Source organism: Capsicum annuum, unplaced genomic scaffold (assembly GCF_002878395.1).
Source record: "Capsicum annuum cultivar UCD-10X-F1 unplaced genomic scaffold, UCD10Xv1.1 ctg4767, whole genome shotgun sequence".
Classification (NCBI taxonomy): domain Eukaryota; kingdom Viridiplantae; phylum Streptophyta; class Magnoliopsida; order Solanales; family Solanaceae; genus Capsicum; species Capsicum annuum.
In genome coordinates, this window is record NW_025855331.1 from 6,271 (window position 1) to 78,359 (window position 72,089).

General features: G+C 33.6%; 1 protein-coding gene across 1 annotated transcript; it reads left to right on the forward strand.

Moving 5' to 3' along the window:
- The first annotated feature begins 20,172 nt into the window (after positions 1-20,172).
- Positions 20,173-43,952, forward strand: LOC107858720. Its single transcript, XM_016703493.2, has 3 exons — positions 20,173-20,795; positions 43,140-43,203; positions 43,776-43,952. Exons 1-3 carry the CDS (start codon positions 20,173-20,175, stop codon positions 43,950-43,952), a joined length of 864 nt encoding a protein of 287 aa, XP_016558979.2.
- The last annotated feature ends 28,137 nt before the right edge of the window (positions 43,953-72,089 follow it).

Sequence of the window (72,089 nt, forward strand, 5' to 3'; positions counted from 1 at the left end):
CTACTAAGTAGGAAGTCTTTTTTAATCAAAAGATAAATATATACATTTGGACAATAATGCTGGTGTAATTTCAAAAATGGAAAAAGGAGCAATTAAGAAAACATTGTTGTTTGGGTTCAAACCTGAGCAATCAGGTAAAAAGAGCAACTTTCAAGTTGCAAGCCCAACCATCTCACTAGCCAAATCAGTCTTTTTGTGGGTGCACGACATATCTTTAACATAACATCCTGATATATAAGTATATATATATATATACGAACTATATATACAGAGTTTTTTTCGAGGCTAGCGGATGCACGTACACCCCCTACACTCAATGTAGGTCTACCTCTGATTACAAATTATTAATTTCTATAATTAAGTGATCATTCTGTTGGGGATGAGATCCCTTATGATTTGTTACTTTTATAGAATATTACTAGGGAATAGGCATGCGCTTTGCACGGTGATAAAAAATATATTGATGATTAATCCTATAATAATTGTCTTCTTTATGTCTGTGAGATTATAAAAATTTAAACTTTAATACATGATATATATTATGACCTAAACTTTCATTTAATTCATATTTGATTCACTTTTCAAGAATATTACATAAAAAAAGTTCACCTCATTTTTAGTAGTGAAGTTATTACCGCGTACAATATATATATATCTATATATATGTGTGTGTGAGTGTGTGTTTGTATGTCCTTTTATTCATTCAACACCTACATAGAGAACATTAAGTGATTTTAGGAATTGATAAATTACTTTTCTCCAAAACAAAATCCTCGACATATTATAAATTTATATTTTTTAAAAAATAATTTTGTTAAATAAATAACCGAACAACATGATTATCGTATGTTAAGTTATTCAATATCGACTTGCTTTTCTCAGCTATTATACTCAAAGTAAGATATTCATATTCAAGAATCAATGTATAAGTTTACAAAGCAAATTTTGGCATCTAAGCAACAATAAAAAAACATTAGATTCAAATTATGGAATGATAAGCAATATTAAATTCATACTATATATTGCATGAGAATTTTTAAAGTTACTCTTTGTTTGTTTATTTGATTGTTTCAAAGATAATAAGCACTAAATTTACATTTGTATCCTCTATTTTCTTAGAGTCTTTCCTCACCGACCATTTAAATTTCCACTAAATAAATATTAGAAACTACATATACATATTTGTTAGATATTTTATATCATATCTAGCACAAAAATTTATTAGAATAAGTATTTTTCGTTTTCATGTTTAATTCTCTCTCTTTATGTTCGTTTTATATATTTTTTTTCTTCTCCAATTATATGTATATTAAAAAAGGAGATAATTATAAAAGAATAGAGATATACAGCTAACACTTACATTGACTGGTTGGAAGCAATGGAGGTAATGTAGTTAAAGTTGTTTTTTTATTTTTATTTCCCATCCGTTGTCCGATACCTGCATTGGAACCCGACTAATCCGTATTCATGTAGGGTAGAGCCCCATTCGGGGGGTAGCGCTCCCTACCAAGAATTTTTCATATCCAGGGCTCGAACCCAAGACCTCTGGTTAAGGGAGAAGCAGCCCCATCCACTGCACCACATCCTTTGGTGGAATGTAGTTAAAGTTGGCTACATGAGGTTTTGATCTTTTGTCTTTTTATCTCTTATCTTTAATATATATTTATACACATTAATCAAAAATAATTAAGAGGAAGGGGAGAAGTATCGTAACATTTAGGAAATTTAATATTGTCTTTAATTTTAGGATTTTAATACTCACTATCATTAGAATAGAAATTATAAAAATGAAGTGGTGTGAGTTATGGAGACTTTTTAATACCTAAAGTCAATTATTGTGTTATAATCATATAATAAAATAGAGTCGAAATGTAAAAAAAAAAAAAAAAAAGCTAAATATGAATGATGATAATACAAAGGTGCCAACATTAAATAAAAAATTCTAACCTCACATCAAACTAAAGGAATAACAAAGTTATCATTCTAAACCTTGAAAAGAAAGTCAAAAAGAAATGTATATATATATATATATATATATATATATATATATATATATATATTACAAACAAATTGCTTTAGTATATGGATTACCTCTAAGAAAAAAATATACTAAAAGAATTCCAACATCATACAAAATGGGATAGAGATTAGAAGGACTATTATATATTTTCAAGAAAGAAAATGTATCGATAATCTCTGCACTTGCAATAACCAATTAGTTAAATATCAACTTTACTAATAGAAAATTAAATTTAAGAATCGGACATCTCATGATTATTCAATCTTTTTTATTAGTTTAATACCATATATAATTCTTTGACAGGTAAAAAATGGAGATTATTTTAAATTAAAAATGACAACCTAGGCAAATTAAATTAAATACTGAAAAATAAAATGATGGCATTATTAAATCTTGGTAATACAAATACGATACAATCACCCCCTTTTATTATTTTATTTCTTAATATGAACTATTGGCACTTATATATGATAATTATAAATATAAATATTCATATTCATATGCAATATTTTTTTAGTATCACCCTTTAAATATACTAAATATAATGTCTTGAGAAATGATGAATAATATTTAATAACAAAGATAAAATGAATAGAAAATAGTAAATTATCATTTTTCAAATTAAACAATTATTATTGTACTTTTATTTTTATGATATATATATATATATATATGTATGTATGTATGTATAATGGACAAGTAAAGATGTTGGGAGCGAGTAACATAATTGTACACTTCAATGCAATATTAAAATAATTAGATAATAATATAATAATTGAAGGAAATAAGTGAATTTGTTTTTTGATCTATTGTGAGGTATTTTAATTAATGACAAAAAGTTCAAACACCTAAAAATAGTCCAGTTATGTGTTGATGATGGTCTTGCAATAATAGCAATACTATCGTTGCAGGATACATTGCATATAACAAGAAGTTTCATGCTATATCCTACGTAAAGAAAAACTTATATTATCAACGAATGTTGTGCCAAAATTGTCAATGATGTTGATGCTACCAAAGAGGTGGCCATATGAAATCAATATAGTAGCATAAGACTCCTTAAAATTTTCAGTAACACCATAAGATTGTTCAACATGAAAATTGGCTCTTGACAACTTCTTAATTTGTTTGCTACCTTAAATAATGTACATAAATGATGCTTTGACTGCCAAGTTCATCGCTTACAAACATATTAGGGTACACAACGATGACTAAAACCACATGTAAGCATCACACTTTTAATATAACCAAAATTACAAGGCAATGCTTAATTAGAATTCTATTTCTATTCTTTCTAACAAAATAAATTATGTTAGGAAAAGAAAAAAAATAAGCAGGAGCCTCATCGCCCATGCATGTCCATCACCATCACCTTAGTTATATCTTGGCAATAATTGAATTGCAGATACTACTCAACTCCTTAATCTTGTCCTCAAATTCAACGGATTCAGCAAGCTGGTTAGCATCAAGCCATGACTGTGAATATGAGCATATCTCTTGTGTGCATTTTGTCTGACTTTAATTTCATCTAATAAAATGCAACCTTCACCTGCATAACAATATTTTGATGTAGATATTAAATGTCAAAAAGATGAAAAATGGAATTTTCTGGGGTTTGAGAAGTTGCCTTGATGTTATAAAAAGATAGAAAGTAAACCAAAAGGTCATACATAAATGCATATTAAGACATTCAATTATGAAGATAATTATAGTGGAAGTTAAAAAGTTGATTAATTGAATCTAAAGATTTTTTGGCCTAATTAAAATAACATAAATAAATAAATAAAGAGAAAAAAATTTTAAAAAGGAGAAAAAAGAAAAATATGAATGGAGGTCATAGAGAAATGCCACATCACCTCCTTTATGTTCCTCCTTATTATTATATATAGACTACTTAATTAGTACTTAGATATTATGTATAATTAGTTGGGTTCATAATCTGGAAATCATCAACAACTCATAAATAAAATAAAAAACAAAAAAGACATATCCTCAAGCAATTAGTATTAGCCTTTTTTTACAAATTGCAGAAGAAACTATATTACAATAATTAAATCATTATACAATATGATAGTGAGTATGTGAGTGAATAGTATTCAAAGAAAAATAATCGAAAAGCTCATAACTAATTCTCTGTCGGACCACATGTGTACACAACAATGGCCTTTTCTTTCTTATGTGGAAATAAACTAAGAGTTGAATAAAACTTCCTCCTTAGTCGAGCGAGTTCTTGTTTCTATGCTTTAAATCTCATAGATTGATTTTGTGATGTTAGAATTCACATATATAGTATTTTACATAGAGATTTTTATCAAGAAATAACTCTTAATCACAATATTATTTTACCATATATGTTGTTTGACTGCTAATCAATTAATAACTTTCATATAATTAATGTGATAATTAAAATATGAAATAACTTTTCCATATAGATATTCACTTAAAACTCTAAACAAAGTAAAAATAAATAAGTAGATCAAATAATTCGGTCATGCAAAAGGCTGTGATTTAAATGAATAAGTTTGTTTACTTGAGGGAAAAGTCCCTACATGGAGGATAATTAATTGAGATTATAATCTGTAAGCAATTTACCATTTTTGAGCAATAAATTAATAATAAATTGTTTAGGTAGGATTAGTAAAAATATTTCTAGCTAAAAAAGGAAATAATCGATATTGATTGAAATTTACTATAAATCGTTTGCTTCTATATTTTTAAAAAATTCATTAATATGGCAAAAAAGAGATTTTATGTCATATAAATTATTTTTTATAGTAATATTATACATAGTATAGTAAATATTTTATAGAATAACTTAACATGTTGAAAAAAGTCTATCTATAAAGGGGAATTAATACGAATTAATAATTTTATTAGAAATTTATAACTCTTAACCTAAAACTTAAGTATAAATCGTTTAAATGTAAATATTTTGTTTTAATTCTGATTAATATAGAATTGCTGAAAAGTAAATACTTAAAAGTTTTGTATTTTCGTGCACTACATCTCTAAATGCTACATGAAGAACATAAGCCAGATGACGGAAAGGGAAGACCCAAGATGTAGAAGATCATAACATGAGTGATTCGGCAGATTTGGATTCATATATATATCCACCCATGTGGTACTTCATTCTACGATATATATAAGATCCATATGTATAGATATCATCATCTACATCCAGAAAGCCGTATGCTTTGGAAGAAGCTTGTACAGTTTGGGAAGGGGTTTTGATTGATCAAAAGAAGAATCTACTTCAACCGATATGCCCTTAGGCACGGCCATACATAACATAGAAATCACACTTGGAAAGGGTGGATAATTAGCTAGAGCAGCGGGTGCTGTAGCTAAACTGATTGCAAAAGAGGGGAAATCGGCCACATTAAAATTACCTTCTGGGGAGGTCCGTTTGATATCCAAAAACTGCTCAGCAACAGTCGGACAAGTGGGGAATGTTGTGGTTTGCACGTTCTGTTCTAGATTAAGCAGGTCTAATTTAGGGAATTGTCAATAGGCTAACAAAAAAAGACAATTAGGGATTCATTGTAATTCTCACATTTATTTGGAAGATACTTATTTCGGATGAGTCATACCAATAGGATGAACCAAATGAGTTCTGCATCATGAACTTTGTACTGCGCACATTACTTAGACGGGTTCTAGAAGGGCATATAGGAAGGGATGGAGAAATCCGGAATGAAGAAATCAAATATGAAAGAAAAGACAAAGAAATGATAGAATATTGAATTCTATTTCTTTGGATCTGAGCTGAATCTTGTCTATTTCAACCCCCCTGGATTCGACTTTTGAGCCTTTAAATGAGGATTTGGTTCATCCGACACGTACACGTCATGGGCATCCCGCCTTTCTATGTTCTATAGACTTGTATGTAACTATTGAGAGTGAAGATATTCTACATAATGTGAATATTCCACCCAAAAGTTTGCTTTTAGTTCAAAACGATCAATATGTAGAATCAGAACAAGTAATTGCTGAGATCCGCGCAGGAATATCCACTTTGAGTTTTAAAGAGAAGGTTCGAAAACATATTTATTCTGATTCAGACGGAGAAATGCACTGGAGTACCGATGTCTATCATGCACCCGAATTTACATACGGTAATGTTCATCTATTACCAAAAACAAGTCATTTATGGATATTATTAGGAGGGCCGTGCTGGTCCAGTCTAGTCTACCTTTCGATCCACAAGGATCAGGATCAAATGAATGCGCATTCTCTTTCTGGCAAGCGAAGATATACTTCTAACCTCTCAGTAACCAATGATCAGGCGAGGCAGAAATTATTTAGTTCGGATTTTTATGTTAAAAAAGAAGATAGGATTCCTGATTATTCAGACCTTAATCGAATCATATGTACAATTTTTTATATTTAATAGATTACATAATTATCACTCTTTCCGTAATTGTAGTTTCATTCAATATTAGTCAAACTTAGTTGATTTATATATACCATAATATGAAAAATTGAATAAATCTATAATATTAATGTTCCTTAACTCTTAATGTTTTTAACCCAATATAAATAAAACTTAGTTATTCTTTTACCACAATATGAAATAAATAATAATTTATAAAATAATATTTTTATTGTCAAAATGTCATGTGGCTAGTTCTTAAGATGTCACTTGGCTTAATTATAGGCTAACTCTTCTTCTTCTTCTTCTTCTTCTTCTTCTTCTTCTTCTTCTTCTTCATCATCATCATCATCATTATTATTATTATGAGACAACCCAAGGACTTTGGTAGTCCTCACAAAAGTTTTCAACTTAATTTTAATCTTTTTAATTAATTACTTTTATGTCATGTTTCCAACTTAATTTTAATCTTTTCATTAATTACTTTTATGTCATGATTTATCTTTTAAAGTCAAATTTACCTTTTAAAAGTTCTTTTACATTGTCATTTTAAAAGGTTTATTTATTTTAATTCTTTATTTTCTTGATTTGATAAACAATCTTTGCTATGATTTAATTACAATAAATACATGAGTTACCAATTAGAATTTATGAAATTGTAGCTATGCATGCCCATTTTCGCCTATATGCATATTATTTTTGAATGCTTTCTCTTTTTTTTTTTTTAAATATAATATATAAGAGACAATTCAAGTCCCCATAAAAGTTTCCAACTTAATTTTAATCTTTTTAATTACTTACTTTTATGTCATGTTTCCAACTTAATTTTAATATTTTCATTAATTAATTTGATATCATGATTTTATCTTTTAAAGTCAAATTGACTTTTTAGTCAGATTCACTTTTTAGTCATTTTAAAAGGTTTATTTATTATAATTATTTATTTTCTTAATTTGATAAACAATCTTTGCTATGATTTATTTACAATAAATACACGAGTTACGAAGTATAATTTATGAATTGTAGCTATGCATGCCCATTTTCGCCTACAAGCATATTATTTTTGAGAGTTTTATCTTTTAAAAAATAAAAAATAGAATTTCTATATATGCTTTTGTGATTGATTTATGTGATAACTTTTTATGAATCTTTTTGTACGTTGTTTGATTATCATTTTTGCTACTTAATCCCAAAATATTTACTATTATGCTTACCTTTTGAAGATCAAATCACATAAATTCTAATTAATATTTTAAAATTATTTTCACTATATTAATGGGAGAATTGATATTTATATTATTTTTCATACAGTTTTTGAATATCTGAATTTTAATTTAAAATATTAAACCAATCTAATTCAATTTGGCTTCAAAGATTAGGCAAATATATTTTTCTAAAAATAAAAAGGTGATGGGATGACAAAAGTACATTATTTGATCTTCACCGAGTTGTAAATATTTTACATACTTCAAAATTCAAATCATATTATGTTATTTATTTTTACTACTATATATAAGGGAGAATCTCCAACTTTGGTAGTCCTCACATGATTTTTTTGTCCATTTTATCCCTAAATGAAGGTTTAATGACTTTGCAAATTCTTAATCATTTTGGTAAAGTTGATTAATTATATGAGTAAATTCCCTAAATAATCACCCATGTTTGGGAATTTGCCTAATAATATCACTTTTATTTTTTTAGGACCATAATATCACCCAACTATTTCTATTTTCCTCAAAATATACTTGACACAATACCAACATTCTTCTCTCTCCTAATAGAATGTCATGTCACATTTATTTTAACAATACATAAAAGAGTGTTTATGTCTCTATACGCATCAACTTCGTTTACCTATTGAATCAAAACATTTACCTAATTTTTGAATAAACAACTTCTTTTACAAATTCAATCAAAGCATTTACCTAATTTTTGAAGATTTCGAAGCTGCAACGGTGAATAAGTGTACATGTTGTTATACTTTTAGTAGTTCAATACATTATTTTCTATACGAGAATCTAGTTACTTCAATTTCATAGAGAAAATCTTTATTCTCTATTTCATTCACGAGTATTTGCATGAACGCCAACTTCTCTTCATACAAAAAATTAGCCTTTCTCTTATCAAAAAAAAAAATTAAATTAGTTTCTTGGAGCAAATCAGGAAGATAAAACATAATAACAAATTTTCTTCACTACCTTATCAAACTATATGCACAAATAAATTTGGCCTTCAAAATAACAAATTATAGCATCAATACTTCAAAAAAGTATCATAACTTGCTATAATTTACAGCTAAATAATGTTTTATAGGCAAGTGGCAACATCACACTGTACCACGCCATAATATGACCATAGAGGTTTTAGCAAAAGAAGACACATAACTTGTCTAAATAAGTGTTTCACATAACTAACAAAAGAAACTAATGCATAATCCCTATATTTTACTAAAGTTTCTCTTCTTCTTCTTCTTCAACAAAACTAAATAATTCTTCATGACTTCTCTTTCAAAATGACTTCCTTTCTTTGCTATAAAAGAAGGTCAATCAACAGATTCAACATGCACACCTCCCTGAGCCAACAATAGAGGAAAAAATACAATTAAGCAATGAAACTAATGGAAAAAAAAAATCATAACTTTGTAATAAATTAACTGAAAAAAAACAAATCAAGAATTCATTACGTGAGTTCTTGTTGACTGCTTTGTTAAGTTCAACTCCATTTATGAATCTATCCAAATTTCTGGATGATAAAATTTAGAATAATCCCACAAATCATCATTTTCAGCTTGTTCTTTGACTGATCTGGAGATTGATTTGAAGAAGCGTCAACAGCCTTTTTGAGCACATAGAGATGCAAGAAATTTATAAACATTAGAGGTATAAGGTGCAATAGTTTTGGGATAAAATGCAAGATTACTTAGCCTACATTTGGATGAAGGCATTACTTAGTCCCGAAATTATTTAAGTGATGGAATTAGTTATCACCTATGGTGGGATAACTAATCGTTGGATTAGTTATCTCGGAATAACTTATTCTAGTTATTCTTAACCAAATAACCCCTTAAGAGTAGATGCCTCCCATGTTCTACACAGACTATAGACACAAACACATAAAGCAGATTCAAACAACAAAATATCTCATTCAAAAACAAGCAAAAAAATTCTAAATTTTAAGAAAAATACTCCAATACCACATTGAGTATTCAAATTATTTCACAATTTAAACTTCAAAGATTGAAAAAAAAAAAGATTGAATTTTAGCTCGTGACGATCTCTTTGGTCAACATCAAAGGTATACAGAGGCTAGGGATACAATCTATTCTGCAAATTCATTAATTTATTCGTTGAAGAACCTACAATTTCCTCAAAGAACCAGAAGATCTCATGTTAGAAGTTGCCTCAGAACCCTAGAAAACTTTTTCGGGCAGAAAAACATGTCTCTTTGTAATCTTCTTCTCGGGTAAAATATCGGTGGTTTAAAAAGTTAAAAAATTTATTATTAGAAAAGAAAAATGTGACATGGCATATGTGACATGGAATCCTAATAGAAGAAAGAATGATGTTGATATTATGTCAAGTATATTTTGAGGAAAATAGGAATAGTTGAGTGATATTATGGTCCTAAAAGAAACAAAAATGATATTATAAGGCAAATTCCCTAACATGGTAGACTATTTAGGGAATTTACTCTTAATTATATCGTAAGAAAAAGTGATAGTGACACCACAAAAGATCTATTTTTCCATCAAATTTAAAATTAAATTTAAAATTTTGTAGTGTTCTTTTATGTGGAAACAATAATAATAAGAGGGAATACCTAATTTTTAATCCCCACAAGGAACTCTATTTTGTCTTCCACAAGCTTTGACCAATTGAAGAAACATCTACAAAAATATTTTGTTGAATTAGATTTATAAATAATTTAATTTAAATACTATATTTATTTATAATTAAATTTACTGACGTGATCATACAAGAGCTTATAACATCAGGAATTTTTTTTATATTATTTAAATACACTATTTTTTTACTAAACAATGTGCTAGCTAATATAAATTTAATTGAGAAAAAAAAATAATAAAGTTGATTCAACATAAGGCAAAACTCAATTTAGATCATTAAAGACTTTCATTCAAAAATTTTCAGTAAGGTAAAAAGGAAAAGAGTTTTAATGCATGGATTTGTTTAAAGAAGGTTTTCTTTAACTCACAAAAAACTTTTACTCTCTCTATTTTAATTTATTTGTCTGATTTTGACTTAGCACAAAATTTTATAAAGGAACAAATATTTTTAAATTTTGTGATTTTAAACTAAAGATATGTAGAAAAACCAAAATATCTTTTAATCTTATAGTCTTAAACAATTCTCAAGAAGGAAAAAAGACATTCTTTCTGAAACGAAATGAACTAAAGAAAATTGGACAAAAAATTAAAATGAATACGTAATTTAGTATTCTAAAAATATTGAGAAATTATTGAACTACTTTTAACTGATATAATATTATACCAAAAACAAATAAAAAGTAGAGTAACAAATAATTTTTTTTTATAAATATTAATGTAGTTTGGGTCCGGTTTCAGTACGGGCCAAATGAGACTAGTATATATATATATATATATAATATGAAGTAATAAACTACTATTCTTAATATGAAATAATTGAACAATCATAATAATTTCATCTAATAGAAATTGAATGTTAATTGATTTTTACCACAATATGAAATAACATAAAATGAAATAATATTAAATAACAATAGTCGTCATCTAATACAAATGAATCTTAATTGTTTTTTTACCACAATATGAAATATGAAATAATAGTTAATATTTAAATAATCAACAAAATAGCTTTTTGTTATGAAATGATTGTTTTTTGCTGTAAGAATTCAAATAGGCAGTTCTCAAGATGACACTTGTCTTAATTTTAGGCTAGACTATCCTCCTTTATTATATATATAGATATGAAATATGAAAGAATATTTAATATTTAAATAATCAACAAAATAGTTTTTTGTTATGAAATGATTGTTTTTTGCTGTAAGAATTCGTATAGGTAGTTCTCAAGATGACACTTGTCTTAATTTTAGGCTAGACTATCCTCCTTTATTATAAATAGATAGACAGACAGACAGACAGACAGACAGATAGATAGATAAATAGATAGATAGATAGATAGATAGATAGACAAACAGATAGATAGATAGATAGATAGATATACAGACAGACGAACAGACGGACAGACAGACAGACAGACAGACGAACAGACAGACAGACAGATAGATAGATAGCCATCCGAACGGATAGACAGATGGATGGGCAGGACGGGCAGGCCGACAGACAGGTAGACAGGCAGACAAGCAGACAGAGAGACAGAGAGACAGAGAGACAGAAAGAAAGACAGACAGACAGACAGACAGACAGATAGATAGATAGATAGATAGATAGATAGATAGAAAGAAAGAAAGAAAATATGAAATAATTGTTAATATTTAAATAATCAACAAAATAGCTTTTTGTTATGAAATAATAGTTTTTTATTGTAAGAATTCAAATAGGTAGCTCTCAAGATGACACTTGTCTTAATTTTATTCTAGACCATCCTCCTTTATTATATATATAGATATGAAATATGAAATAATATTTAAGATTTAAATAATCAATAAAATAGTTTTTTGTTATGAAATGATAGTTTTTTGTTGTAAGAATTCAAATAGGTAGTTCTCAAGATGATAATTGTCTTAATTTTAGGATAACCTATCCTCCTTTATTATATATATATATAGAGATAGATATGAAATATGAAATAATATTTGATATTTAAATAATCAACAAAATAGCTTTTTGTTATGAAATAATATTTTTTTGTTGTAAGAATTCAATTAGGTAGTTCTCAAGATGACACCTATCTTAATTTTAGGCTAGACTATTCTTCTTTATTAGATATATAGATATGAAATATGAAATATCAAATAATATTTGATATTTAAATAATCGACAAAATAATTTTTTGTTATGAAATGTATTTTGTTGTAAGAATTCAAATAAGTAGTTCTCAAGATGACACTTGTCTTAATTTTAGGCTAGACTATCCTCCTTTATTATATATATAGATATGAAATATGAAATATGAAATAATATTTAATATTTAAATAATTAACAAAATAGTTTTTTGTTATGAAATGATAGTTTTTTGTTGTATGAATTCAAATAGGTAGTTTTCAAGATGAAACTTGTCTTAATTTTAGGCTATACTATCTTCCTTTATAATAGATAGATAGATAGATAGATAGATAGATATGAAATATGAAAAATGAAATAATATTTAATAATTAATAATAAAAAAAATAGCTTTTTGTTATGAAATGATAGTTTTTTGTTGTACGAATTCAAATAGGTAGTTCTCAAGATGACACTTGCCTTAATTTTAGGCTAGACTATCCTCCTTTATTATATATATAGATAGATATGAAATATGAAATATGAAATAATATCTAATATTTAAATAATTAACAAAATAACCTTTTGTTATGAAATGATAGTTTTTTGTTCTATGAATTCAAATTGGTAGTTCTCAAGATGACACTTATCTTAATTTTAGGCTAGACTATCATCCTTTATTATATATATAGATATGAAATATGAAATAATATTTAATATTTAAATAATCAACAAAATAGCTTTTTATTATGAAATGATAGTTTTTTGTTGTAAGAATTCAAATAGGTAGTTCTCAAAATGACACTTGTCTTAATTTCAGGCTAGACTATCCTCCTTTATTATATATATAGATATATAGATGTATAGATATAAAATATTAAATAATATTTAATACTTAAATAATCAACAAAATAGCTTTTTGTTATGAAATGATAGTTTTTTGTTGTAAGAATTCAAATAGGTAGTTCTCAAGATGACACTTGTCTTAATTTCAGGCTAGACTATCCTTCTTTATTTTATATATAGATATGAAATATGAAATAATATTTAATATTTAAATAATCAACAAAATAGAATTTTTTTTCTTCTGAAATAAGAGTTTTTTGTTGTAAGAATTCAAATAGGTAGTTCTCAAGATGACATTTGTCTTAATTTTAAGGTAGAATATCCTCCTTTATTATATAGATAGATTTTTATAACTAGGGTATACAGTTACATATGAAGCTTCTATGTTTTTTAATTCAATCTTTTTTTATTTTCTGTAACGAGGATAAGGACAACCTGGGGGGGGGGGGGGGGTGCTAGACTTTACCTTAACAATCCTAATGAGTTTATGAAAATTTACTAATTAACACATGAAAAAAAGCAAGAGAGAATTATGTATTCTATGGTCAACACATAATTTGAAGTATACTATATGATAATATTACAAAAAAGAATGCTTAAATAATGTAAAAATATAAAAAACAAAAAGATTGATTTATCAACCTCAAACTTAAATTATTCAATATGAAAAAGATAAATAGCCTAAGTTAACCTAAAATATTTTTCTCTTGTTTTCTTCTTCAAATTTGTCCAGCGACACTTAATAAGTCATTAGTTCTTCCAGGATTTATTGGATCTTGATTGAAGCTATTGGCACTGTCACATATTTTGCTTTCGGTACGCGCCTTGAAACTGTAATTAAGCAAGATAGCAGTAAATTTCTTACAAAATAAGATGTGGAAGAATCACAGATTCGGTAAGTAGAAGAAGGAGAGAAAGGAAGAAGCTAAGAGAGAAGGATCATTAGAGATAGAAGAATAGACTTGTATTCTTTATTCATTCAGTGTACGTTTTTCTTCTATATACAGACTTGCTTATAAGCTACCCTACTAACAAACTAGTCGTTAAACAGTCTATATAACTAACTACTAAGACAGTCATAACAGAAAATTGGAACTTAGTCTACTCTGTTTCTTCTTTAATTTGCCATATTCTTTATATATTTGACACCCCCATCAAGCTAGGAAGGTGTAGAAATGTCACAGATTCCTAGCTTAGCATTGAGATGAACTCGTTGTGCTCTTGTTATCCCTTTAGTCATCATGTTTGTAGGTTGATCGTTAGTTGTAATATAATTAGTCCTGATTATCCCCTGAATAATTTTTTCCTGATAAAGAAGCAATCAATATCAATATGTTTTGTCCTCTCATGATCGTTTGGATTTGCTACTATTTGTAGAGCAGACTTTCTATCACTAAATACATCCACATATAGAACCACTTCACTTCCAACTTCCTTTATCAGACCTAGAATCCATATCAACTCTTCTATTACTGCTGCAAGACTTCTAAATTCTGCCTTAGTTGAGCTCTTGGAGACAGTAGTTTATTTCTTTGACTTCCAAGACACTATTGATTCTCCAATATTCACAAAATAGCCAGTTACAGACCTACTAGTTTGAGGGCAGGATGCCCAATCTGCATTACAGTAAGCACTCACTCTATCATTTAAATCACAAGAAAACAACACACCTTGACCTGGTTGATTTTTAACATACTTCAGAACTTTGAGTGTTGCCTCCATGTATGACTTCTTAGGATCTTGAAGAAAGTAACTTAATGTTTGAACACAAAAGGCTATGTCTGATCTTGTCATAGTTAAATACAATATCTTACTAATTAATTTTTGATAAGCAACTTAATTTGTTGATGGATCATCAGTAGATTTTCCTTACTTGACATTCTCATCAAACCATCTAGATGTTAGTTTGATGTTGTAGTCCATAGGAGTGGTGCAGGCTTAGTTGTTGTTAAGCCAAACTTAGTAATTCCAATACATATTTTCTCTAATGCATTAATATCCCCTTGTCATATCTTGCAAACTCTATTCCAAGAAAAAATCTCAACTCACCTAGATCATTCATCTTGAAGTTTTGGTGTAGAATTGTCTAAGTCTCTTCTATTAGTTGTACACTGTCTCCAGTGATCAATATTTCATAAACATATACTATCACAAGAATAATTCCTTGTGTTGTATTTCTGATACATAAGGATGGATCATATTTACTGTGAGTGAAATGAGATCTTACCAAAACCTCTGACAGATTGGTATTCCATTGCCTTGGTGCTTGTTTTAGTCCATATATGAATTTGAGTAGTTTCTATACTGCATTCTCCCCTTGACTAGAAAATGCCTGAGGTAAGTCCATGTATACTTTATCACAGAGATCACCATTTAGGAATATATTGTAGACATCTAGCCGGTGAACAAAGAAACAAGTACAGTTCAAACTATTTTCATCTTCACAACAGGTAAAAATGTTTATTGTTAATCAATTCCTTCTCTTTATCCATATACCTTTTCTATAAGTCTAGCTTTAAACCTTTCAACCTCACCCGAGTTCTTATACTTCACTTTATATATCCACCTTTAACCAATAACAATTTCCCAAGTATGACTAGAATTTAAGGTTTTTATTTCATTCTTCATTGCTTCCACCCATCTACGATCTTTACAGGCCTCAAAGTAGTTTGTAGGTTCAGCAACACACGAAGTTTCAACACATAGCTCTTATAGGATTGGGAGATTTTATCATATGACACATGATAAGAAAGAGCATGAGGTACTTTCTTTGTGTTTTTGGAAATAAAGTCATTCATCCATGCTAGTGGCTTTCTTCATTTAGTTGATCTTCTTTGATCCTGAAATACAGAAGGTTGAGTTATAGTTTGTGCAGGGTAGGAACAACATGTAGTTATTGTTTTTGCTGATTAACCCCTTGACTCCTATTTGATCTTCTTTGATATACCTTTAGTTATGGACTATCTAGGAGTAAGAACACTTGGTAGTTGTTGTTCTTTCTGATTAATTGGGTTATGAACCCCTTGAGATGACACATTTACTGGAATCTATAGAGGTTTCACCACCTCACTTACTACTGGATATTGATCTTCCAAGGAAAATATATGATGAGGTAACTGGGGCTGCTTCTTGAGCTCTTTAAAAGGAAATATATCTTTCCTAAATGACACATCTCTACACTTAGAGAAGATGCTAGCAGACATATCATACACCATATATCCCTTATAAGTGCTAGATTATCCCCATCATAATACATTCCTTTGATCTAGACATGATCTTGTCATGTTCATTCAATATTTCGGCATAGCAAAGACACCCCATTACTTTTATATAATCACAGTTTGGCTATTTACCATGTAGCTTCTCATAAGGAGTTAAAAAATGAATAACTGAACTAGAAAATCTATTAATGATATACACTGAAGATAGAACACAATAGCCCCAGAATCTTATTCGAATTTCAGCCTAAAACTTAATAGCTCTTTTCACCTTTAAGATGTGCCTATATTTTATCTCAACAACATCATTTTACTGAGGAGGATATGGATATGTAGTTTGAAAAATTATACCATTATCCTAGAACAACCTTTGACAGAGTTAACAAACTCAATATCATTATCAGTCCTGTCCACTTTAATAGTCTTCTCAAACTGAGTCTCGACATACACAAGAAAGTGTTGTATTTGAAAAAATACCTAATTTAATATTTAACAGAATATCCAATTAAATCTTGAAAAATCATCAACTATTTTTAGGAAATATCTGTTTCCATTCATAGTTGGTACCTTGTAACGTCCCCACACATCCATGTACACAAGATCAAAACATTATGTACTTTGAATATTAGTAGACAAAAAAGGTAACCTAGTCTATTTAGCACTAGGAAAAATACTACATTGCTTTATTCTATCTTATATTACTTGAACTCCTTGATATACAACCCTTTTAAGAACACCAGTTGAAGCATGTCCCAACCTTTGATGCCATAAATCCACTTCAGCTTGAGTTCTTTCCATAGTCACTTCACTAGATGCTTTAGCTGCTACTATAACTTCTTTCTTTGAATGATCTACTAACAGATATAGACCTCCATAAAGCTTACCAATCCCCCTCACCTTTCTAGTACAAAGATCCTAGAAAACAAAAAAATTGGGAAAGAAATTCACTAAGCAATATCATTCCTTAGTCACTTGTGACACTGACAAGAGATTATATGTAAACTATGGAATGTGATAGACATCTGTGATGTTATTTCTTTCTGATAGGAAACTATTTCCCACATGAGTGACCATTTTAGTGTCACCATTTGGTAGATATACCTTCTTTGAATTTTGTAACTGTAATACCCCGCACTTTTTCCAGGGGCAGAGCTACAGTGGTTTATAGGGGTTTGGCCAAACCCACTAGTTTTTGCGTAGACCCTATACTTATAAGTAAAAGATCCAAAAAAATCTATATCATTACATATGGTCGAACCCCCATAGAAATATGGTTTGTTGGTCCAGTGGTAGGCATATCAGCCTTCCATGCCCGAGATGGGGGTTCGAACCCCACTAAGACATTTTTGCTCATTCGCTCTCTCTTACTTTTTGCACTTTGGTATTTGCTGCATGTGTTTTTAAAATTTTAACATTTTTCTTTTGCAACATTTATACACAGACCATAGTATACTTTTACACTTTTTAAAAAAAAACAAAATAAAAAACAAAAACAAAAATTTATTATTAAAGAAAGGAAAAAAAAGTTTGCCCAAATCCCAATACCTATTACCCAATACCTAACAAAATTGTAAAAAGTCAAAAATCTTTGGTCACTTCATCTTCAAACAAGAAACAACGAAGCTACTATTTTTCTAATACCCTGTACCCAACAAAATTTGTAAAATTAGGATGCCAGACATGAGATGCCGACTCAGAATCATACTTTTACTGATCTACCAAGGTATGCGATGTGGTTTTCATTTCTCTTTCATCTTTCGCAGATGCTAGATTGTTATTGTTAGTTGCATAGTTTTGCATCGAAATCCATGAGTCCCAATCAATAAATTGTGATTAAATTTTTAATTTTACTTTAGATTTTGGGTTGAAGTGTTTTAGTATGAATTGTTTCTGTAATTCTATTGCAATATATATTTTTTTTATTTTGTGAATTATGATTGCAAGGAAGTAAAATAATTTTGTAGAAAATTTTGTGTTTTGTGATTCGTAGGATCTTTAAGCAAGTGACAATATGATTACGAAATTTTTCAAGCCTCAAACTCCTTCATATACGGTTCCTAGCTCTTCTTTGCCAAGTTCTTCATTGCCTGTCAATTTTTGTAGAGTATCGGATAATGACAAAGAGTTGGCAAAGTTGGATCTTAAATCTGATCCTGCTGAAAGAAAACCAATTACAAAATTTCCTCCAAATATACGTGATCGAATAAGGAAATATTACATACAAAAAACCTTTTAAACTAGATAAATTTGAATTTCTCATAAGAGATTTTGGAGGGACACCACGTCAGTTTAATCCTAAATAGTTTAAACCTCTGTATTCTCAATGGTTAGAATATAACATTAAAGAAGATGCATCATTTTTCTTATGTTGTTACTTGTTTAAAAATGAGCTCGGAAGATATGGAAAAAAATGAGTAAATCTTTCACAATGGAAGGTTTTCTAAGTTGGAACAAAGGCATAGAAAGGCTTAAAAAATATATGGGTAAAGTGAATAGTGTTCATCTTTGATGTTTCAAAATGATGCTAGATTTGATGAATTCAGAATAATCTATTTTATCCTCATTTTATAAGCAATCCAAGAAAATTAAAGGTGAACATCGTATTCACTTGAATGCTTCGATTGATGTGACAAGATATCTTTTGAAAGAAGGTTTGCCTTTTCGGGTTCATAATGAGTGTGTAACTTCTATAAGAAGAGGCAATTTTCTAGATCTCTTGAAGTGGTATGCGGACAAAAAGGAAGAAGTAAAAAATTTTGTATTAGAAAAAGCTCCAAAAAATAGTACCATGACTTCTACTGATATTCAAAAAAACATTGTAAGTTCTTGTACAAAAGAAACGGTGAAAGCAATTATTGAAGACTTAAAATGGGTATTACTTTAGAATTTTGGTTGATGAGTTTAAAGATGTTTCTCATAAGTAAAAAGTGGTGCTTGTTTTGCGGTATGTCAACAAAGAGGGTAAGCTTATTGAGCTATTTCTTGATCTTGTTCTTGTTAAAGACACATCAACAAAGTCATTGAAAGAAGCGATCTATTCTTTGCTTTTAAATCATTCTTTGAGTTGATTCCAAATACAGGGACAAGGTTATGATGGAGCTAGTAACATGCAGGGAGAGCTTAATGGTCTTAAAACTTTGATTTTGAAAGATAATTCTTTAGTATATTGCGTACATTGCTTTGCTCATCAGTTGCAATTGACTCTTGTAGCTGTTGTGAATAAACATGATGATGTGAATAATTTTTTAACATTCTTGCTAATGTTTTAGATATTGTTGGAGGTTCTTTTAAGTGCAGGGAGATACTTTGAGATGATCAAGCTGAAAAATTAGTGGAATTATTAGTGCTTGGTAAAGTTCATACGGTAAGTGGATTAAATCAGGAACTTGGACTTCAAAGACCCGGTGATACTCGTTGGGGGACCCATTTTAATACACTACATAACTTCATTTCCTTATTCTCATCAATTTTTCATGTACTTGGAGTTCTAAAAAAAAGGTGCAAATTATCATGAGAAAGCATTGGCAAAAATTCTAGTGGAAGATATTCGATCTTATGAGTTTGTCTACATGTTGCATTTGATGTTGAAAACTTTGGTAGTTACAAATGATTTGAATATGGCTTTACAAAAAAAGATCAAGATATCGTTAGTGCTATGAAGCTTGTGGATTTTTCAAACAGATAATTTCAAATGATGAGGGAATGTAAATGGAATTCTTTGTTAGAAGATATCTCTTTATTTTGTGAAAAGAATGATATCGTGATTCCTGAAATGAATGAGAAATATGGTCTTGAAAAGTCGAAGCGTAAGAGCTCAGGTGTTACATATTCTTATCATTTGCATGTGGAAGTTTTTTATGTTGTTATTGATTTGCAACTTTCAGACCTTAACAACCATTTTAGTGAAGTGAATACTGATCTACTTCTTGGAATGGATAGTTTGAGTTCTGAGAATAATTTTACAAATTATGATAAAGAAAAGATCATGAATCTTGCTACATATTATCCAAATGAGTTCAGTGCCTCCAAGCTTGAAGATCTTAGTTTTGATCTTGACAATTATATTTACTATGTGAGAGAAGTAGATAATGCTTTCTCTAATTTGAAAGAACTTGGATATCTTTCAATAAAATTGGTTGAAACAAATATGTGCAAGACGTGGAAACTTGTTTATTTGCTTGTGAAATTAAGTTTGATATTACTCATAGCTACTGCAATAGAGGAAAGAGCTTTTTCCTCCATGATGTTTATCAAAAATGATTTACGAAATAGGATTGGTGATGATTTTTTGAATGATTGTTTAATTTGTTATATAGAGGATGAAGTGTTTAACGGTGTACCTAATGATGCGATCATTGATCGTTTTCAAAACATGACAACTCGCCAAATACAATTGTAATGATAATGCTTATATTTATAGTGTTTAAGTAATTTATCACCTTTTTAAATATATTAAATATCCTTATTTTTTAGTTACTTAGGCTAAGTTTATACATTATCTTGAGGTTGTTGTCTTAACTTGTAATTCAGAACCCCCAGACTTTAAATTCTAGCTCCGCCTCTGACTTTTCCTAGCTTAAATTATTTCTTAGAATGTTAAGGTATAGTTTCCAAAATGAATAATATTTATTTTTTGTGTATTTTTCTAGATTTAGACTTTCTATTATGTGGGAAATTGAATTAGCTTTCCAACGATATAAGATTTTCCTAAATCTGATAACCGGGTAAGAAGTTATGGCAATTTTAAGTTTTAGTAATAAAATACCGTGATTTGGGCCAGTAGATCATCTCGAAGAAGTGTAAAATCACAATTTTCAAATTCCAATGACCCTCCACGATAGCCCTAATTACGGAGAAGTTCAATTTTACATTTGTCAATTTTTAGAAAGCCTACGCGATGTTGGTGCGTCGCGCCGAAGGCCAAGTTGGCATTTCTATAGGGCACTGCGATGGTGGCACATTGCATTGAAGTTCCAGGTCCCAATTGTCAACATCAAGTGGGACAACGTGACAGTTCCGCATTGCGGAGACCCCTAATTTCCAATTGTCAATTTCTAGTGAGCCACTGCAATAGTAGCGCGTCGCGATGGCCCACAAAATTGAGATTTTTGGTTCTCTTTTCCAGTTCTATGTAGAAGTTTAAAAAGGGTATTTTGGTAAATTTCCAAGCCCCCAAACCATCCAAAACACAATGTTAATCATATTCAAAGAACTTTGTGCTCATTATTCCTCATTCTCTTCAAAAGAAAAACCCTAGAGCTGCAAAGATCCTTCTCTAAGAAATCAAAATCCTCTATTGATTCTTCAAGAAAGCTTGAGATTGAGGATTCCCAAAGCAAGATAATCAAGAATCCATCTCCAAAAACTCAATTAGGAATCAATAACTCAAGTTTCTTCATCTAATCATCTATCAAGGTATGTAGGGTTTATGAACAAGGATCTCCTTTCATCCTTGTTCCCAAAACCAAGCTTTTATTTAAAATTCATATGATTTTGAATGATTATTCATGAGATTTGAATTAGGGTTCATACCCATTATTGCTCTTTTCAAGATTATGAGATTTTCAATGTTTTAGAAGTGGAATTGCATGTCTATTTTCATACTTTCTGCCTATTACAGAAATTTATAAATTTTGAGATGAATTATCATTGTTTTCATTATTGAGAATGAATATTATGATGTTTTGATATGAGATTGATGCATGTGTTATTACCTAAGATTGGATATTATTTTTTCAAGAAAGATGATGCTTTAAGCATCCTATTATCAGAGATTTATGTATTTTCAGTAAAGCTTTGATCTTTCGATCATCAGATTAGCTATGGAATTTACTTTTTAGATTATTATAGATTACAGAATTCAAATCAGCTTTATTTATAGATTTTATCAAATAAATGCATAATTGGTTTTAGATAAACCCTTATGCCAGTTTTAAAGTGAATTTCCAGCATAATGAGTGTAGCAAATTAAAGGAAGTAGTATTTAGCACCGAGCGAGAAGTGTGATTTTAGTACATCCTACTTCTATAGAACTACGTATCCAACATAGGTACAGATTATCGGATTATTCCCACTTCTATATGGATGATAGCTATAGATGTGATCACTTAGCTCAGTTTATACTCCTTAGTAAGAGTATGACATTCTCCCCAACATGAGGTTTCTTCCTTAGAAGGATGAGACGTTGGACTCCATGTAGCTCGCATGGTTTATGTCGGTTAAGAGAACCTCCCTAATCATAAAGACTTTCATAAAAGGATTAATAGAAAAAGCTATTAGAAAACTAAGTATGAAGGCTCACAAGTTTCACTTAGATTATGCTTATAGAATGATATTAGCTTGAGATCTTAGCTTTCTGATTACAGATTTAGAAGTGAGCTCTTTTAACACTTACAGTATTATTTACAGACAGAATACAAGCACAACTTTTAGAACAAAATGATTATGACTCACTAGATTTTCAAGTATGATTGTTATTGATGATTTTAGATTTTAGTATTTCATATATTCCATCTTATGTGGGTCATTTTTATTTAGCATGCATTGTTTAACAAATTATGATAATGAGATAATATTTTACTTATGCATTTCACCCTCATATACTCAGTACATCCTCAAAGTACCGATCTACATTTATTTTCATGTGCTACATTATCTCATAATATAGGTTTATATGCTCAGTATTAGTAGCGTGAGTAGTCCGAGCATCTCTATCTACATCCTACAGGTGGTGAGTCCTTATAGTTCGGGGACTTATTCATTGAGATTCTGTAGTTTATCAGTTTACATGATTTAGTATTCTTTTCAGACAATTTGAGTTAGCTGGGGGTTTGTCCCAGTGACTCTCTAGTTGTTAGTAGTAGAGGCTTGTCAGACTACTACTTTTGATTTCAGCTTATTAGTATTGAGATTTCAGACATTATTTCAGATATTAGATTCAGACAGTTTTCCATATTTAGCATTACTTTATCTCTATATTTCCATTATTATGAGATTCAAATTCAGTAGTAGGTAGGAAGGGTTATATTAAGGCTACTTATAGTCTTGAGCACCATGTGACATTTTGGGACCAAGTTTCAGGGCATTATAAACTTGGTATCAGAGCCTAAGGTTTTTAAGAGTCCTTGGGAGTCAGACAAGCCACATTACATAGAGTCTTGATCATGGGTGTGAGGCACACCACATTTATGAGCAAGAGGCTGCGAAATATTTTTAGGAATTCATCTCTTTCTTTCATGATCTATCGTGCTTATAGTATCTCTATCTGCTTTTAACTCATGCTCTTATGTGATAGTTAAATATGCCTCCTCATCAAGCTAACACCCACAAAAATGATAACCAATCTCCCCAGCCTGCCTATCCTTTGAATGAGAGTTTATCCCATGCTAAGTTTAAGGCCGCCTTTCAGGTGTTGGCCCAAGCTGTGACTGCTAATGTTCAGGGCAACCATCAGAATCAGGCTGCAGTCCCACTTCAATAGAATGGAGATTTAGCATCAGCTACAATCAGAGACTTTATGAGAATAAATCCCCCAAAGTTATTTGGGTCAAAGGTAGGTGAGGACCCACAACTTTATCTATATGAGGTAAATAAGATCACCAAGATTCTGTATATTTCTGAGAAGGAGAGTGTAGAGTTAGCATCCTATAGGTTAAAGGATATAGCGTATGGTTGGGTAGTGATATAGAAGAATGGTAGAGGTGATAATATTGTTCCTATGAGTTGGCAGTCATTTCAGGATGCTTTTCTAGATAGGTTCTTCTTACGTGAGATGAGGGAATCTAAGATAGAGGAGTTTGTGAATTTGAGACAGGGCTTGATGACAGTGAAAGAGTACTTCCTTAAGTTCAATCAGTTGTCTAAGTATGCCCCTGATACGATGGTTGATCCTTGGGCTAGTATGAGTAAGTTTCTTACAAAAGTATTTAGATTGGTAGTCAAGGAGTGTAGGACTTCCATACTCATTGGAGACATAGATCTTGCGAGATTGATGATGCATGCTCAACAGATTAAGGCAGAGAAGTTGAAGAAAAGAGAGAGAAAATAATAAGTCTAGAATAGGATAGTTTAAGTATGGTCAAAATAGGGCTCAAAGAGGAAATTGTTCACAGTTTTAGAATCATTCATCTATGCCAGCACCATTTTCAGCTAGTGCTCCCACTCTCAGAGGTAGACAGAAGTAATAGGGTAAGTCTTCTATGTCCAAATCTCAAAATAGTATGAGTGGAAGGCCCAATTATCCAACCTATGTAAGTGTGGTAAAAATCATCCGGGTGAGTGTTTGGCTGGTTAGAAAGGTTGCTTTGGATGTAGTAAGTTTGGTCACAATATTAGGGATTATGTGCATGCTAAGTAGGGAAATAGATATGTTCATCCCTAGACTTTGGCTAATAGTGCACCAGCTCCTTTAGGTCACCCAACCCCTCTTTAGGGTGAATCATCTAGTACTGGTGGCTGCCAGCATCAGAATCGATTCTATGATTTACCATCTATCAGGAGTAGGAGGATTCACCAGATGTTGTTACTGGTATACTTTGTGTCTTTTATTTTGATGTCTATGTGTTGTTAGACCTTGGGTCGAGTTTCTCTTACGTGACCCCATTAGTTGTAGTAAATTTTGAGGTAAGTTCTAAAAAGATCCCTGAGCCTTTCTTAGTGTCTACCCCTATGGGTGAGTCAGTTGTTGCTAAATAGATCTATAGAAAGTGTCATGTCACTGTCCTTCATAAATTCATATTAGTAAACCTAATATAGTTAGATATGGTTGACTTTGATTTTATTATTGGTATGGATTGGATTCATTCTTGTTATGCCTCTATAGATTGTCACACCCGAGTGGTAAAGTTTCAGTATCCAGATGAGCCAGTTTTTGAGTGGTCAGGTAATTCAGTGTCTCCCAAAAGTCATTTCATATCTTACCTTAAATCTTAAAAGTTGATCTCCAAAGGGTGTATCTATCATCTTGTTCGAGTTAAAGACACTAAGTCTGAGACTCCAATAGTTTAGTCAGTCAATGTAGTTAATGAGTATCCAAATATCTTTCCCGAGGATTTGCCAGGGGTACCTGCCGATAGGGAAATAGAATTCAGTATTGACCTTCTTCCAGATACTCAGCCTATTTCTATACCTCCATATTGTATGGATCCCACCAAGCTTAAGGATTTGAAGGAGCAACTCAAATATCTTTTAGAAAAAGGTTTTATAAGGCCTAGTGTTTCTCTATGGGGCGCTCCCGTCCTATTCGTGCAAAAGAAATATGGCTCTTTGCATATGTGTATTGACTATCATCAGTTGAATAAAGTTATAGTCAAGAACAAATATCCTCTTCCTAGAATTGATGACTTATTTGACAACTCCAAGGTGCCAGTTATTTCTCAAAGATAGACCTGAAATTTGGCTATCATCAACTTAAAGTAAGGGAATGTGATATTCCAAAGACAGTTTTCAGAACCCATTATGGTCACTTTGAGTTTCTAGTCATGTCCTTCGGACTAACCAGTGCCCCCACAGCCTTCATGGACTTGATGAACAGAGCGTTCAAACAGTATCTGGACATGTTTGTCATAGTCTTTATCGATAATGTTCTTATCTACTCTCGTAGTGAGGATGATTATGCAGACTATCTTAGAATTATGTTACAAACCCTTAGAGATCACCAATTATTCTCCAAGTTCAGCAAGTGTGAATTTTGGCTAAGATCAGTAGCTTTCCTTGGTCATATTATTTCCAGTGAGGGTATTAGAGTTGATCCCCAAAAGACAAAAGTCGTAAAAGATTGGTCTAGACCTCTTTCCCTGTCAGACATTAGAAGTTTCTAGGGTATAGCTGGCTATTACAGATGTTTTTAGGGAGTTTCATCTATTGCATCCCTTATGTCTAGATTGAACCAAAAAAAAGTTAAGTTTCAGTGGTCAGATTCCTGTGAGAAGAGTTTTCAGGAGTTGAAGACTCGACTCATTTCCACCCCAGTATTAGAATTACCTAAAGGTATATATAGTTTTATGGTTTATTTTGATACCTCAAGAGTTGGTTTGGGTTGTGTTTTGATGCAGAGAGGTAAGGTCATAGCCTATGCCTCTAGACAGCTTAAGCCTCATGAGAAGAATTACCCAACCCACGATCTTGAGTTAGCTGTTGTTATGTTTGCTTTGAAAATATGGAGACATTATTTGCATGGGGTGCATGTTGATATGTTCACGGATCCCAAAAGATTGCAGTATGGGTTCACTCAAAGAGAGTTGAATCTCCGTCAGAGAAGACGTAAGCTGGAATATATGAAATACTGAAATCTGAAATCATGAATAACAATCATACTTGAAAATCTTGTGAGTCATAATCATTTAGTTCTAAAAGCTGTGCTTGTATTCTATCTTTAAATCATACTGTCTAAGTGTAAAAAGAGCTCACTTCTAAATTTGAAATCTGAAAGATGAAATCTATAGCTTATATCATTCTTTAAGCATAATCTGAGTAAAACTTGTAAGCCTTCACACTTAGTTTTCTAAAAGCTTTTCTATTAATCTTTTTTTGAAAGTCTTTACTATTAGGGAGGTTTTCTCAACCGACATAAACTATGTGAGCTACATGGAGTCCAACGTATCGTCCTCCTAAGGAAGAAACCTCATGTTAGGGAGAGGTGCCATACTCTTACCAAGGAGTATAACCTGAGCTAAGTGATCACATCTGTAACTATCATACATGTGAAGTGGGAATAATCTGATAATCTATACCTACATTGGCTACGTAGTTCTGTGGAAGTGGGTGCGCTAAACCCACATTTCCCGCTCGGTGTTAAATACTACTCCCTTTAATTTGCTATGCTCATTCTACTAGAAATTCACTTTAAAACTGGCATAAAGGTTTATCTAAAACCAATTATGCATTTATCTGATAAAATCTATAAATAAAGCTGATCTAAATTTTGTAATCTGTAATAATCAGAAAAGTGAATTTCATAGCTAATTTAATGATCAAAAGATCAAAGCTTTACTAAATCTGTAAATAATCTGATAATAGGATGATTAAAGCATCATCTTTCTTGAAATAATAATCTTCAATCTTGGGTAATAGCCCATGCATCAATCTCATGTCAAAACATCATAATATTCATGCTCAATAATGAAAACAATGACAATTCATCTCAAAATCTGTAAATTTCTGCAATAGGCATGAAAGTATGCAAATAGACACGCAATGCCACTTCTAAAACATTGAAAACCTCATAATCTGGAAAAGAGCAATAATGGGTATGAACCCTAATTCAAATCTCATGAATAAACATTCAAAATCATATGAATTTTAAATAAAATCTTGGTTTTTGGCACACAGATGAAAGGAGATCCTTGTTCATAAATCCCACATACCTTGATGGATTATTAGATGAAGAAACTTGAGTTATTGATTCCTAATTGAGTTCTTGGAGATGGATTATTGATTATATTGCTTTGGGGATCCTCTATCTTAAGTTTTCTTGAAGAATCAATGGAGGGTTTTGATTTCTTAGAGAAGAAGCTTTGGAGCTCTAAGGTTTTTCTTTTGAAGAGAATGAGGAATAATGAGCACAAAGTTCTTTGAATATGATTAATCTTGTGTTTTGGATGGAATGAGGGCTTAGGAATTTACCAAAATACCCTTCTTAAACTTCTAAATGAAACTAGAAAAGAGAACCAAAATTCCTAATTTAGTGGGCAAACACGAAGCGCCACAATCATGGTGGCTCACTCGAAATTGACGACTGGGAAATCGGGGGTCTCTGTGATGTGGAGCTATCATGTTGTCCCACTGGATTTTGACAATTTGGCCTTCAGCACGATGCGCCAACATCGCATAGGCTTTCTGTAAATTGACAAATGCAAAATTGGGCTTCTCCATGATGCGGAGCTATTACAGAGGGCCACTAGAATTTGACAATTGTAATTTTACACTTCTCCATGATGCACTACGAGCCTAAATCACGGTGTTTTACAATTGAAACTTAAAATCGCCATAACTTCTTACCCGGTTATTGGATTTAGGCGAATCTGATATCATTGGAAAGCTAATTCAATTTCCCACACAATGGAAAGTCTAAATCTATAAAAATCTACATGAAATGAATATTATTCATTTTGGAAGATATCCCTTAACATTCTAGGAACAAATTTAAGCTAGGAAAAGTGTGGGGTATTACAATATCTCTCCCTTCAGAACATTCGTCCTCAAATGTAGCTAGATAAACTGAAAAATATTGAGGAATCTGAGAATATAAGTTATCATGCAGAACTGAAATAAACTGTATGAATGAATCTCAACAAAATGAGTTGTTAAACGGACTTGCTTGTGCATGAATTCTTATGAAAATAGCTATATGGCTGAATCTGAAACTGGAAAAGAACTGAATTAAGGAAAACTATTACCTTCAGCCGAGTCTAAGTTCATGGAAAAGAGATATGGATACTTGGTATGCATGTATGCTTCTGTTTCCCAAGTAACACCCTCAACGGAGTGATTTTTCCATAGAACTTTGACTAAGGGAACTTCTTTGATCCTCAGTCTATGGATCTGATGATCATGAATCTTTACTGGGACTTCTTCGTAAGAAAGGCTATTCTAAATATCTGTGCCTTCTAGAGGAACTATAACAGCTGAATCATCTATACACTTCTTCAACAGGGACACATGGGACACTGGATGAACTGAGGATAAGTTTGCAGGTAGCTCAAGCTCATATGCTACCTTCCCAACATGACTCAAAATACAGAAGGGACCAATAAAAAGGGGACTAAGTTTCCCCTTCTTGCCAAATCTCTTTACCTCTTTCCTGGGTGAAACTTTCAAACACACAAGATCATCAACTCCAAATTCAAGGTCTCTTCTTATCATATTGGCATAGGATTTCTAACAACTCTGGGCTGCTTTTAATATCTCTCTAATCAACTGAACTTTCTCCATGGCCCTAAACACCATGTATGGCCCAATCAAAGCGGCCTCACCCACTTCGAACAAACCAACTGGCAGTCTACATATTCACCTATCTAGAGCCTCAAATGGAGCCATATGAATACTTGCATGATAACTGCTATTATAAGCGAACTCAATCAATAGAAAATACTTATCCCAACTACCTTTGAAATTAAGAACATATGCCCTCAACATATCCTTTAGAGTCTGAATAGTCCTCACTGCCTGACTATTTGTCTAGGATAAAAGGCCGAACTAAGATAAACTTGGGTACCAAGACCCTTCTAAAAGACTCTCCAAAACTGAGAGGTAAACTGAGTACCCCTATAGGAGATGATAGATAAAAGAACTCAGTGCAATCTAACAATCTCTTGGATATATAACTTAGCATAATCTTCAGCCGTATAAGACGTGGGACCTAGAAAGATATAACGCCTAAAAAATCTGTCCTGAGCCGTCACACGGTGCTTAGGACCACAAGTGATCCCAAGCTAACCTTTTTTACTGGCATAACTCATGAGCAACTAAAATAAAAATATGAAAGTCTGAAAGAATAACGCGGAAGATAAATCTTTTTTGAATATGCTCAATGCAAAGCTATACTAAAACAATACATCTCTGATTATACAATGCAAAACATAAATCAACTACCTCAACTCTACTGGCTGTCTATGAAGCCTCTACTAATACTGACTATAGGTAGCTGGGACATGACCCCCAGCTATCCCTAACCAATACAACTGAATAAAAGAGACAATACAAAATTATACTTGACTTGAGTCCTCGAATCAAAAGAACCCATCACCTGCTGATTGGAAGCTGCAAATTGGCTGAGTCTGAATGTGTATACTAAAACTTGTACCTACATTATGAGACAATGTATCACATAGACATATATATGGATTAGAACTTTGAAGATGTACTGAGTATATGGGGGTAAATGCATAAGTAAACAAAATCTCATCATCATAGTTTGAAAAATAATGCATGCTAAATGTAAATGACTGACATAAATTGGAATATCTGAAATACTGAAAATAATAATCATAAGAATCAAATTATGATTTATAAGTCTAGTGAGTCATAACATTTACTTCTAAAGGATGTACTTGTATTCTCTTTTTAAATTTATACTAAGTGTATAAAGGACTCACACTAAAATTTGAAATCTGAGAGCTAAAAATTTGTAGCTAATATCTTTCTGTAAAGCATAGTCTGAATAAATTGTGAGCCTTCACACATAGTTTTCTAAAGGCTTTTCTATTACACTTTTCTATTCTTAAATCTATAGTCTGTAAGATTTAAAACTTTAGGGAAAACACTTCATTTGAGGGGAAAATACTTTCAAAAGCTTTACTATTAGGACTTAGAGACTTTGGAACTTTAGAACTTTGGAACTTTAGGACTTAGGGACCGTGGGGACATGGACTTGGGAGTTTCTTCTAACCAACATAAACCTTGTGAGCTGACATGGAGTCCAACGTCTTGCCCATATTAGGGAAAGTTGTTCTACCCTTGCCATCAGAATAGAATCTTAACTTTAGTGATCACTATCTTAGCCCACTATGGGCAAATCAGAAACCTACGGTGGCACGTAGTTCTAAGGCATGAGACCTTGGAATCATACCCAACTTGGTGCTAAATACTAATCCAATACTTATTGCACAAAACTTTTTAGGAAATTCACCTTAAAATAGCACAAAGGTCTATAATGAAAACCAATTATGCTTTTCTTTGCTTTAAATCATAAACTGTAAGAATAATGTGGATTTCTATCTTAACTTAGGATCAAAACATCAAGTTTCTTTAAATGTTGGTAAGCAGTCCGCTAGAGGTAAAGCTTAAGATCATAGCCTTCTTGAAAAATCAAACTCGTTCTTGATATGGACTTAACAAGCAAAAATTTTAAGAACATGATCTTGAGGGTTTCAATACTTAATCTTTGGGCTTAAAATTCATGCGTTAAACTCATGACAAATTCACAACAAAACTCCATGCTCAACATGCTTCTTGAAAATACTTCAACAATATCAAAATAAAAAAAATCAAGAATCACAATATCATACCTAAACCCACTTGAAAACTCTGGAAAATCTCATTACTTGCATAAATATATGAAAATAGTCATGAAATTCAAGGCTTAAATCACTTATAAGTTAATAAACTCAAAACAAGATAATTTGGGCATAAACCCCAACTTGCAAATAACGAAAGATTTGTTCCTGTTCAAACCCCACATACCTTAATAGACTTGGTTGGATGTACAGAATTTGACCTTGAAACCCTAGGAGATGATCTTGAATGCTTTCTTGGGATTCTTGAATTGTGATTCTTAATTCTTAGTTTCTTTATTGAAGAGAATGACTTGAATTTTCATGTTTCTTGGATTGGAAACTTTGAAAACTTGACTATCTTGAAGAAAAATTGAATGGAGTTTCTTGGTGTTTTTGAGGGGCTAGGGCTTTCTTGGAGAAAAAAAGAGGAATGAGAATGTTTCCAATGCTTTTTGAGGGCTGAAATTTGATGATATAGATGAATTTGGGTAAGGGGAATTTACCAAAGTGACCCTGGGACCTTTTGGAATTGAATTAGCATGTAAAATAGCTTTGGATCCGTGTCAGTTTTTCGTGTGGAGGCGAAGTCGACGCGACGCATCAAGATCGCATTGGCTTACAGCCTCACACGGAAAATGTCATAACCTTTTACTCGGTTATCGGATGTTTGTGAAATTGGTATCGTTGGAAAGATAATTCAATTATCTACAATTTGGTGGTTTTTTAGATGAAAAATTCCACATATATAAAATTTATACATGTTTAAAGTATACCCCTATAGGATCAAACATCAAACTTTGGACAAATTAAAGGATCTTAGCTCCACTAGTCTCTAAATGACTTCTATTAACCTTATTCACCTCAAAAGCCCATCAAACATGAGGATAAAGATCATGAAACTTATATTCGCATGGTAGTCACTATGATTATAGCTTATACATGTAAGAACAATGGTTCATAGGCTAGCCCAGAAATGCAGGGTATTACATTATCTCCCCCTTGGGAACATTCATCCTCGAATGTGGCTAATTAAATTGAAAACACTGAGGAATCTGTGGATATAAGTTATCATGCACAATTGAAATAAACTGAATAGCTGAATCTTAAATATAATGAGCTACTGAGTTGATCTACGAGTGCATGAATTCTTATGAAAAATAGCTATATGGTTGAGATAGAAATGAGAGTGTCAACTTATGAGTAACCATTACTTTAGCTGGATTTGATTTCGCGAGAAAAGATGATAGGTTCATGACCTGAAAACTCAGGGTATTACAACACCCCCCTTGGATTGTTCATCCCCGAATGATACTGATTTGGTTAAAATACTAGAAAAAGACTGAGGTGATACGCAGGATACTTATGCATTGAATCATGACTTAATATCTGAAATCGATGCATAAACTGAGCTAAATTCATAATTTACATGGATGAAAACGTATTACGAAGGACATATGCATGAGACTGCAGATAGTAAGACTAGGTGGAAATTTGAGAAACTATAGGAGCTTATATGATTGCTTGCTAAATAGGATAACAGGCTATATGGACTGGATCATATTGACTGCCCATACTCAAATGGAGTATTTCTCCAACACTCTTCTACAAAATTCTAATAACATTAGGGAGCAAAGATTTTTGGGTATGATCCGAACAAGACATCTAACTAAAGAACCACAACATTGTTACAACTTTATAGCTTGTAACATAGACATATACATTATAAGCTAGGTTATAATTTCTAGGCCTTAGGCAATGCAACTTCTTACTCTCAATCTTAGCAACTCTTCTCGAATAATCCCTCAACTATACTATTCCCCTTAAATACCATACTCACTTGATTCAACTTTTAATTCTCACATGGGTATTGATAAACCTTATTTACTAAGGTCTAAACTAATCTAAGTCCTCTTACTATGGTCAAGCCTAACTCAAAATCATGGGGTACTACATAAAACACCATAACTGAACTGGACTATTGATGCGATATGTGATGCGTCATGTTGCTCCCTACCAACGCGATATACGATGCGCCTCGTCCATATCGCATTGCCTCACTATTTTTACCATCCAAATCAGTCTCAAACCTTACCCAAAAAATCTAAAACTTACTTGAGATGTGCTATTGACAACTCTGATCATGAATTCACTTAAGTATTTACATTCTAAGGTTGGGAAGGTTTGAAACTAACACGCACCACATTCATCCACTTATACACCAACATTACATTCAAGCCATATCGCGTTGCCTTACTATTTTTACCATCCAACTAGGTCTCAAACCTCACCCAAAAAATCTAAAACTTACACGAGATGTGCTATTGACAACTCCGATCATGAATTCACTTAAGTATTTACATTCTAAGATCGAGAAGGTTGAAAACTAACACACACCATATTCATCCACTTATACACCAATATGACATTCAATCCTATTGTTATAACCACATATGAATGTCTAAACAAATACCCATAATAGCATACTCCTCGTATTCTCTAAACCTTTATCACAACAACTCCTACGCACTACCCCAAGAACATACACATAAAAATTTCAACTAACCATAACATGTATCAAAGACTTGGCCTTAATATTATTTCACACTAGTGGCCTTAGCAAAATTAAGCATACAATGATCTTTCATCAACAAGAAACAGTTACTCATCAGCACTATTATTACATAAGTAGGAGTTACTGAAAGGTTAGAAGATGAGATCTTGAAGCATAGAAGGATACCATACGTAACTTGACACTTAATTGAGTCCTGAGGAATATAGAATCAATATCATGAGTTCATCAAAGAGATCTAAATTGAGGGCATACATGGCTATAAGCTGAATAACGCTAATCATTAAGAGTGTAGCATGAGTTATGGAAACTGAGCATACTATAAAGCATGAGTACATGAGTCATGAGCTACATGACCTAAATTTAGAGTTCATAAATTCTTGGAACATGATTCGTACTACGAAATGAACTGGATCTACTCATACTAGGGACTAGGAGAGTAAATGATGTTTCTATGATATGCATGAATAGAACTATGATCATGGAGCTGACACGTAAGGCATGAGTAGACATCGTGATGGCTGGGGTACTAATACTGAAATAAGAATGAGCCGAGCATCCTCCTCCTACATAGGCAACACTACTAGAATCTGAGAATCTAACTTGGTTACTTATCCTATCATCTCCCCCTTAGCTTTAAAAAATCATTCTAAGTCTGTAGAACCCCTTTACTGAACTCCAACTAAGATACAACCACTTTACTCTAGAGTTCGGGGGTATAACAATACATATAACTAATAGAACTTAACCCAAAAGACTACACCTGAAAGTGTAAAACCCACTGCCAATACTTTCTTATGAAATACAATTCTATCTTTCTATAGACCCAAAAGTCATCATATAAAAACTTAAACACTTACTAACTTACAATCTTGATGGGTATCACCATTCCTGAGTTCACACCATCTAGAGCTTCAACTCTTATTTCTATTTGCTCAATCTTCAAGGATTCAAACTTAGATTCTAACACTTAACACAGATATCATCAACCTTTAATAAACCATACTAATCTTGTCATAGCTTACTAATATCACATCTTTAAACTTATATTTCTAAACCATGAGAATCAAGATCATACCAAAAGGGCTCAACTCGTCTACCCATAACTCCTTAACTTAGCTATTAAGAACATCATATGCCACATAGCCTCATTCAAACTTATCAATTCAAGGGTACTACTAACCACCTATCACTTAATAAATTTTGAAAATAATAAAGCCCCTTATCACCTTGGGAACATCTCTACATCATACCTACAACATCATAGTTAATTGCAAACAAATAAACTTAAGCTTTTGCATACACTCTTCAAACCTACTAGATCACTTCGATATAATTAGCCATACTAACCAAGAAATCATTACATCCACCTTGATGACCATCTACTATTCAAACTTAGTGTCTAGTGCTAGGCATGATTAACAACCCAAACTCACATACTAATCTTACTTGGAATCTATAGAATAAAATATCAAGAAACACTAATCCACTAGAGCTTCATAACAACAATAATCGATCATAATTATATAGCCTATCTTATCATAATCCATTAACACATCCTCCTTCTACATATCATTACTATTTACCCTTCTTTACATCTAGATTAATATCGTAGCTCCTTAAGTTTCAACTAAAACTCCTTAATGCAACCTTAAGGGAAGCCTAAATTAACAACACTAAGCCACCAAGTACTTTATTAATATCATATACCTTTCAACCACAATAAATACCATTTATAACTCCTTCCGTACTTCAAGCAAACAACAATTCACCATAACTAATAACTCCTTATCTATCTTTCACTAATCGAACACACCAAGACATATCACCATAACATAAAATCTATAGCATGCATAAGTTTATCTCTATACTTTCTATCAATTGTCGTTCCCATCTTTCTTGTCACTGCACTTCTATACCTATACTTCTAACTATAAGAAGGTTCTACTACTTATGAATCATAACTCTAAGGGTCATAATATCCCTCAAATAAACACTTTATCTAACAATCTAGGTTTATACTATCTCCTCTCATGAGCATTATTTGCACTAACAAGGGTAACAGGCAATTCGAATACTTATCAATTCTTTCTCAACTGAACAACTCATAAGGATGAGGGCATAACTTTCAACTTGAGGGACTTAACACACTAGGGAGCTCCTCTCAAGCCCCTTTTGTAACTTCTAAAATTTTTGCTAGCAAATCTGAGAGCATTATCTGGAGAGGAATTGGAACTTGCTAATTATGTTATCTCAAGAATAATACATAGATGAGGAATTTTGGGGTAACACACAGATAGACAAAACATTTTGAGAGAACAACTTTAATGCACAATCTAGAGTAGCAAAGAAAGGAAACTTTTCTAAACTGCCTCATAGCCACTCAAAGAAAAGTAAAGATGTCTCCGTACCGTTCTGCAAGACTCTGCTAGACATGGCTTCACAAACACCCTAGGACACTTGAACCTTGTGCTCTAATACCAAGTTTGTAACTCCCCAAAAATCTATCCCAAGATGTCACACGGTGCTTAGGACCACAACTGATCCCAAGCTAACCCTTTCTACTGGCATAAATTATGAGCAACTAAAATAAAAATATGAAAGTCTGAAAGAATAATGCGGAAGATAAATATATTTTGAATATGCTCAGTACAAAGCTATACTAAAATGTACATCTTTGATTATCTAATACAAAACTTGAATCAACTGCCTCAACTCTATTGACTGCCTATGAAGCCTCTACTAATACTGACTGTAGGTAGCCGGGATATGACCCCCAGCTATCCCTAATCAATACGACTGAATGAAAGAGATAATACAAAATTATACTTGCTTTGAGTCCTCGAATCAAAAGAACCCATCACCTGCTGATTGGAAGCTGCAAACTATCTGAGTCTGAATGTGCATACTAAAACTTGTACCTATATTATGATATAAGGTAGCACATAGACATATATATGGATTAGTACTTTGAGGATGTACTGAGTATATGTGGGTGAATGCATAAGTAAACATAATCTAATCATCATAGTTTGAAAAATAATACATGCTAAATGTAAATGACTCATATAAGCTGGAATATCTGAAAAACTAAAAATAATAATCATAAGAAAAAAATTATGCTTTATAAGTCTAGTGAGTCATAACATTTAGTTCTATAGGATGTACTTGTATTCTCTCGGTAAATTTATAATGTCTAAGTGTATAAATGACTCAAGCTAAAATATAAAATTTGAGAGCTGGAAATTTGTAACTAATATCTTTCTGTAAAGCATAGTCCGAATAAATTGTGAGCCTTTACACTTAGTTTTCTAAAGGCTTTTCTATTACTCTTTTCTGTTCTAAAATCTGTAGTCTGTAAGATTTAAAACATTAGGTAAAACACTTCATCTAAAGGGAAAATACTTTCAAAAGCTTTACTATTAGGACTTAGAGACTTTAGAACTTTGGAACGGGAGAACTTTGGAACTTTAGGACTTAGGGACATTGGGGACATGGACTTGGGAGTTTCTTCTAACCGACATAAGTCGTGTGAGCTAACATGGATTCCAACGTCTTTCCCACATTGGGGGAGAGCTATTCTACCCTTGCCATCGGAATAGAACCTTAACTTTAGTGATCACTATCTTAGCCCACTATGGGCAAATCAGAAACCTATGGTGGCACGTAGTCCTGGGGCATGAAACCTTGAAATCATACTCAACTCGGTGCTAAATACTACTCCCATACTTATTTCTTAGAACTTTTAGGAAATCCACCTTAAAATATTGCAAGGATTTATAATGAAAATTAATTATGCTTCTCTTTTCTTTAAATCATAAACTGTAAGAATAATGTGTATTCCTATCTTAGCTTAGGATCAAAACATCAACTTTCTTTAAATCTTGATAAGCAATCTGCTATAGGGAAAGCTTAAGATCATAGCCTTTTTGAAAACTCAAACTCGTTCTTGATATGGACTTAACAATCAAAACTTTTAAGAACATGATCTTGAGGGTTTCAATACTTAATCTTTGGGCTTAAAATTCAAGCTTTAAACTCATGACAAATTCACGACAAAACTTCATGCTCAACATGCTTCTTGAAAATACTTCAATAATATCAAAATAAAAAAAATCAAGAATCAAAATATCATACCTAAACTCAGTTGAAAACTCTGTAAAATCACATTACTTGCATAAATATATGAAAATAGTCATGAAATTCAAGGCTTAAATCACTTATAACTTTATAAACTCAAAACAAGATAATTTGGGGATAAACCCCAACTTGCAAATCATGTAATCTTTAATAAAATTTAATTTTTTGGGCACAAGAACAAAAGATCTGTTCTTGTTCAAACCCCACATACCTTAATAGAGTTGGTTAGATATAGAGAATTTGACATTGAAACCCTAGGAGATGATCTTGAATGCTTTCTTGGGATTCTTGAATTGTGATTCTTAATTCTTAGTTTATTTCTTGAAGAGGATGACTTGAATTTTCATGTTTCTTGGACTTGAAACTTTGAACACTTGACTATATTGAATAAAATTTGAATGGAGTTTCTTGGTGTTCTTGAGGGGCTGGACTTTCTTGTTGAAAAAAAGAGTAATGAGAATGTATCCAATGCTTTTGGGGGGTTGAAATTTGACGTTCTGGATGGATTTGGGTGAGGAGAATTTACCAAAGTGACCCTAGAACCTCTTGGAATTGAATTAGCATGTAAAAAAAATTTTGATCTGTGTTAGTTTTTTGTGTCGAGGCAAAGTCGATGCGACGTGTCAAGATCGCGTCTGCTTACTACCTCACACGGAAAATGCCATAACTATTTACTCGTTTATCAAATTTTTGTGAAATTGGTATCATTGAAAAGCTAATTGAATTATCTACAATTTGGTGCATATTTAGATGAAAAATTCCACATATATAAAAAGTTATACATATTTGAAGTAAACTCTTGTAGGATCAAACATCAAACTTTGGATGAATCAAAGGATCCTAGCTCCACTAGGCTTTAAATGACTTCTATGAACCTTACTCACCTCAAAAGCCCATAAAAAATAAGGATAAAGATCATGAAACTTATATTCACATGGGAGTCACTAGGATTATAGCTTATACATGTAAAAATGATGGTTCTTAGACTAGCCCGAAAATGCGAGATATGACACAAGAAATTTGCTTAGTCAATCTATCTACAATAGCCCAAATTGAATCATGATAACGACGAAAATAGGGTAAACCTGTTAAAATCCATATTCACCTCTTCCCACTTCTAAGTAGGGATGCCAAACTCTTGTAACACACCACCAGGTCTTTAGTGCTCTACCTTAACCTGTTGACAAGTTGCATACTTGGCCACAAACTTGGCTATATCTCTCTTCATAACACTCCACCAATAGATTTCCTGCAATTTTTTATACATCTTGGTAGTACCGGGATGAATAGAATAACGCACACCATGTGATTTCACCATAATTTTCTCTCTCAAATCATCAACACAAAACATACACAATTTACTTGTTATCTCAACACACCATCTCCCTCTTGCGATAAAACCTATACCTTTTAGTCTTTAACTGACTCTTTTAGTTTGGCCAAACTAGGATCTTTATCTTTCTTCTCCTGCACTTCTGAAACTAGGGAAGATTCAGAACGACCCTGAACCCAAACATTCGTTCAGCTAAGTAAGAAAACCTAACACCTAATCTATCCAATTGATGCACTTTCCAAACTAAATATTTCTTATCATTCTCCACATAGGAAATACTACCCATACAAAGTTGACTGAGGGCGTCTTCCACCACATTGTCCTGGACCGGATGATATATCACACACATATTAATTGATAGAATCCAAAATGAATAATATTTATTTTATGTGGATTTTTCTAGATTTAGACTTTTCATTGAGCGAAAATTGAATTATCTTTCTAACTATATAAGATTCGCCTAAATCCAATAACCGGGTAAGAAGTTATGACAATTTTAAGTTTTAGTCGTAAAATACTGTGATTTAGGCCGATAGCGCATCGCAGAGAAGTGTAAAATCACAATTATCAAATTTCAGTGGCCCTCTGTGATAGACCTGTATCACAGAGAAGCCCAATTTTACATTTTTCAATTTCCAAAAAGCCTACGCGATGTTAGCGCATCATGTCGAAGGCCAAATTGGCATTTCTATAGGAAACTGCGATGGTGGCGTATTGCATTGAAGTTCCAGGTCCCAATTGTCAAAATCCAGTAGGACAATGTGATAGATCCACATTGCAGAGACCCTCGATTTCTCAGTCGTTAATTTTCAGTGAGCCATCGTGATAGTGGCGCATCGCAGTGGCCCACTAAATTGGGATTTTTGGTTCTTTTTCTCAGTTCCATTTAGGAGTTTTAAAAAGGTATTTTGGTAAATTCCCAAGGTCCCAATCCATCCAAAACACAATATTAATCATATTCAAAGCACCTTGTTCTCATTATTCCTCATTCTCTTCAAAAGAAAAACCCTTGAAGCTTCTTCTCCAAGAAATCAAAATCCTCCATTGATTTTTAAAGAAAGCTTGAGATTGAGGATTCCCAAAGAAAGATAATCAAGAATCCATCTCCAAGAACTCAATTAGGAATCAATAACTCAAGTTTCTTCATCTAATCATCCGTCAAGGTATGTGGGGTTTATGAACAAGGATCTCCTTTCATCCTTGTGCCCAAAGCTAAGCTTTTATTTAAAATTCTTATGATTTTAAATCATTATTCATGGATTTGAATTAGGGTTCATACCCATTATTGCTCTTTTCAAGATTATGAGATTTCTAATGTTTTAGAAGTGGAATTGCATGTCTATTTTCATACTTTCATGCCTATTGCAGAAATTTACAGATTTTGAGATGAATTATCATTGTTTCCATTATTGAGCATGAATATTATGATGCTTTGACAAGATATTGATGCATGGTTTATTACCCAAGATTGAATATTTTTATTTTAAGAAAAATGATGCTTTAAGCATCCTATTAACAGATTATTTACAGCTTTTTAGTAAAGCTTTGATCTTTTGATCATCAGATTAGCTATGGAATTCACTTTCCAAATTATTATAGATTACAGAATTCAGATCATCTTTATTTACAGATTTTATCAGATAAATGCATAATTGGTTTTAGATAAACCCTTATGCCTATTTTAAAGTAGATTTTAACAAAATGAGCGTAGCAACTTAAAGGGAGTAGTATTTAGTACCAAAAGACCTCATAAAGTTCCCTCGTATTCTAAGCCTTTAGAGTATGTCAAGTAAAGCCTTTTTTCGTCTATAAAAGATTTAGGAATGACTTCCAAAGTGATTGGTGTTTTAACTATGTTGAATTTTCTTAAATTTGACTTTTTTATCGTGTGAAAAATTGAATTAGCTTTCCAATGATATAAATTTTGTCCAAATATGGTATCGGGGTGAGAAGTTGTCATCGTTATACTAAAAGTTGTTGTAACCTCCCAAATGCAATGGGCAGGTTGACGGACCGTCGAGCTTGCGATGGACCATCACCCAAACCATCACAACCAAGGCAGCAACTTCCTCTTCTAGCCTAAGTCCAATGGCCAGGACGACAGACCATCAAGCTAGCGACGGACCGTCATTAAGATCGTCGCAACGAGGTAGTGTGGCCTTTTTTTGACCAATGCATGATGGACGATCCGATGGGCCGTCAGACTAGCGACAAACTGTCACTCCGACCGTTGCAGATCCCGTTTAGTATTCTTAAGCTATTTTTTAAAAAAAAAAGTACTTTTGGTTTTTTGCCACCCTTGTAACACTTAGATATATTTAGAATGAAGCAAATAAATTCACATCCATCAAAAATATCAAGGCCTAGGGTTTTCTTTCTCAAGAGCAAACTTAATTCCTTCTCCAAGAACTTTAAGAACTCACCATTGATTTTACAAATTTAGTTAAGATTCAAGGTTCCCATGTCAAAGGCTTCAAAAACCCTCTCTCAAAAGTTCCAAAAAGAGTCTCAAGCAAGCTTGTTCATCCAATTTTACAATCTAAGGTATGTGGGGTTTGAACAAGGACACTCCTTTCGTCCTTGTGCCCAAAAGTTATTTTAATTACAAGAATATATGATTTTCTATATTTTCTTATGAAATTGAAGTATGGGTTTATACCTTAGGTTGTTACTCCTTGAGATTTTAATAGTTCCAATGTTCTAGAAATTTAATTACATGAGTATGTTGAGATTTTAAGGCAAAATGTTGAAAATTCTAGATTTTCTATATGATTTATGAATCTTTATGACATCTAGTATGCACTTTGATGAGTCTTAATTTGAGATTTGATTATGGGTCACTAAGCCCTACTTGAGATTTGCAATTTTATAAAGTTTTGTGCTATAAGAACCCATGAATTGAGTACTTTGATATTATTGAGAAAGATTTGGCCTTTCGGTTATAATAAAGTAGAAATCCACATTGAGTATGATTTAAAGCAAATAGAAATATGTCTTGGTCTTTATTATAGTTCCTTGAGTTATTTTGAGGTGAATTTCCTAAGAGTTCTGAGCTGAGTATGGGAGTAGTATTTAGCACTGAGTTGGGTATGATTCCAAGGTCTCATACCCCATAACTACGTGTCACCGTAGGTTCGAGATTTATAGGCCCAAGGCCAAGATAGTGATCACTAAAGATGAGGTTCTACTTTGATGGCAAGGATAGAACATCTCTCCCTAATGTTGGCAAGATGTTGGACTCCATGTAGCTCACATAGTTTATGTCAGTTAGAAGAAACTCTTGAGTTCCAAGTGTCCCTAGTCTAAAAGAGTTCCAGAGTTCCCAAGTGTTAAAAGTTTCCTAAAATTTCTAAGTCCTTAAAATTTAAAGAAGTTTTACTCTCCATAAGATAAAAGCATGAGTTTGAAAGTATTGTTTAAAGCTTCCTTCAGCCTTCAAGTACCGATAATAAGAGGAGAGTATAGATTTTAAAGCTAAGTATAATGACTCAGGAAATTTGTGTTACATGTTTCACTATTTATGATTTATGAACTTTATATTTTAGACTTATTCAATCCATGTGAGTCATTCCTATTTGCATGCATGATTTTATTAAAGTGTATTGATATTTTTTATGTAATTGCATACACCCCCATATACTCAGTACATTCTCAAAGTGTTGATCCACATCTACGTCTATGTGCTTCATTGTCTCATAATGTAGGTTTAGGTGCTCAGTCTCAGCAGTGATCGTGATTTCCGTTTGCCTTGTCTATATTCCACAATTGGTGAGTCCTTATGGTTTGAAGACCTAAAATTGTATTTTATCTGCTTTCATAGTGTTTTTAGTCTTACATTCAAATCATTGCAAGTCAGTTGGGGGTCTATACCAATGGTTCTCTAGTTTGAGTAGTAGAGGCTTTGTCAGACTAGACTGTCAGTTGAAGTTGTGTTCCAAACTATTAGTATTTTTGCTATTTAGACATTATTTCCAATTAATTTGGATTATAGTTGATACAATAAAGCATCATTGTTTAGCTTATTTATCCTAAAGTAAGTATTAGAATTAGTAATAGGCTCAAAGGGTTAACTTAGGGCTACTTGTAGCCTTAAGCACCATGTGACATCTGGGGATAGGATTTTGGGGCGTTACAAACTTGGTATCAGAGCCTAAGGTTTAAGGAGTCCTAGGGAGTTTGATAACCCGTGTTACGTAGTGTCTTGATCATTGGTGTGTAGTGTTCCACATCTATGAGCAAGAGGCTACAAGATATTTTAGAAAAAAGTCATCTCTTCTATTTAGAATCTATAGTGCTTACAGTTGTCTCTCTTGGCTATTATTCATGCTCTGTTATTTCAGAAAATACCTCCCCAAAGAGTGAATGCCGGCAGAAATAACAATGAGCAACCTCATTCTGTTGATCTCTTGAATGAGACTATGTCTCATGCTGAGTTTTGGGAGACCTTTCAGGCGTTAGCCCAAGAAATCACCGCAAATGTCCAGGCTAATAACCAGGCCACAGTTTTGCATCAGTAGGGAGGTGACTTAGCTACTGCTAGGATCCATAATTTCATGCGGATGAATCCACCAGAGTGCTATGGGTCTAAGGCTGGTGAGGACCCAAAGTTATATCTTGAGAAGGTGAGGAAGATCACGTAATTAATGCATATTTCTAAGGAAAAGAGTGTAGAGCTGGCATCTTATCATCTGAAAACATTGCTTATGATTGGTTTGTTACATAGAGAAAGAATAGAGGGGAAGATGTTGCCTCTATTACTTGGCAGGTGTTCCAGGATACGTTCTTGGACAAGTTTTTCCTATTAGAGATGAGGGAAGCGAAGATAGAGGAGTTTATAAACTTGAGATAGGACTCCATAACTGTTAAGAAGTATTGCTTGAAGTTTAACCAGTTAGCCAAGTATGCTCCTGATTTGATTGCTGATACCCGAACTAGTATGAGAAAGTTTGTGATAGGTATGTCTGGTTTGGTGCTAAAAGAGTGTAGGACTGCTATGCTCAATAGGGATATGGATTTTTCCCAACTGATGATGCATGCACAGTAGATAGAGGTAGACAAAATAAGGGAGAGAGATAGAGTAAGGGGAAATAAGAGGGCTAGATCCGAGCAACATGAGTATGGTCAAACTAAGTTCCATGGAGAGAACCGCCCACAGTTTTAGAGTCGTTTGTCTAAGCCAGCACCTTTATTAGCTAGTGCTCCCGCTCCCTAAAATAGGCAGGAGCAAGGGAATAGGCCCTCTATGTCTAGGTCCTATAATAGTATGAGTAATAAGCTTAATTATCCTACTTGTGCTAAGTGTGGTAGGACCATCCCATCAAGTGTTTGGCCGAACGGAGGTGTTGTTTTGGTTATATCAAGATGGGCCACAGATATAGAGAGTGCCTATATACTAGGCAAGGGAACAGGGATATCTGATCTCAGATGCAGGCTACTAGTGCCCCAGCTCCTTTTGCCCGTCTAGCCCCTGCTCAGGGCACTTCATCTAGTACTGCTAGCGATCAGTGCCAAAACAGATTTTATGTCTTACCATCCCACCAGAAGCAGGAGGATTCTCCTGATGTTGTTACTAGTATGCTTCATGTATTTCACTTTGATGTTTATGTGTTGTTGGACCTGGGATCAAGTTTTTCTTATGTGACCCCACTTGTAGTAGTGAATTTTGAAATGAGTCCCGAGAAGATTCCTGAGCCTTTCCTACTTTCTAATCCAGTAGGTAAGTCAGTTGTTGCTAAATAAGTGTATAAAAAGTGTCCCATCACGGTTCTTCATAGAGTCATACTTGCTGATTTGATAGAGTTGGACATGGTGGATTTTAACCTTATTCTGGGTATAAATTGACTGACCTTATTCTGGGTATGAATTGGCTTCATTCTTATTATGCATCTATAGATTGTCGTATCCATGTGGTCAAGTTTCAATTTCTTGATGAACCAGCTTTTGAGTGGTCTAGAAGTTCAGTATCTCCCAAGAGTCATTTTATCTCCTATCTCAAAGATAAAAAGCTAATATCCAAAGGTTACATCTATCACCTAGTTAGAGTTAAAGACCCTAAGTCCGAGACTCTAACTATTGAGTCAGCCAATATTGTTAATGAGTTTCTTGATGTTTTTTTGGAAGATCTCCTAAGGGTACCTCCCGATAGAGAGATAGAATTCAGGATTGACCTTCTTCCTGATACACAGCCTACTTTTATTCCTCCCTACCGTGTGGCACCTGCAAAGCCTAAGGAGTTGAAAGAACAACTCAAAGATCTTTTAGATAAATGTTTCATAAGGCCCAATATTTCTCATTGGGGCACACCTTTCCTATTCGTGCGATAGAAAGATGGTTCTTTGTGTATGTACATTGACTATTGTTAGCTTAATAAGGTCACAGTTAAGAATAAGTACCCTCTTCAAAGAATTGATAACTTGTTTGATCAGTTGCAAGGTGCAAGTTATTTCTCCAAGATAGACCTTAGATTCGGCTATCATCAACTTAAAGTAAGGGAGTGTGATATCCCAAAGATAGCCTTCCAAACCCGTTATGGTAACTTTGAGTTTCTAGTCATGTCTTTTGGGCTAACCAATGCTCCAGCAGCTTTCATGGACCTCATGAATCGAGTGTTCAAGAAGTATCTTAATATATTTGTCATAGTGTTCATAGATGATCTCCTTGTTTACTCTCGTACTAAGAATGACCATGCGGATTATCTTAGAATTGTCCTACAGACTCTTAGAGATCATCAGTTGTTTGTCAAATTCAACAAGTGTGAATTTTGGCTAAGGTCAGTAGCTTTTTTGGGTCATGTTATTTCAGCCGAAGGCATTAGGGTTGATCCCCAAAAGACAGAAGCTGTAAGAAACTAGCCCAGACCTATTTCTCCATCTGACATTAGAATTTTCTTGGGTCTAGCTGGATATTACCGCTCTTTTGTTGAAGGTTTCTCTTCTATTACGTCCCCTATGACCCGGTTAACCTAAAAGAAAGTTAAGTTCCTCTGGTCAGATTCCTGTGAGATATGTTTTCAGGAGTTAAAGACTCGACTCACTTCAGCCCCTGTGTTGACTTTGCCAGATGGTATGGATGGTTTTGTGGTGTATTGTGATGCCCCTAGAGTTGGTTTGGGTTGTGCATTGACGCAGAAAGGTAAGGTTATAGCATATGACTCTAGACAATTGAAGTTGCATGGAAAGAATTACCCAACCCATGATCTTGAATTAGCTGTTGTGGTTTTTACTTTGAAAATCTGGAGACACTATCTGTATGGTGTTCATATTGATGTGTTTACAGACCACAAAAGCTTGCAGTATGTGTTTTCTCAGAGGAAGTTGAGTCTTCGTCAGAGAAAGTGGTTAGAGTTGCTAAAAGATTATGATATGAGTGTGTTATATCACCCGAGCAAGGCCAATGTTGTGGCGGATACCCTAATTAGGATGTCTATGGGCAGTGTGGCTGGTGTGGAGGAAGATAAGAAAGAGTTAGCTCGTGATGTGCACCATCAGGCTAGATTGGGCGTTAGATTGATTGATTCTGCTGAAGGAAACATTTTGGTATATAGTAGTTTAGAATCCTCTTTAGTTTTGGAAGTAAATGATAAGCAAGACTTAGATGCTAGTTTGGTCAGACTCAAAGAGTCAGTTAAGGACCAAAAGGTAGAGGTTTTCTCCCAAAGGGGAGATGGTGTGTTGAGATGTCAGAATAGATAGTGTGTTCCGTGTGTTGATGACTTAAGGCAAAGAATTATGGCTGAGGCGCATAGTGTGCGGTATTCCATTCATCTCTATGCTACCAAGATGTACCACTACTTATAGGAAATCTATTGGTGGAGTGGTATGAAGAAGGATATAGCAGGGTTTATGGAAAAGTGTGCAATGTGCCAATAGGTTAAGGTAGAGCACCAACGACCTAGAGGTAAGTTGCAAAAGTTTCGTATACCTACTTGGAAGTGGGAAGAGGTGAATATGGATTTCGTGACTAGTTTACCTCTTTCGCGTCATCATCATGATTCTATTTGGGTTATTGTAGACAGGTTGACTATGTCTGTGCACTTTCTGCCATGCATACATCTTATACAGCTGAGGATTATGCTAGAATATATATTTGGGAGTTAGTCAGATTGTATGGAGTTCCTTTTTCCATCATCTCGGATAGGGGTACTCAGTTCACTTCACAGTTTTAGAAAGCTTTCCAGAAGGGTCTTGGTACCCAAGTTCATTTGAGTTTTATTTTTCATCTGCAGATAGATGGTCAGGCTGAAAGGATAATCCATACTTTAGAAGATATGTTGAGGGCGTGTGCCCTTGATTTCAAAGGTAGTTGGGATGAGCACTTACCATTGATTGAGTTTGCCTATAACAATAGTTACCATGTAAGCATCAAGATGGCACCATTTGAAGCTTTGTATAGTAGAAGATGTAGATCACCCATAGGTTGGTTCAAAGTGGGTGAAGCTGATGTGATTAGACCTGATGCAGTGTTTGAGGCTATGGAGAAAGTTAAGTTAATTAGAGAAAGGTTGAAGACATCCTAAAGTCATCAGAAGTCATATGCAAATGAGAGAAGAAGAGATCTTGAGTTTGAGGTGGGCGATTTAGTGTACTTGAAGATTTCACCCATGAAAGGGGTGAAAAGGTTTAGGAAAAAGGGGAATCTTAGTCCCCGTTATGTTGGACCTTATAGAGTTTTAATCCGTTTTAGGAAAGTAGCCTATGAGGTGGAGTTGCCCATAGAGTTGTCAGCTGTTCATCCTATCTTTCATGTCTCTATGCTTAAGAAGCACATTAGTGATTCCACTGTAGTAGATCCTTCAGAGAGCTTAGATATCCAGACTAGTCTTTCATTTTCTGAGATTCCAATTGAGATCCTAGATTACCAGGTCCGTAGACTAAGGAACAAAGAAGTTCCCTTGGTTAAAGGTTTGTGGCGTAATCATTCAGTTGAGGGCGCTACTTGGGAAGCGGAAGCAGATATGCGAGCCAAGTACCCGCACCTTTTCTCCGCAAGTCAAATAAAGCCGAAGGTATTATTCTTACTTAATTTAGTTCCTTTCTAATCAAATTCAGCTATGTATTTATTCCTATGAAAGCTCTTGCACTTCCCGGAGTATTCAAAAGTTTAGTAAGATTTAAAGCCGGTTTAGCCATTTGATTCAGTTGTGCATCCTTATTTCCTCGATATCTTAATCTAACTAGAGACATTTGAGGATGAATGTTTCCAAGGGGGAAATATTATAAGACCATGTAAAGTTCCCTCGTAGTCTAAGCCCTTAGAGCATGTCAAGTGAAGCTTTTTTCTGTCTCTAAAAAATTTAGGAATGGCTTCCAAACTGATTGGTGTTTAAACCATATGTAATTTTCCTAAATTTGACTCTTTTATCATGTGGGAAATTTAATTATCTTTCCAATGATACAAATTTTGCCCAAATCTGGTATCGGGGTGAGAAGTTATGGTCGTTTTACTAAAAGCTATCGGAACCGCCCAGGTGCGACGGTCAGGTTGATGAACCATCGCAACCAAGGTAGTGACTTCCTCTTCTAGACTAAGTACGATGTCTAGGATGATGGATCGTCAAGCTAGCGACGGACCGTCGCTAAGACCGTCGCAACGAGGCAGTGTGGCCTTTTTCTAACCAACGTGCGATGGGCCGTCGGACTAGCGACAGACCGTCACTCTGACCGTCGTAGATCCTGTTCAATATTTTTAAGCCGTTTTTCTTTTTAAAAGGAATTTTGGTCTTTTTCCACCCTTTTAACACTTAGATATATTCAGAACGAAGCAAATAACTTCATGTCCATCAAAAGCATCAAGGCCTAGGGTTTTCTCCCTCAAGAGCAAACTCAATTCCTTCTCTAATAACTTCAAGAACTCACCATAAATTTTATAAATTTAGTTCAGATTCAAGGTTCCCAAGTCAAAGGCTTCAAGAACCCTCTATCAAGAGTTCCAAAAAGAGTCTCAAGCAAGCTTGTTCATTTAATTTTACAATCTAAGGTATGTGGGGTTTGAACAAGAACACTTTTTTCATCCTTGTGCCCAAAAGTTGTTTTAATTATGAGAATATATTATTTTCTATGTTTTCTTATGAAATTGAAGTATGGGTTTATAGGCTAGGTTGTTATTCCTTGTGATTTTAATAGTTCCAATGTTTTAGAAATTAAAGTACATGAGTATTTGAGATTTTAAGGCAAAATGTTGAAAATGAGTATCTGAGCTAAGTTTGGCACTAGTATTTAGCACCGAGTTGGGTATGATTCTAAGGTCTCACACATCAGAAGTACGTGCCACTGCAGGCTCAAGATTTATGGGCCCAAGACCAAGATAGTGATCATTAAAGATAAGGTTCTACTCTGATGGCAAGGATAGAACAGCTCTCCCCAACGTGGGCAGGATGTTGGACTCCATGTAGCTCACATGGTTTATGTTGGTTAGAAGAAACTCCCGAGTTCCAAGTGTCTTAAGTCTAAAAGAGTTCCAGAGTTCCCAAGTGTTAAAAGTTTCCTAAAAGTTCTAAGTCCTTAAGTTTTAAAGAAGTTTTACTCTCTACAAGATAAAAGCATGAGTTTGAAAGTATTGTTTAAATATTTCTTTAGCCTTCAAATACCGAGAATAAGAGGAGAGTATATATTTTAAAGCTAAGTATAATAACTCACGAGACTTGTGTTACATGTTTCACTATTTATGATTTATGAGTTTTATATTTTAGACTTATTCAAGCTATGTGAGTCATTCCTATTTTCATGCATGATTTTATTAAAGGGTATTGATATTGTCTTATGTTAATGCATACACCCCCATATACTCAGTACATTCCCAAAGTGCTGATCCACATATATGTCTATGTGCTACATTGTCTCATAATATATGTTCAGGTGCTTAGTCTCAGTAGTGATCATGATTTTTGAGTGCCTTGTCTACATACCACAGTTGGTGAGTCCTCATGGTTTGAGGACCTATAATTGCAGTTTTTTCGCTTTCATAGTGTTTTGAGTCTTACATTCAGATCATTACGAGTTAGTTGGGGGTGTTTCCCAATGGCTCTCCAGTTTGAGTAGTAGAGGCTTTACAGACCAGACTGTCAGTTGAAGTTGTGTTTAATATTATTATTATTATTGCTATTCAGACATTATTTCCAATTATTTCATATTATAGTTGATACAATAAAGTATCATTGTTTAGCTTATTTATCCTGATCAAGTATTAGAATTAGTAACAGGCTCAAAGGGTTAACATAAGTCTACTTGTAGCCTTAAGCACCTTGTGACGTCTTGGGATGGGATTTTGGGGCGTTACAAGCACCGAGCTAAAAGTGCAAATTTAGCTCATCGTACTTCCATAGAACTACGTAGCCAACATAGGTATAGATTATCAGATTATTCCCACTTTTATGTGGATGATAGTTACAGATGTGATCACTTAGCTCAGGTTATACTCCTTGGAAAGAGTATGACACCTCTCCCCAATGTAAAGTTTCTTCCTTAGGAGGGCGAGACGTTGGACTCCATGTAGCTCGCATTGTTTATGTCGGTTAAGAGAACCTCCCTAATAGTAAAGACTTTCAAAAAAAGATTAATAGAAAAAGCTTTTAGAAAACTAAGTGTAAAGGCTCACAAGTTTTACTCAGATTATGCTTACAGAATGATATTAGCTACCGATTTCAGATTTAAAAGTGAGCTCTTTTTCCACTTAGACAGTATGATACAAGCACAACTTTTAGAACTAAATGATTATGACTCTCTTGATTTTCAAGCATGATTGTTATTCTTGATTTCAGATTTTAGTATTTCATATATTCCAGCTTACGTGGGTCATTTTTATTTAGCATGCATTGTTTAACAAATTATGATGATGAGATAATGTTTTACTTATGCATTCACACCCATATACTCAGTACATCCTCCAAGTATTGATCCACATATATGTCTATGTGCTACATTGTCTTATAATGTATGTTCAGGTGCTCAATATCAGCAGCCTGAGTAGTCCGAGCATCTCCATATTTATCCTACAGTTGGTGAGTCCTCATAGTTCGGGGACTTTTCATTCAAATTTTGTAATTTATCAGTTTACATAATTTAGTATTCTTTTCAGACAGTTCGAGTTAGCTGGGGGTTTGTCCTAGTTACTCTCTAGTTGTTAGTAGTAGAGGCTTGTCAGACTACTAGTTTTGATTTCAGCTTATTCAGTATTGGTATTTCGGACATTATTTCAGATATTATTTTCAGACAGTTTTCTGTATTTAGCATAACTTTATGTCTATATTTCTATTATTATGAGATTTAGATTCAGTAGTTGGCAAACAGGGATAGCTTAAGGTTACTCGTAGTCTTGAGCATCGTGTGATGTTTTGGGACCAGGTTTTGGGGCATTACAGTAACTCTGTCATAGTTTTATTAAGTAATAGTTCTAGTTGACCAACCATATGATTAGTAGCACCAGTATCTATAATCTATTTTTGTGAATCAAAAGAAGCTAAGTAAGTAGAAATAACTGTACTTGTTACATTTGTAGAGTCACCAGATATATTGACTGAATTATTCTTTTTGATCATTTGCAAATTTTGCTCATATTGTTCCTTGGTAAAAGTAGCATTCCCCATATGACTCAACTGATCCAACTGATTATCAGAGACCAGTGGTTGTCCTGCATCATTAGTATAACATTTCTGTAAAGACATAGTGAGAGCATTGACCTGCATATTGATCTTAACCACTTTAATCCACTAGATATTCCTGAGGAGCCAAAGACAAATTATATGATGTGGTAGTTCCTTTATGTCAGAACTTCTTGTTAGCCTTGTAATCCTGAGAATAGCCAATTAATTTCCAATAGTTTTCTTTAGTATGCCCTTTGAGTTTACGAAAATCACACTGCATGGTAAAATCTTTATTGAACTTCTGACTTTGGTTTCCGCCTAGTTCATTTCTTGCATACATGGCTATCTCAAGACTCTTACTAGTAGCTGTAGGATTCATTCCCAAAATCCCTGCTTGAGTTGCAACAGATGTGTGACTTTCATCTGTAATTTTCATTGCATAAGCTTAGCTTACATTTGGTAGAAGGGTCATAAGCAACATTTGACTTCTTGCTTGTGTGCAGGATTTATTTAGACCCATAAGAAACTGAAGCAGTTTTAGCTTTTGTAGATTTAACACATACTCCTTTGATTTTTCACATTCACACCCTGGTGTAGGCACAATGGCCTCAAATTCTTCACATAAATCTTTAAGTTTTGAGAAGTAAATTAAAACTGAAGCAGTTCTTAAGACAATGTAGTAATCTCTTTATGCAAATTAAATGTCCTGGCCCCATCAACTTATTAAACCTCTCATATATCTCATTCCATACAATACTTGCAACATATACATACATGATTCCACCAAGTAATTCTTTAGAAATAGAATTCATGATCCAAGACAACATAATTGCATTCACCCTTTCCTAGTGATTACCCATGTCAATGGAGAATTTATCTTTAGAGCATGTTCCATCAACTATACCCAATTTATTTCTCCCTAATAGAGCTATACGCATAGATAAATCATATTGAGAAGTTTTCAACACCTGTTAACTGAAAAGAGATAATCTGAATCCACTTACATCGGAAGGGTTGAGAAAGAGTGGATGATTATAGTCTAATGAGGTGGGAGTAATTCTGGATGAATCACCAGTCTCAGCACCAATATTCTCATTCATTCAGCATTATTGCAAACTTGTATTTTTGAACCAACAAATTCCTAATCTTTGAATAGATTCACAGGATCGAATTGCAACTAGATTCTCTAGTGAGTACAGGCTCTGATACCATGTAATTAAGCAAGATAGCAGTAAATTTCTTGCAGACTAAGATGTGGAAAAATCACAAATTCTGTAAGTAGAAGAAGGAGAGAAAGGGAAAAACTAAGAGAGAAGGATCATTAGAGATAGACGAATAGACTTATATTCATTATTCATTTAATGTACACTTGTCTTCTACATATATACTTGCTTATAATCTACCCCACTAACTTTCTAGCCATTAAACAGTCTATATAACTAACTGCTAAGACAGTTATACTAGAAAATTAGAACTTAGTCTACTCTATTTCTTATATAATCTGCCACATTCTTTATATATTCAATAGAAACAAACTCTCTAGTCATTTTACCATCCCATCTATGTTACCTCCAATGTGGATTCTTATTTTGTTTGTTGCCTCTACTCCACTTCTTTGATGCCTAGTTGAGATATCAGCATCCCTTGCAGCAATTGTAAAGTGGCTATCCAACATTTCATCCTCTTCCATTTCCTCAATTAAATCTAAATCTTGTACAAGATATGAAGAAAAAAAACTACTTCCAACAATATGTAATTGCTTATTAGTGGTTATATGAGTAGGAGAATTAAAATTTTCAACTTTATTACTTACAAGTTCAAAATATCTAGTCACAATATTAGAGTTTGAAACACTCATTTGAGCCATAAGTTATCCCGCTGCTAGTGGTGAAAAACCAAGGCATAGCTAGAAACTATTCTAAGGCTACAGGATTAAACTTAATGTGCATTGGAGGGGATGTAATCTGCCGCTCCTCCATTATGTTCGTCTAATCTTCACAATCATACCACCTTGTTGGTCACTCTTAGCATTAAATTCATTAGTTGTCTGCACTAGTGTTTAGATCACTATTATATCCAAATTTTGGTCATTTTTCTTAGAGACAAGGGAGAAGCTATAGTCAATCAAGGGTGTTCAAGTGAACACCTTTTGTTTGAAAATTACATCATGTATATAGATTATAGAACACAATTCATATTGTATCCTTAAGAAAATTATCTTTCTTAAGTATCCAAGGTTATGAAATATATTCTCTCAAGATAAAATGAATAATATCAACAGACTAGCATTACCTCAAATACTATCAATCTTCAAACCCACTCAATAATTTGTAAATCACACTTGATTTTCTAGAAAGAAGAAGAATTTTTTTCGCGTAAAATTTTGTGTCTATACCTTAGAAAAAAATTAGATATTCATAACCATTGGTGCTGCTTCAGAAAGAAAGCAATAGTTTATAAAAAGTAATACATGTTTTGAAATGTCAGGCTCACCTGTGGATCCCATATGTGGTTGCAAATAGTGACATGCGACAACATATCACATGTTGCCCAAAATAGAATGCTTTTTGTTTGACCTATGTTCTGACCTGTTGGCATCTGCATCCGCATATGTCCAAGTGGCCCCATATCCTATTTCTATTTTTAAATAGTGCCTTGAAAGGTCGTGTTCCTTTGAGGTGTGTTGTGACATGTGTTTGCACATGCTTGCGTGTGCTTCCAAATGGAGAAAATTTTCATATTGAATTTTTATATTAAAAGATTTTTAGTTCACAAGTTTCAAATGAATTTTGTCTAAAAAGATAATCTCTCTATCTATTATATGACAAATTCAAATCCAAATTTGAAGTTGAGCCAAACAAGCAACGATGACGATAATGTGAGGCTTTTCTTCTTCTTGCTTCACTAAACATATTAAGGAACACTTTTATATTAAAGCACAAAGATTTTCCTTTTTTCCACCAATATAGGAGACAGTGTTACCAATGGGGAGCGTCATGTTGCCAATGGAGAATGGCATGGCAAGGCAAGGCGAGGCAGTGATGCCACCTACCTTCGTGGTGATGCAACTTGTTAAAGGCGATGCTAAGGCGAGAATAGAGACATGGTAATGAGGAAAGGTGACATGGCGATGAGGTGAGGTGCTAAAAGGGGATGCTTTTTTATTTTTATTTTTTACAACTAGGGTTTTAAGGATGAAAGATAATTTTAGGGCCTTTAATTCCATTTTGCTTTGACTACTACCACTAAGAGCCACCTGTGACTGCGAGTTATTTCGGTGGCTCCAGTGAGCGGCAAATTAGACACTTCTCTATTATTTTTCTTTTGCTACTTTATTTATCTTATTTTCTCCACTGGTCAGTCGTTACTCATAGTCTACTAGTTTCTTTTAGATTTTTTATTCTTCTTCTTTTGATTTTCTCCTCTGTTTTTCTTCTTGTACTTCTTCCTTTTTTTCACACAGAGTAAAAAATCAGTATCTACTATTTATCTTTAGTTTTTGACTTGGAATATTTGCTAATATATTCTACCAGTATTTTGGATGGAAAAAGGAAACAAGAGGCAATAAGGATCTTCCTCGCCACGTGGCGAGGCAGAGCCTTATCGCCTCTTGTTTTCTTTCTCTATAGTGGAAGAAAACACCTGTTATAAAGTAAAGTCACATTTTCACTTTCCCTCTACTTTTCATTTACATTTCACTAGAACCCAAAAATCACCCACATAAATGGAGAATGACTATCAAAAAATATACGGACAAGTGTATGATCTATAAATAAAGATTAATTATATCTGGATAAATAGGTTTTTCTTTACACTTTTTGTAGTGAAATTGTATCGGAGCACTCGGTCAATTAGTATATATGATATCTTTGAACTGTGTAAACCTAGACATCACAAGCCACACAACCAGCCTTTTATCATTTATGATTTTCATGATTTTATTTATTTCAGCCATGAACACTTCCTGATTTCATGAGAGCTTAGAGAATAAACCTTTACCATCACTCTCCTTGAAGTGGCTTCTACTTTATAGTCATATACGTGATTACTAAACGTGTAATCCTATGTTCAAACTATTTGTTCAAACCTGCCGAACTTAAAAATCATTAAAAAAAAATTCAAACAATAAGTCTTATCCTTGTTTCTTGAACATCATCTTCATTATGAGAATGGACTAAGTTAATTGACAATGTTGAACCGCCAGTCATAACTTTGTTTGTTCTCTTTCAACCTAGCTCTTGGGATCTTTTTTCCACTAGGTAAAGTTACCACTGTGATGACTTGTCCTAGACCTTAAACATATTCCCTTCTATATCATTTCACTTCCCCTTAAGCTAGGTCCTATGTAAGTGGATCTGACACATTATCATTTGACTTTTATAATCAATCATGATAATTCCACTAGAGAAAAGTTTTCTAATAGTATTATATCACTGTCTTATATGACAAGATTTATCGTTAGATTTCATGCTCCTTGTTGTTTCATCTTAACTATCAATGTATGCAAATTGGTGCCAAAGGTTTGGGTCAATAAGGAATATCTTTCAAGAAATTCTAAAGTTGGTCCGCTTCTTCTCCGGTCTTATCTAAAGCGATAAATTTAGATTCCATTGTAGAACAGGCAATACATGTTTGTTTGGATGATTTTCAAGAGACTGCATTTATATCCACTTGAGAATTTTTCTTTATTTAAACCAGTGATCCAATCTGCATCACTATATTCTTCAGTTACGGCATGATATTTGTTATAATACAAAGTATAGTCTTAGTATATTTTAGATACCCCAAAACTCTTTTCATTTCCATCCAATGAGTTTGATTAGGATTATCCGTGTACCGACTCAATTTATTAATAGCACATGTTATATCTGGTCAAGTACAATTTATGAAATACGTCAAATTTTCCAACACTCTTGCATAGTCTAATTGTGAGTCACTTTCACCTTCATTCTTTTGAAGTGCAAAGCTCACATCTAATGAATTCTTAACAATATTGAAATCGAAATACTTGAACTTGTCAAGTACCTTTTAAATCTAATGAGACTATAACAATGTCAACTCTTGTGGAGTTCTATAAATTCTTATCCCTAATATCACATCACCAACTTCAAGGTTTTTCATATTAAATTTGTTTTATAGCATTCGCTTTGTAGCATTTATTCTAGAACTGTCTCCACTGATGATCAATATGCCATCAATATACAAATAAATAATGACTTTGTGATATGGAGTGTCTCTCATGTAACATATTTATCATATTCATTTATCTTAAATTTTTTTGTTAACATGGTTTGGTCATGTCACTACCTAAGCCAAAACACTGGCTGCGATGAGCATCCTAAACCACTAAGGCCCGAGCACCCTTTCTTTTGTCTGTAAATCATGCACAATGTTCATACCATATATAGAAATACGAAAAACTTAACATAACGGAAACATGGTCAATCTCTAAGTTCAACTGAATAATACAAAATGGAATTCATAAACATCCAATAACACCGAACATCAGTCTACAAAATCTCTAACAAATACGAAATCAACATTTGTCTAAGACTGGGACAAAGCCCCCTGTCGGACCATGAACTAAAACTCAAATGATAATAAAGCATTAAATAAGGCCTTCTGAAACAAAGGAGGCTCACCAACTTCAAACGCCAAATAAGACCAACCTACTGCTTAGTGGTACCCCGGGACTGAGCTTTTGATCTTGATATATAGAGGGTCAATACAAATGTACTAGTATGTGAAACAACCCAAAACAACATATTTTTATACAAAATAGTTGAAAGCACTTCACAATAACAGTGAACACAATATAAGTAAAAATACATGGGCACATTTAATAAATTCCAAATCAAGTCTTGATAACCTTGACTCACTCTTTGCTATTCTTCTAAGCTAGTCGGTACACCCTACAAATCTAAAATTCCATGGGCTATGTGGATCCGCTCTTGACTCGGCAGCCAGGCGTCTAAACCAAGTTAGTCGCCAGGATTAGAGCTGGTGATACCCCCTATGTGAGTACACCATAGGAAATCCCCCCATGTGAGATGTTCTAATCATAAACCTCCCATGTAGGATACAATATCATAAGTCCCGCATCAGCAACTACGATTTCCAATGATGAGCCTTTTCACTCAAATGCCTTCTTTGGGTAACCAACTAGCTCTCTTAAGCCCAACTTTTAGTTCTTTAGAGAAAACATGCTTCATACTTTCAAAACATTCAACATTTATCTTGTTAAGAGCATGTAATCATCGGGTATCGTTATACCCTGACTTGCAAGTCAATCAAATCACATCATATCATATCTGTAGCCTTTTTTATGTATTATCATATCAATGACCACCCATAATTTTAAACCTCAAGTGAAGGAGAGTCTTCCAATAGGTTTTCATTTGAGTTTACATCAAAACACTCTCCTCTCAATAGTATAATCATAAGGTGGTCATGTTATGCTTACATTGTTCAAAACACATAGAAATTGTAATTTTGACACGATAAACATTTTCCATTCAAAAAAAAAACTCTTAACATGTCACAAACCATATCATTCTATGATTATTAGTAAAAGACTCATGTAACACTCTACTTCTGCTAAATGGGACCGCAGGACTAAGTATCAGATCCTACATTATAAGACAATGTAGCCGCCACAAAGGACGGTCAATACCTGGAATGTCTTGGTATGCAGAACTAACCAAAAATAATATATATTCCATATAAAATAGTCGAGAGCATTAACAAAACAATTTAACATAATAGATATCAAAAACACAGGGGCAAAATTCAAGATCTTCAAAACATCCTTGTAAGTCATGACTCAACTCTTTATTTTACTTCTGAGTAAGATGGTACACCTTACAAAACATAAATACTCACGAGCTATATGGGTCCACCATTAAATCGAAGGCCAAGCCCCAAATTCGAGTTTTCTACAAGGATTGGATTATCATGAAAAGGCATGCCCAACTTGCCGACATACCATGTTATCCCACTTGCTGAATAACATATAAAAACTCATATCGGCAATATACAATTTTGGGTTATGAGTTATCTGAACTCAATCCTTCTCGGGTAACCAACTAGTTTTCTTTAAGCCCAATTTTAGTCCTTTAAAATCATAGTTCATGCTTTTAAAATATTTATCTCTTTTATGTTAAGGGCATCTTGTGATTGGTATCGTCATAGTTAGACTTGCAATCCATATCATGTCATGTCATAATCATAGCCCCTTTCATTCAAAAATCATGTTGGTGACCACCCAAAAGAGTCAAACATCACAGAAGAGAGTTCTTATTTCAAAACACATGAAAACTTATGCAAAATACTCTCTTTCAATACTTTATCATGTGGCGGACAACCCTTTCATAAAACATAGGTAATTCTTTTAATTAATAATAAACAATTGTAAACAAGAAAAATACCCTCTCATCGTATCATGAACAATGTCAACCCATAATGATAGTAAAGAATTTACTCCCAAGTTTGTAATTCATGCATTTGAGTAACCCACAACACATTAAGACAATGAATTTCATTACAACGGAGGGAATTTCGTAAATTATGCTCTCATACAACTTCTAAAAACTCATATCATTCATGCAAATGAATATAATTCATGTTTAGTAAAAAAAAAAACCCATAGGTTAAACAAGATTTCATCATAAAACAAGGTTCCCAATGTATGATCTTTAACAATTTCAAAAATTCATGATATGTACATAAATATATACTTTAAAGCTTGTAAAAACGTTAAATCTTACACCCATGAGATTTAGGATAGTCCTACATACCTTTTGATGGAGAAAAATCAAAGAGAGCGTAGAGAAATTGAACCCCTGAAGCTTGAATTCCTTAACCCTAGGTAGTTTCTCCCCTTTTAATTTAGGAAAGATGATTTGGTGCTTTTAGAAGAGAAAATAATGTGTTTAAGGTTTTATATTCATCCAAATAGGGTTAGGAATGGTAATGGGATGATAAAAGACCTTTATGCCCTTAAAATAAATCAAACGAAACACTTTTTGATACCCCAGATAGGCTATGCATCGCATGGCCAAAGCAAACCTTAAATGGCCATTGCATAGATGAGGCAGTGTGCTTAAGCGATTGCTTTACGGCACATGGCCATCGACACCCTGGACAGTGCCTTATTCAAACACTCACAACTTTTAACTTCAGACTTAGATTGACAAATAACCAGTAGCATTGGAAAGAAAACTTGAAGGGCTTTAATTTGATATATATTAGGCCACATAAATCTTTATATCCAAGGAGAAATGGTCTCTGGAAGTTGACCCATGAGAAATTGTCACCTAAAAGTCAATCGATAGGAAAGTGCTCAACTCAACTTTTGAGATAGGAGATTTTTACGACATACATTCATCTCCAAGGATGTTTCCACACTAAGTAAATGTTATTCACTCATATATATAATAGAAACCCTTAGGTTTGGGTCTACAAATGTACGGTTTAACATTAGCCCAAAAATGCAGGATGTTACATTATCTCCCCCTTAGGTCATTCATCCTCGAATGATGGATAGGAACTTGTTGAAGATCTAAAAGTATGGAATAAAGAACGTAACCTCACATTGAATATTTTTCCACAACAAAATATGCAAAGGTTTCAAAAGAGTTTTATGATAACTCCTAGTGAATCATGTAAGCATGAAGTGTGAGATAATAATAATTGACATAGATATGACCTTGCACGTAAGTTCTAGGGATCATGATCATCACAACACATGGTATGAGATTATTTGGAGATCATAGGCCTGATTTACATCAGTACTAATCATGAAATAAGATTCCGTAGGAGATAAGAAATAGAAGCATTCTCTACCTTACAAGATACAACCAATAGACCTAAAACTTAGAGACACTACTCAACTATGACCCAAACAATAAATAACATACTTCATCATTTCCAACTTACAATTCTCCCATAACATATCTAACCACAAGAGTTTGAGTCCTGATGTATAGTACTTTAATGTTGAAGCCTAACCCGAAGTTAAAAGGTGCTAACTTAAGCTATGAGACCCTGTACTCTACCTCCCACTAAGAATATCACCTTACCTCATCACTGTAATCCAACAACTTCATGTCTTAATTTAAGGAGTACTAACCACATAGAACATTGGTTGCATTTTCATCAATCACAACATCCAAGCCTATCATTACTACACCCACTTCATGGATCTCCCTACTAAGACCACAAAATTCAGTCACTCTCATAAATATTTTCACCACATATCTCCTTCCTAACTATTTCACACAACGAAAGTTCATCTCATTCTTTCCCTATTACCTATAACCTTAGTTCGAGAAGTACATCAAAATTTTCATATTCAACAACATCTACTCCCCTACCTAAGACATTACTATGCTTCCTCAAATACCATCATACTAACATATGAAGGGTCATTGAGGGACACAAGCATAAGCATCATGAATGGGGAAATAGTATTTAATTATAACTCATACTTGTTGCACTACCTAAAGTAGGGCATGAAATGCCAGGTGTGATACAATAGGCATGAAGTACTTCATACATTAGATGTCTAGATCATAAATAGAGAGTCATTATTATAAACATAGTATAATGAGTTCGTAGGACTAAGCTTATGGTGAGAAACATGAGCACATATATCATGAATTGTATAACCTAAGACAAGAATTTATAAAGTTAATGATTGAGACAAAACTTGATACTTGAAGCTATTGCTTCTCATTTTCAGAATTGAGATAGTCATGAGTTTGCATAAACTTTATCACTTTGGTCCCAACTCAACATAAAATGAATCGGTAACATATAGAAAGCATAGTTCCTTGAAACTAAAAATGATATGAGACATGGACCTATAGGTCATGAGCATCACAACATAGAGCTTGAACACTAGAAATATTGGATTACTGAGAGACACTATTGTTTCTAGTTTGGAGGTCAGAACGTGGACATAAGTGCATAAAGAACGTGAATCATAGGCATAGGCATGACTTGAATACATAAGATATTAGCAGAATGACCTCTTAAATTAAAGTAGGAGGAGCTTGCTTGAATAGGAATAGATTTATCATGAATCTTTCCAGAAATTTGCCACCATGAGAAAAATTCGAGAACAACCTTAACTCATCATCTCCCCCTTAGATCAAAGTCACAATACACTTTAGGACATATCCTCTCATTAAATCTACAAGCACAACACTCAACACAAGGGGTATCACCATACACATAAACACTAAACTCCCCCTGATAAACTATACTCTAACGGCATTGCTTTTTGGGTATGCTACTCTAACTTTTGCTAATGTCTATAGCCATTGCCTACAACTCACTGTGTCATGAGCATACACATCCTTACTCCTTATCACATAAAAAAATTCCACTCTCCGCTACTTAATATTCTAATATTAGACCTCTAATCACATAACTTACAACTTAATAAAATTTGTAAAACTATACCAAAGGTCCATATTGCCTACCTATATTACCTTAATTCAACTCTAAAGAACAACGTACAACAACTCCTCAAACTTCTCCATACAACAAAATTCAAGAACATGAACTAGGTACACATGACACTTAAACATATAAGACCTTATCTAACAACATGTTACCTGGGGGTTCGACTCATTCTTATATACTTAACACTCTTATGCACTTAATAATTCAACCACAATTCATCATTTTAACACTAGTCTCATGTATATATAAATATATCACAATTATCCACTCTTTTTATCTCATGTATAATAAATATATCACTACTATCCACTCATTTTATCATAAGTTACCATCCTAGGCTATTGCACACATCAAATCAAGCCCACTACTTACTCCCACAAAACATGCATCATTAATCTTAAGCTATTATTCTTACCACCAAAATTCACATCCAAAGTTCAAGCCTATTGTCTAGAACCAATCATATATCATTGATGAGGCATGCCATCTATTATACTAATGAGGAAAGCAACCCAAATATCACATTTCACTTAACTATGACCTACAATCACATCCCCTCCATGACATTACTATTACACCTCAAAATTTACTACATACCTTCTCACGTATAGTGCTAGTTTACAACTACTAGAAAAAGACAATCAAGTGGGGTAAAGTCATATAATAAGGGTAGTCGATCTTAATCTTATAATATAACCCATTATGGTCTTATCCACATATTCTACTTTCTCACATTAAATCTACTTACCCATGCATACACTCCCACTATCTTTAAGTCCCATATACACTAATGAGTCTCTACCCATAACTTATTGACTAATCTACCATTTTTTATTCACAACCTATAAATGATTTCTACAACTATTATAACTATCCATTCTGAGATCCTTTCCTATTTTGAATAAATAACAATCATAGCTAATCACTTCCTTCACAGACTACTATACAATCTATAAATCTTGCTACAACATTCGTCTATCATAATAAAATGGAAACCCATACCTCAATCAAAGGTTATACGACTAAAACTAGCTTTTTTTATACAAAAGTCACCCTCACTCTACTTCTAAACTTGTGACTTCATATCACTAACTTTTGGACCATCTTACTACCAATAGGTCATGACACCTTAACATATACTACTACTCGGGTGGAAATATTATTCCAATATTCTGCTATATATCTTTACCCTTAAGCATGACATCTGCAATAAGGATTCTGAAAGAAATTGAATACACTTTGTTCCTCAGGCTAAAAATCATGATTGCATTAAGATAAAGGTATACACTAAAATTAATACACTTTGAAGCACTAAAAAACTCCTCTCAAGTCTTTGTGCAACTTCTTAACCCTTTTGATGACTAAATAGAAAAGGACCACATTACTTAGACACTAAGCTTTTGCGCTTGTATCATCTCGACAATGAGACGTGGCCAATAGAATTAGAACAAGGAAGGAAATTGAATAACTTTCATAAGTATGACACGATAGCACAAACTAGAGTATGAAAGAATGGAAAACATCTCCTAAATGCCTCATAGCTTCCTTCTTATAAGTATGGCACATTACATACCCATAAAAAGGACTCTACTTGACATAACTTTGTAGACACCCTAGGACCATGAATCGTGATCTTATACCAAGCTTGTCATGACCCTAGATGAGGCCCTGGCCGTGAAGAGCATCCCGAACCACAAAGGCCCAAGATATTCCTTATCATGTAATCATAAGCATAACTCATAGATAAATCAAAGTGCGGAAGACATAAAAAAATTCAAGGGAAATTTATAATAAAAATTATTTCAATAATATATGACAACACAATACTCAACTTCTATCTATGAAGCCTCTACTGAACACTAACTATCTAGGCTGGGAAAAAGCCCTTCGATCGAACCATAAAATAACTGAAAACTATCACATTATAAGGTGCCTTCCAAAGTAAGGGAGGCTCACCAACTCTAACTCATGAAACACTATATTACTATTGAACGGGACCACAGAACTAAACTTCGGATCCTACATTATAAGACTATAAAGCTTTCACGAAGGACGGTCAATACTTGGAATGTATTGGTATACAGAAATAACCAAAAATAATATATATTCCATATAAAATAGTCGAGGACATTAAGAAAACAATTTAACTTAATAGATATCAAAAACACATGGGCATAATTCAAGAGCTTCAAAACATTCCTGTAAGTTATGACTCAACTCTTTGTTTTACTTCTGAGTTAGATGGTACACCATACAAAACATGAATACCCACGGGATATATTGGTCTTCTATTAACTCGGTAGACAAGCCCCCAATCTGAGTTTTCCTCAAGGATTGGAGTATCATGAAAAGGTATGCCCAACTTGCCAATACACCATGTTATCCCACTTGCCGAGTAACATATAAAAACTCATATCGGCAAAACACCATTTTGGGCTATGAGTTATCTGAACTAAAGCCATCTTTGGATAACCAACTAGCTCTATTTAAACCCAATTTTAGTTCTTTAAAACCATTGATATGGGTACAAAGAGCTCAAGACCATTTACAAGGAGCCAAGCTCAGGAATGGCAAATCTTCAAGGCTAGTTCATGAAGATGGACATATGTGAGTATGTCATGAATCTATCCAAGGGAGTGCACATATTTAAGCGTGAAGAAGGGCTTTGAAACACTCTAAAAGCGCCCCTATCTTACACTCCATGGGCGCCCCCTTCATTAAGGGTCTTTTGAATATTTCATCTTTTGTTATGTAATAGAGTATAAGTAGGCTAATATCAGGTCATTTACTCTTTATTTATTGAATAATGTTGAAGGAAATCATCTCTTGAGAGAGAGTGTAACAAAATATAACTAGGGTAGCACTTATTGTGGAATCACTAGTGTTACATTTTGGCTTAGAAACTTGGGTTCTTAAGTAGTGGATTCCCTCTTGGCTTCAAGAGTATTATGTTACTATTATTGGTCTTAGGGGTCTTAGGATTTGATGCATCCTTTGATTTTTAAGTTATTGTAATAGTGTATGTCTCACTACCTATCCTTTACTTTCTTGTAATAGTTTTGGTGTTTGCCTCTTGTTATATTGACAAACTACTATGTACCTTTAAAACTGAGACCTCAATAGACCACTTTTCCCCCAACTTGACCAAGTCCAACAAAAAGTACTTAGAATCTAAATGCCATCACAAAACTCGAACCCTCCTACCCAAGCTCCACTTAACCAAAGTCCTCAAATTGCACTAAATCAAATTCCTCCATTCCAAGCTCCACCAAACCAAAACCGACCCATCCATGTAAAGAAATAATGTAGAGAGGAACATGAAAGGTATGGAACTTATAATTATGCTTACATGATGGAAGAAGAGATGAGAGAAAGATATAGGGATCCAAGAGGATACCCAGGGCATGGAGTAAGAGTGGGTCAATAAAATCAATGAAGAAACTACCACCAAGATAGAGATGTGGGTATCAACTCTATCAAAATAATTCTTCCCATTTTCAAAAAAGAGAATGATCCTAAATCTTATCTTGTATGGGAATTATCATGTGATATGATCTTCCAAGTTAATGACCTCACCAAAGAAAAAAAGAGTTGTTATGCTATGGCTCACTTTGAAGGGTATGCCAACACATAGTGGGAGTATGTTAAGAGTTTTGGGAATGAATTGATAAAGATATAACCCCCTCCTTAGTTTAGATTGAAGAACCTTATGAGGCAAAGGTACCCTAGACCTATAGGCATGATCTCCTTGCCAAGTTGTACAATTTGAGGCAAGGTAGCAAGAGTGTCATGGCTTACTATGATGAGTTCCAACAATTGATGTTGAATCTTGATCACCGAGAAGAACAAGTGAGTCATGACATTGTACATTTCAAGGTTGGGTTGAATAAAGACATCTCTAAAAACATGACTCTTCACAAGTTTGACACTATAGATAGAATCTTCCAAGCAGTATTAAAGGTTGAAAGGGAGCTCAAGGAAAGGTCTGGTTACAAATACAAGGGACATTTTTCCTCGGGTTGGCACAAGAAAAAGGATTCCTCATTCAATGCCAATTAACCTAAGACCAAAGATATTTAACCCGAGGCCAAGGCTGTCAAAAGATACCCTCCAAGAAATGAAGGTAAACCTAATTCTCCTTCTCACTCTAAGGGACTTCAATGCTTCAAATATCAAGGGTCGGGACACAAGGCTAGTGAATGTCCAAATCATAGAAATTAAATCCTTAGGAAGGGGAAATTATACTATCTTGAAGAAGAGGTGGGGATTGAATCAGATGAGAATGATGACAGATCTCAAGATAAAGAGCAAGAAGAAACTGAGGAGCAAACTAAAGAAGGTGAAAAAGATATTTGGTCACATGATGTAAGTGAGAGGTGCATAGTCTTATGGTTAGAAGATCCATGATTAGTAAGGCTTTGGTTGATCTGAGTCAAAGGGAGAATCTTTTTTATACCAAATGCCTTATTAAAGGAGGTGTGTTCTCAATGATCATTGATAATGGTAGTTGTGTTAATATTGCTAGTGCTGCCATGGTTGACATATTGAAACTACCCACTACCCCCCATGCAACTCCTTATAAGCTTCAATGGTTGAATACATGTGGAGAGTTAAAGGTAACCCGACAAGTAATGATTTGATTTAAGTTAGGGAATAATCAAGATGAGTTACTTTGTGATGTGATCCCTATGCAAGATTGTCACTTATTGTTGGGAAGGCCGTGGCAATTTGATAGGTCTAACAAGAATGATGGAAGAACTAATAGGTACACCCTTAAACTCAATAGCTGAAAGTTTACACTCCACCCTCTCTCACTATCTCAAGTGAGTGAATTCCACCAACAAATAAGGGAGTTGAAGGAAAAAAAGAAGAGTGATAGGGAAGAGAAAGATGAGAGTAGGGGAGGAAACAATGCTACCGAAGAGAAATAAACACTTAATTATGGGACTTTCCCACAAAAGACCCTTGTTACTCACTAACCTAGATACCAGTATTTTACCTAGTATCAGTTCTTCTTGTGTGCAGGTTCAAAGATATGTATTTCCAAAGGAGGATCCAAGGAGAGTTTCTTACAAACACCCACTTGATTACCTAGATGAGTCCTTGTCTAAGAATCCCAACTTTGGGAAAGGGATGAAGGACTATCGTGACACATCCTAAGGTGTGAATTTGAGGTCCAATTCCTTTCTATATAGAGAGTATGATACGGTACAAAGAGCTCAAGACCATTTACAAGGAGCCAAGCTCAGGAATTGAAAATCTCTAAGGCTAATTCATGAAGATGGACATATGTGAGTGTGTCATGAATCCATCCAAGGGAGTGTACATTTTGAAGTGTGAAGAAGGGCTTTGAAACACTCCAAAACTACCCCTAGATACTCCAAGGGTGCCCCATTCATTAAGGTGTCTTTTATATATTTCATATTTTGTTATGCTATAGACTATAAGTAGGCTATTATTAGGTCATTTACTCTTTAGTTGTTGAATTATATTGAAAGAACTCATCTCATGAGAGAGAGTGTAGAAAAACCGTAAGTAGGGTCGCACTTAGTGTGGAATCACTAGTATTGCATTTTGGCTTAGAAACTTAGGTTCTTGAGTGATGGATGCCCTCTTGGGTTCAAGTAAGAGTGTGGTTTTACTATTATTGGTCTTAGGGGTCCTAGGATTTGATACATCCTTTTGTTCTTAAGGTCTTGTAATAGTGTATGTCTCACCACCTATTCTTTACTTTCTTGTAATTATTTTGGTGTTTGCCTCTTGTTATATTAAAATCGGTTGGTGTCTTATTTCCTTAGCTAGTTTTCATACTGTTATTTTGTGTTGTTGTTTATGTCGTGGTGTTTTTATCACTTGTTTCTGTGTTTCCATAGTTAGTTTGTATCAACAATGCTTCATCCTTTTAAAATATTTATCTCTTTCATGTTAAGGGCATCTCGTGATCGGTATCGTCATACCTAGACTTGCAATCCATATCATGTCAGATCATAATCATGGCCACTTTCATTCTAAAATCATTTAGATGATCACCCAAAAGATTCAAATATCACATAAGAGAGTTCATATTTCAAAACATATGTAAAATACTCCCTTTTAATAATTTATCATGTGGAGGCCAATTCTTTCCAAAAAAACACATGCAATTTTTTCAATTAACAAATAAACAATTGTAAACAAGAAAAATACCCTCTCAGCGTATCATGAACAATGTCAACCCATAATGATAGTAAAGAATTTACTCTCAAGCTTGTAATTCATGCATTTGAACAACCCACAACACATTAAGACAATGGATTTCATAACAAGAAAGGGAATTTCGTAAATCATTGTAACACCCCGTAGTCGTAACACTCTTTTAATGTGTCAAATATTACCTTTAGGACCCCCGTAGTGATGGTATATCATGTTTTGACGTTGGGGGAGGTGTTGGGGGTGTTTTGGGACCTCAAAACTAAGTAGGCGTCGCAAATTAGAGCCTAAGCGATGGCTAGGCATCGCATTGCCATCGCCTACCGCCACTCGAATGGATAGGCAATGGTATAGGCATCGCCTACCTTGTTCTAGGCAATGGGCAAGGTGTCGCCCACATTATAGCTATGCCATGGGCTAAGCGTCGCCCATTGATGGCTAGGCCATGGGCTGGGCGCCGCATGGCCAATGTTTTATGGCATAGGGGCTCCGTTTTTGAGTTATTCCAAAGGTAAAAAAAGTCTTTTTACATTCCATAACCATGCCTAATAATCTTTACACGAAATTAAGGTCCTATTAACACTCGCAAATGAGCACAAGAGGAGAAAAACAACTTAGGGTTTGAGCATTCAAGATAAAAGGATCAATTTCTTCATGATTTCTTCATCATTAAGGTACGTGGGGCTATCCTAAATATCATGGGCATAATTTTTATGATTTTTACAAGCTTTAAAGTTATATATGCATATATATGTAATGATTTTGAGAAATTATTTTGAGTGCATGCATCATAGACCCAATTCGATGAAAGTATGTAATTGTCATGGGGGTTTTTTCCATAAGATTGATTTATAATCTCATGCATATGTGATTTGAGTTCAAAAATTTATTTATGAATTTGATTTGTGAAATTCCCGTCCCCATGAAAAAAATATGGTCTTTGCATGGCATGAATTGTGAATTGTTTTGAGAGCATGACTTAAGAGCCCCTTTTTTATCATGAGATTTATGTATAACCAATGTTGGGACTGGTTTATGAATGATGAAAACTCTTGAGTTTAAATGCATCTTTAACCACTATGCATTGTTGTTGTCATGCTTTCAAAAGGGGGATGTCTTATGCTGAAGGATTTTATGTCTTAATTGAAAGAAATGCATCCGCTGAATAAATGAATTGGCCACCATGTGTTAAAGATTTATAAAGAGTGTATGTTGCATGAGTTTACATATGCTTTTGAAAATAAGAACTTTCGTGTGACTTAATAAAATCTTTTGGGTGGTCATATGTATGTTTTCAAATAAGAAAGGCAGTAGAGATGATGTGGTATGAAATGAAGGACTTGCAATTCTGGGTATGATGATACCCTATTATGATGTACCCTAAACAGAATAAGCAAAAAACTGTTTATAAGAAGTAAGTATGTTTTTAAGAGGCTAAAATTGGGATGAAAGAGAGTTAGATGATTACTCAAAGAAGGCACGAGTTTAGATAACTCATTGCCCAAAATTGCATTTTGCCGACACGGGTTGTATTTTTGCCCTGAAATAGGGGATTGTACACTGGTGATGGCCTTATGGCATAGCAGAGAGTAGATACTCCAAACCTTATGGAAAACTTAGGTTGGGGGCCTAGCCGCCAAGTCAAGGACAGATTCCATATAGCCCGTGGGATTGTAGAAATGTAGGGTATACCATCTAGCTCAAAAGTAAGACAAAGAGTAGAGTCATGATTCCAAGAAAATATTTTGAAGCTTATCAAATTATGTCCATGTATTTTCAAATGTTTTATGTTGATATGTTTTTATGAAATGCTCTCACTTATGTTGTATAAAAATATATTTTGTTTTGGGGTTTTTCTACGTACCAGTATTTTTGAGTATTGACCCCCTATATTTCAGGTTCTAAGGCTCAGTCCCGTGATCCATCATATCAATTGTTCATATTGGATAATGACAGAGTTGGTGAGCCATCTATTTTTTGAAAGGCATGTTATTCATATATTTATCTAAATCATTTTATAGTCCAGCCGAGGGCCTTGTCCCGGTTTAGATAGCTAGTATTCGGTAGAGGCTTCGTGACGGTATTTGAAGTGTTATGTTGTCATATATTATTGACATATTCTGGGTTATAAGTTCCCATTGAACACTATTATATCTTCCGCACTTTGATTTTGTATGGATTATGCTGAAGATAGTATGCTAAGGGGTCTCTCAAGCTTCTAAGGTTCGGGAGTCCATCACGGCCAGGACCTCATTTTGGATCATGACAATCATGCTCTCATATAACTTCTAAAAACTCATATAGTTCATACACATGAATATAATTCAAGTTTAGGGAAAACCCCCATAGTTTAAATAAGATTTTATCATAAAACAGGGTTCCTAATGCATGATCTTTAACAATTTCAAAAAATCATAATACGTACATACATATATACTTTAAAGCTTGTAAAAATATTAAATCTTATGCCCATGAGGTTTAGGATAGTCCCACATACGTTTTGATGGAAAAAAATTGAAGAGAGTGTAGAGAAATTGGACCCCCAAAACTTGAATTCTTTAATCCTAGGTAGTTTATACCGTTTTGATTTAGGGAGGATGATTTGGGGATTTATAAGAGAAAATAATGTGTTTAAGGTTTAATATTCATCCAACGAGGGTTAGGAATGGTTATGGGATGATAAAATACCTTTATACCCTTAAAATAAATCAAACGGAACATTTTTTGATGCCCCAAATAGGCTATGCATCACATGGAAAAAGTAAACCTTAAATTTCCATTGCATAACTGAGGCAGTGTGCTTAGGCGATTGCTTTGCAGCGCATGGCCATCGCACACCCTGGACAGTTCCTTATTCAAATATTTATAACTTTTGACTCTGGACTAGGATTGATGAATGGTCAGTGGCATTGGAAAGTGTACTCGAAGGGATTTAATTTGATATATAGTAGGACATATAAATCTTTACATCCAAGGATAAATGGTCTCTAGTATTTGACCCATGCAAAATCGTCAACTAAAAGTCAATCGGTAGGAAAGTGCTCAACTTAACTTTTGAGCTAGGAGATTTTTACGATGTATATTGATCTCCAAGGATGTCACCATACTAATTAAATGTTATTCATTATTATATCTAAATATAAACCATTGGTTTTGAGTCTATAAATGTAGGAAAGACTGTTCAATGTTAGCCTAAAAGTGTGGGGTATTACAAAAACTCCTTCACAAAAGTTTAGGTCATTGTTAACTATTTATGAAACATGTACCTTTGCATTATTTGGTGCTGATACAACTAGCTTTAAGAAAGATTTAACGGAAATGGAATGGAGGTGCGCAATAGAAGAAAAACTTAAGGCAATAAGGAATAATGGAACATGGGACTTGGTGGACCTTCTAGCTGGAAAAATGTTATCAAATT

Coding starts and splice junctions, on each gene's coding strand:
- LOC107858720 (XM_016703493.2), top strand. CDS start 20,173: ATGAATGAGAAATATGGTCTTGAAAAGTCGAAGCGTAAGAGCTCAGGT. Junction 20,796..43,139: donor ACAACTCGCCAAATACAATT/GTAATGATAATG, acceptor CTCATAATGTAG/GTTTAGGTGCTCAGTCTCAG. Junction 43,204..43,775: donor TTGTCTATATTCCACAATTG/GTGAGTCCTTAT, acceptor CTGTTATTTCAG/AAAATACCTCCCCAAAGAGT.